The 72,089-nt window shown below is 40.8% G+C and overlaps 1 protein-coding gene across 1 annotated transcript; it reads right to left on the bottom strand.

Moving 5' to 3' along the window:
* Positions 1-50,078: 50,078 nt before the first annotated feature.
* On the bottom strand, positions 50,079-53,778 carry LOC130681779 (uncharacterized). The gene is made up of 4 exons (XM_057495351.1): positions 53,684-53,778; positions 51,965-52,130; positions 51,222-51,557; positions 50,079-50,987 (listed from the first exon to the last, which is right to left on the bottom strand). The coding sequence occupies exons 1-4, from the start codon at positions 53,776-53,778 to the stop codon at positions 50,670-50,672; spliced, it is 915 nt and encodes a 304-aa protein (XP_057351334.1). The 3' UTR covers positions 50,079-50,669.
* Between the last annotated feature and the right edge of the window lie 18,311 nt (positions 53,779-72,089).

The following is a 72,089-nucleotide window of genomic DNA, read 5'->3' as shown; positions in this document are numbered from 1 at the left end:
TCGGGATTGTTTTTCTCAGAAAGGATGTTTTTAGTACAGGGATGGCAAGTGATTTCATCTTAAGTGACCACTCCAATCAGTAGGTGACCAGGATGGTGGGCTAAGAGTGCTTCTGGGTTGGGAGGAAAGTGTTATTTTCTTTCCCAGGTATCTGCCCTTGGTGCGGCTTGAGCACGTGTGATTTACAAAGATGGTTTTGCCCACTGAGTGAAATCATGCACACATTACCCATGTGTGTGCCTGCCGCACTGAATTCAAGATTCCCCTCAGACGCACTAGAAGACTTTTAGAGCTATACATCTAATTACACAGCTAGAAAAGAAAGCTTTCTATCCTGAAGCTGGTTTCAACAGCCACACGGTATGTTACTGAGATGTCTTTGTTTGAAGTATTACACTAGGATTTGCTGTCTGGGTGGAATTCTGTAGGTTGCTGACAGTTTGTGGGAATTTTATGTGGAAGGACCTGGGTTAATAAAGTGACCATTTTTCTTTTTTTGGATTAAGCATTATTCTACAGTGCATGTGTAGAAAAATCTTTCTTATTTCCAGAGGCTGCATTCAATATTTTCATAAAGGAAGTCATTGTGACAGTGTATGTCAAGAAATGAGTCACGTGTGATCTGAAATGTTACAGATATTTTCCTCCAGGATCATAACAACAACAATAATAAAACATTCATGTGCACACAGAACTTCTCTGAAAGATGATATACAAGTTGGTGTAAGTGCATAGTCTCTGGCCTGAAAGGCAGACATAAATACCTACAGCACATGCCCATCAATCTCAGACTGGGTCACCAGCAAGACAGAATGGAAACCTCAGAAATACCCAGGTGCAAATCCTGACTACCATTTTCTAACTCTATGACCTTGGGCAATTTCTTCAAGTGTGAAATGGTAATAGATAAAAGCTAGCCTACAGGACTGTTAAAGGTTTCAATGAAATAGAAAATGTATGTAAAGCCCCTAGGAAGTGCCTAGTACATTGAATGATTTCAGTAAATTGAACTTCCTTTCCCGTTTTACCCCAGTACTACTTACAGAATATCTGATTAGCTCTGCAAATTCTCTTTAGTTTTATATTCCACTTTCAACTGCTAGCAAAGGAAACCATTTCTTTGATTTTTGAACAACTCTTTGTGATTCTGCTCCTGATCCTACAACTTCCTTCTGGGAATGGAACCCTATCTATAGCCTCTGTGACCCTTCACATCCTTCTCTACTTTCTGTCACCAGAGACAGCCTTTGCAGCTTTTCCACCTGCTGATACTTCTACTAATAATTACAATATTCAGAAAGCCATCCTTCTTGGGTATTAGAAGAGGGGAGTCTATACCTAGTAGTAGAAAATTCAAATTTATGTATACCTTAAGGTCAGGGACTGTATGCCATGCTTCTTTGTTCCCTACTCATGTAAGTCAGTAAATATTAGTAAACATGTAGTCAATATAATTAAATATTGATCTAATTATTTATTGATAGATAATATGAGAAGAAAGAAATGACCATAACATGGGCAAGGGGTCAGAGGAATAAAGGGTTTGAGAAGGAAGAAATGTGAGAAAAACTGGAAAAGTAAGTGCTAGCAGTGGGGTAGATGTGCATCAGCAGGCCATTGATTTTCAGCAAGACAAAAATAAATCAAGTAAGGAAAAATAAATGGTGCCCCAGTTATCCAAATTAGTAATGGACAGTTTGTGGTCCATGAAATGTCTCACTGTGTACTGCTCCATTTTGCAGGGTTGCGCATGGCTTCTCTTATAGCCAGCTAAGCGCAGTGTACTTAAGGCTTTTTAAGTCCCTCATGAAAACCCTACCCTAGCCAGAAGTAATTTCCAGACTTTATTATGGTTCTGTTGGGGAATTCTATGTACTTTTCACCCTATAAAAGACTTCACATTATCACTGAAACCTCAGCTTCAATGACCCTAATAAACTTTAGAAGGAACTGTGATTTTTCAGAAAACTCTTGAAATGTTCAGCAGCTGGCGCAGAATGCCACTTCATAAATAGCCACCTGATCATTGAACAGTAACAATGTGTACCCAACTGATAAAAATGCTGCTGCTCTTAACCTCATAGTATAGTGGATTTTCCTCCGCAAAAGGAGGACTTTTCTTCCCCTATCTGTCTTGCCATAGACGCACTTCCTCCTCCACCACACACACACACACATAAAATTACTTGAATTTTCAATGGGTTGAGTGATACATGTAAGCATTTCCAAAAGCAATTTCAGAGTACCTTAGCGCGCGCGCGCGCACACACACACACACAGTCTTGTGTGTTTCTAAAAATTTATATGAGTAAATAAAAAGAGAATGGAATGGCTTGGTGGGGAGAACGATCTGATGATTTTTTTCTATTGCTGATTTTCTCTACATATTGTTTTTGAGAGTTAGCTTTTAAAAAACAATGAAAAAGTAACGCTTGCTGTCCTCCAACTGAAGAGGGCTGTTGGGGCAGATTAACGTGAATGCCAGTGCAGTATGTGTCTCAAAGTTAAGTGTGGATCCTTTTTAATGGTTAAAAAAAGTTCCCTTGGATCCATAACATCATATTTTTGGATTTCCAAGGGTCCTTTGTCCCTAGTTTTAAAGACAGTTACTTCATAAACTGAGGTCTCATTTTATGAAACTATCTTTAAATTGAGGATTATCACCAGGAAAGGGTTTGGTCTATACCCAGTACCAAAAAAATGAAGATAATTATTACAATAAAGACAGAATAAAAAATTCTTCTTTATACTAATCATGTTCTTTTATTTTCTGTATTTTATGATGTTTTGATATCTGGAGGCCTCGCTAATCCTGGAGAGACTGCCCCCTCCCAGGGCTCACTAATTCCTGGAGATAGTCAACAACCTGCCTGCAAGCACACTTTTCATATGCAAACCAACCATTCTATGGCCCCTTCCCCCAACCACCTCCCTAATCAAACTCTCACACACGTCTAGCCAATACTCCCCCTGCCCTAAATCACTCCAGGGCTAGGTACCAGTCAGTTGGGGACCACCTCAAATTATTCAAACTAGCCAATTCGAGCCTTGTCCTTCCTGTGAAAACCATGCTAAAGGCATTTTCCCATGGTCTCCCCTCACTCCTTCTGCCTCCTGATGGGCCCTGGTCCTTCCCTGTGTGGCCCTGCATGGTGTAACATGCCCTCTCCCCTTGGGAACTGTGAGCAGTAAATTCTTCTATCAAAGGCAGTTGTCTCTGTGTCTGTCACCCTATCATACCCAAGTAGAACAAATCCTGGGTACATTTCGAGCCATTCTTAAAATTCTCAGACAGTCAGGAACCCCACTTTGAAAGCCATTGCTCTAGATCAGCAGTTCTCAAAATGTGCCCCATGGACCAGCAGTATCACTTGGCAGCTTGTTAGAAATGCAAAATCTCACTCATAAAATAAGTTAGTCAGAAGGATGAAAGTACAGCATAGAGAATATAGTCAATAGTTCTCTAACATCTTTCCATGTTGACAGATAATAACTATACCAGTTAGTATGAGGATTTAATAACATATACAATTGTTGAATCACTATGATGTATACTTGAAACCAATATAATATTGTGTATCAACTATACTTCAATAGCAAAATAAATAATTAAAAAAGAAATGAAAATTCTTGGATCCCATCCAGACTTACTGCATCAGAAAGTCTGGAAGTGGAGCCCAGCAACAAGCTGTCCAGGGAATTCTGATACAGGGTCCAGTTCGAGAAATCTCGCTCTCCAGACTCTCAAGGCCATGCTCCGGGAGATTGTGGTTGTTGCCGGATGATGCCCTTTTCTTACTTGAAAGAAAGAGCAGGCTCTTTTTACTGTCCTGTCCCTGTATTCCTGTCCCTTTCGTGGGCACCAACACCTTCCTTTGATGCTGGGGTTCTTGTTCACGAAGGCGAAGAATGAGCTTCACAAATACTCAAGGTAGGAGAGCAAGGTACAGACTTTTATTTAGAGATAAGTGAGAGGACAGAGCTCCCAGCTCACACCAGGAGGGGACAAGAGAGTCCATGGTTGGCTCATTGTCTAGGGGTTTTATGCATGGTTGAGGATTTTCAGGAATGAGGGTAAAGGATTAGTAGTGCAGACTTGTAAGACCACCTGCCCTGTCCCCAAGGTGGACTGGGTTGTTGTCTGTTTGCTTGGGTTGTTTATAGTTGAGATTGCTTACCAAAGTAGTCTTGCCTAGGTTGCAGATTACAATTAGAGAAGGGAAAATAGCACACAGTTACAAGTAAAATAAACTGGGCCTTTTAGCAGGATAAGGTAAATTTTACATTGTAATTGATACAATAAAGTGATGGTTTGTGCTGAGATACCTTTCTTTATCTGCAGAACACTCAAACATTCCAGGCCAAGTTGCTCCTGGCCTTTGAGCTTTAAGGGATTTCACTGAAGAATGTCTATATTCCTAGTTATATATACAAATCTTTACCCTAGAGAATTAGTGGGACTCTGACTTTGCATAATGCTTAACACAGAGTTTTGATAGGGACTTCTTTGCACGTTGCTACATTGTTCTGACTGTAATTATCTTGCTCTGCTTTTTCTCCAGAGGCCCTCACCCTACTCTGACTAAGCCCATGGTCCCTGTCTCACCTTCACGAAGCTATTTATGTAGTACTGGCATCATTTCCTGGCCTCCCAAGCCACCCTCCTAAGCTATCAATTTCACTCTTTGAAAGCAGAACTCGGCATCTCTCTCTCTCTCAGGATTGCACAAGTGCAGGCTCAGCCTTGAGAGTGACCCTCTTTATATTTTGTGTCCTGGGCCCTCCCTTGCTGTACCCAAGTCTTTGCCTGGGTCTTACAGGAGCTACAGGTCTTATTGGAACCAGGATGCACAGTGCCAAGGAGAAATCAAGTTTCAAGACTCTAGGTCAGGGCCTAAATTTCCAATACCTTTATTCCTTTAACTGCTTATCTCCATCTCACAAATAAAGAGTAATTAGACTTTTCTTCAAATCAAGCCCTTCCTAAAACTTAGAAGCTGTAAGACATCTTCATGATACCACTTCATATTACCTGTCAAAAACAACAAAGCACAATATGTATTAACTTATTAAATATATAGCTACATATTTAAATAGATAATTGAGCCTATTATAATTTATTGCAATTACATATATTTGAATGTACTGGACAAGCCCATGTCCATAGCCATTTTCAATGTAGTGAGTGGAAGGTATCTCTTCCCCAAGTACTGAAAAATGATCCAGGGTGACATGCTCCAGTTTAATGAGCTTTATTCAAGTTAATGTAATCCTACTTGTTTTTCATGAATAGGAGAAGTTTCCTTTCCCTTGTTTTGCATAGATGAATGTTTAAACTTTTCATCCACCTGTAATGACCTCACAGGCTCTGGTTTCTTTGCCGAGTAAACAAATCAGCATGTGAAGGCCTCATGCACAGAAGACATAAATATTTCCTCATCATTATCACCATCTTGCCTTATTTACCTGGCTCCCAGTTCAAAAACATCATTTTAAAAGCCATCAAAATTTTTGCTCAGATTCCAGCAACAGTGTGAAGATGGGGAAGAAAGGAATGGAGTTGTGCCAGGACTGCAAGAAAGACCTGGCATCCATCCAGCTTTGCCAGAGTCCACTGTGGCACCTTGTAAAAGTCACTTAACCTCACAGGCCCTTATTTCTTCCTTTTCCCATTTTAGACAATATTTGAAGTCCAGTGAACTCCCATGGTTCAAAACTTCTCTGATACAGAGAGTTGGATTTCTTCCCCTTGCCTCATTCCAAAGCCTGGTCAACTGTGAGAACAACACAGTTTTGGCATGGGGATGGGAGGTAATGGTGGAGTTGCACAGCTGCTCTAGAACCACAGTGGACTGGGGTTGCCTCCTGTCCTGGAAGGACCTGGTCATTCATCATCCTACATCCATCATCATCCTTGAGGCTCCCTCTCAAGTAGCCCACTGGTGATTTGGGAAGACTGCCCTACAGCGGGGCTTTCCTGCTAACATTCCTTTGGCAGGATGAAAGTGGCTTTAATTTCACGATGTGAGAAAGTTAAATTCTCCCCCTAAAATGGTTGTTAGCAACATGGGATGCACATTTTCATCACCTGGGGAACTTTTAAAAATAGGAATATCGAGGCCCCACTCCCAGCGACTGTGATACTGGCCTAAGGTAAGGCGAAGGCATTGGGAATTTCAAAAGCTCCCAGATGGTTCTAAATGTAGCCGGATTCCAGAACCACTGCTGGGGCAATGTAATACAGTCATTCAAAAGGCTGGCCTCAGGGCTCACTCAAAAGACAAGAAAACAAAAGAGGAAGGAAGAAAGGAAATCTCCTGGGAAGAGGACCAAAGGAGAAATGAAGAGCTGAGGGAGGAACAATTAGGCTGGTTCTGAAGACAATCTCCACCATCCTAAAGCAGGCGCTGAACAAATGCATCCTGCTTGGTGGGGCAGCGATTCTGTGCAGGCAGCTGACTCCCCAGCTTGGCTCCTGGCTTCGTGAGAGCCCCGGGACCTGAAAGCTAACCCTGCGCAGAGATGTGTCTGTTTTCCATCTGGCTTTCTGCTGCCCCTCCCTCAACACTGCCTGGTGTGGGGATCGCTAAGGGGGCACACTTTGGGTGCCCCTCTGGGCTCAGAACTTGTGCTCAAGTATGCGGTTGGGCTGCTTAAGAGAGGAACCGCCCTCCGTGCCAACCCGCCCCCCTCCGCAGACCCCCTGATTTGGTAGCCAGTAGATCCGCTTCACAAACAAATTAGTGCATTTCCCAAGCCTGAGCTTTAATTGCCTTTCCTTGCAAAACAGGCTCCTAGGCGATTTAAGAGAATTGATCTGGTGAAGGCATTTCTTTGGTTGAGGTATTACACTGAAAGCGGTCGCCTGAGAACAAAAGTGATAGGATTAGACACTGACAGGTGCATGAACTCCAGGGCAACCAGACAGATACCTTATTATATGTGGCACCTTGGAGTTTACCAAACACTCCGACATACTCTATCATTTAGGTTTGATTCAGAGAATCTCCACGAGGAAGGTAAAGCCTTAACCATCTCCTTTTTTACAGAAGCACAGGAGAGCTCAGAGTGGCATAGTAACTGATCCAAGATGTCACAGCCATAGTGCTGGATCTGGACCTATTTGTTCTCCATCTCTTCTTGCCCTTCCTCCATTCTGGTTTGTGTGTCAGGGTGATCAGCCCCTGCAAGCCAAAATTCTGAGGGGGCGCTTGTGTCACTTGGGTGCAGCAACGGAAGCAATGGGTGGTAGACTTGGGTAGAGGGAGGAAGAAGTGAGGCGGCCCCCTCCCTGCCTCCAGTGGCTTCTCCCACAGGGGTTGTGTCTTTACCTTTGCTGGACAGACCTGTCCTGGTACCAGCTTTGCCTGGTTGACTCCAGGACCTTAGTGTCTGTGCAGGGCCTGCTCCCTTTCTCCCAGGTTTTGTGTCTTCCTGCTGTTGCTAATCTCTGAGTTGCCAAGTGGCTTGTTTGTCTTCTCAGCAATTCCTTTACCTGAGTAACCAGCTCCCTGCATTAAAGTGCTCTGTGTTAAACACTCAAGAGAGTTCTGTTTACTGGCTAGTAGACTGTATCAGGCAGGTCCTGACAGGAAACAGATGGTGCACTCAACAGGGAAACCAAAGAGAGTTGAATGGAGAGGCTGTTTACAGCCATGTGGGCAGGTGGAGGGGAACTGATAGGGCACAGTGGGTAATCATTAGGGACTCACCTTCCCTAGGCTAGCAAGGGCAAGGGGAGGAGGCTGTGTTGCGAGGACCCGGAGAAAGCTACAGACCTGGAAGAGAGGTCTCCTGACAGGAGCTGTGGTTGTTGGTCAGGAACGCAGTAACTGCTAAAATCACTTCCCAGGACGGAAGGGAATAAATACACCTTTCTCTCATCCCACCCTCCTGTCTTCTGCTGGTGTCTCCCACTAACCAAACGCAAGGGAAAGCCAGGGGACAGGGGCGATGCAGGCCACAGAGGTCAGTGCACAGGGGCACAGCCAGAGCGAAGGAGAAAAGGAAGGTGTGTGTGTGTGTGTGTGTGTGTGTGTGTGTGTGTGTGTGTGTGTGTGTGTGTGTGTGTTGGGGGAGGAGGAAGCAAGTGGAGAGCAATCAGTTTGACTCTAATATAGCCAATAAAATGTTTAGTCAGGACTATCACCCTCATGTTCTAATTTCAGGTCCCAAGTTTGTTATACTTCACTGGGTTGATTGGACACAAGATAAATACGACACATAAATCTTTACCTGTTTCTAATTATTTTTATTGCATAGAATGTGTTGCATGTTTAGGCAATTCAAGCTTTTACCTGTTACTTTGGGATGCTAAAGCCCTCGGTGGGCATGGTGCCTTCAGAAGGAAGATTTATCTGATAAATCTTCTAAGAATAATCTCATTCTGATCGAGGAGATTTTAGGTAATTCTAACTTCTCATTTGTGTGTGTGTGTGTGTTGTTTCATTGTTTTCAATGTGTAAATGGTTTTATAATTTTAAAAATTGCCCTATTTTATTTTCAGGCTTTACAAAAAGATGATTTTCAGAGCAACTATGTCTTTAACTGCACCCTCTCCCAGCTGCATTTCTTGATTGTAAATAATATTCCTGAGTTTTTACAAAAAGATGACTTCCTTGTTTTATAGACAAGGAAAACTGAGCCCCTAAGGGAAGTGGCTTGTCCCAAGTGTCCACACCAGTTGGGGATGAATTTGGGACCAGACCCAGGTCTCCTGTGTCCGTCCAGCACCACTGTCCTGCTCACAGTGAAGAAAGGTTTTGCCTCTACGAAAACAACATTCACTGCCTTCTCTTCTGAAAGCTTTTGTTAGACTAAAAGCCCTTCAGGTAGAAGAAGCAGAAAGAAGACAAAGGAGGGGTGGGCGGTGACTGAAGCTGGCTGGGAGATGAGGCACACACAGTGGGTGACAACATGGGGAGGGGGGTGGGCGAGCTGTGAGAAGAGCTGGCTGGAGGGGGATGAGGGCTCAGCGACCAACATATATAAAAATAAACACAGAATACAATGACTCTCCATTGCTTTTCCCTGGGCAAATGCATTTGAATTTGTTTTCCCTACAACTAACGTCTGTGGAACCACGATGGGCTGGGGTTTTGCCATCCTCAAAGCAAGGTCACCCTGCCCCCATGCAGCAGCACAAGCTTTTTATACACACATGCTTTGAATCCCGAGGAAAGGTTGCTTAATGTTCTAGACTAGAGTGAATCTGGTAATGTCTGAGAAAATGCCAGACAATGTTCCTTACAACTTCCCTCAGTCCATTTGAATACTTAGCATTTGCATCTGTCTGCGACGTCAGTCCACCTTTGAGTGGCATAGCTATGTGACTGGGCCAGGTAGTCTTATGAAGTGATAGAAAGCTTGGGTACAGAGCTCAGAGTAACCTTGGAGCAAGGGGAGAAAATGAAATGTGAGAGAAATGTAGGACACCATGAGGAAAAATAAGGCCCATTGCCTGGTAAATCTCTGCTCACAGCCCATTAGCACTAGTCACTCAATATTTAAAACCATGACACACCACAGAATATCCCAGCAGCTATGAGCTGAAGCAGAGAAAAATTGCCAAGTGGGCAAGCATATTTGATATATTCATCTTTCCTTTTCTTTCTGTCTTCTCCCTCCCAGCTGTGGTTGTCCCCATCCACTCCTGCTGCCCTGACCCCCAAAGCCTCTGGTCACAGGCAACGTTGCCCTTGGACCCCACCTTCAGGCTTGAAATGACTTTCTGTATTAACAGAAATGGCCTTTAAAATCCCACCTTGAGATTTGTTTTCTGTTCCTAAGCTTCTCATCACTCAGAATGTTCAACATGATTCTCTAATTTATACTAAGGTGTGAATGGCTAATGAAAGTTAGATTAGCCCTCCTAAAGATATTTGCACTTTTAAAAGAGTACACTAAGAATGAAGCCAAGAGATGGCATTGGGTGATAGAAAAAGAACTGGCCTTGGAATTATGAAGTCATGGTCTCAGGTCTGCTGTCCTTGTCTGGGACTTTAAGCAAGTGACTTAAACTCTCTCCCTTGCCAAATCTCAGTTTTCTCATCTGCAAAAATGAAGATAGTTGTCTTAACTATAAGATTGTTGTGAGGATTAAATGAAATGATGTGTGTAAAAATGCTGGGCAAAACATGCACTCTGTAAATATAAGATATTATATAACTCAAACATTTAATCAATCATGGTAGAATTCCAGGCACAATGATAGGTTGTGGCCTTTCTTTGCTACTCTATATCATAACATGTCCTAGGCAGAAATCAATCTTACTAAGGTAATAACATTCAATGGGCAGAGGGCACTGTTTATAGATTTTTCCAAGCATAAGCACCAACATCATGACTAAAATGCTAGAATGAAACTGGTCCAGTCCAGGTAAGTGTAACATTTCCCAGACGGTTTCTTTAGCTCTGAGCTTTATGAAGTCAACAAAAGAGTTAGTTTAGAAAGAAGTAAAAATCCATTAGAGAGAGGCTGGAAAATATGGTGTCTGCAGACAAGGATCAGGAAAACCCTGGCAAAACAAAATCAACTCAATAACAAATTGTCCAGTTGATATTTGATTCCTATTTATTTATCTTAATCACATCTATGTCCCTTGTAATAATCAAGAGCTAGACAAGTATTGGAATAAAGTAGAGTGATACCTCCTCCACTTCTGCCTTCTTCTCCCAACAGAAAAGTTCTTTGTTCACTGGCTCAGAGGGACCCGGCCAAATATACATCCTGCAACTTCCTCGGGGACACCTTTTGTCATGCCCCAGACTGTCACCCATCCAACACATATGGCGCTTGTTACACATTACTATTATTTGTGACCTACTTGCCTGGTCCAGTGCTTTGAGGGGCATGAGAAGGTCTTTTTCAAGTTTGTATTTCTAAGGCCCACCACATTTCCTATCATTGTAAGTGTACAAAAAATATTTGTTTAATGAACGAATGAAATCCAGTATGCCTCATACGTAATGTCCCCTCTTTAGGTGAGTGAGAATTTACTCCAAAGTGAAGGCAAGGTTGACAGGACAATGATGCTGGCTGCATTTTGGGTCACAATTCTCCAAAGGTCTTGTGTTTTTGCACCTCTTATAAGCAGAGATACCAACTGCCTTTTTTCCAGACTAATGTTCCAAAGGCATTTATTTAACACACAGCATTAGAAGTAGATATAGTGTCTCCCTTTCGAGCAAAGGGCAGGTTTGTTTACTGACCCATAACTTAGATACTATCTCTCTCTAGAGCAAAGGTCAATCTTGCTTACTGACCATTATAAAAGATTCATGTTTCTTAAGCTCAGGGTGCCTCTCCTATAATGTAGCCCACACATGTGTAGGTGTCAGCTGGTCCTCTTGGTGTTGCCCTGCAAGAACTGAGACTCAGAGAACCAGTGCCAATGCTGGTCTTGTGGCTACCGCTATTGCTATGAGAAAAACACTGTGCTTGGTCTCTGACCCAGGAGGCTCATGTCTTCAGTCAGCATTCATGAACCTGTGCCAAGTTAACTTGTTAACTTATAGATAGAGTAAAATCTCAAACCTTCCCCTGTTCTTGCAAGTGCAAACTTAGGAGAACACAATCTATAGCCACATTTATAACTGCTGATATCAAGTTTCCTAGCAAAGGTAGGGTCAGCATTATGTGTCACAGGAGTGGTGATGATCTTACAATGGAGATATGGGTGTGTCTGATTATATGAGAAAAACATGTTGCTCAATCAGCCTCACAGACCACCTTTCAAAGAAGTTAAGTGTGTAACATAACTGAGTGATGTGGGCTGACTTGGAGCCATCTACACAGCTCCTGCCAACAATAGCCTCAACAGAATAAGGATCACCGTTTAGCAGATTTTCCAGGTGAATGAAGCCTTCACTATGGATTTTTATATGAAATATTCTGGTTAATAACTGTTGAGAGCTAATTTACCTTTTTAATAATATGTTTAACATTAAGTTAAATCAAAGACGACTGTTATGCACCACTTCTGCATTAGAACAAATGGAAAGTAGCCCAGGTCTTGTGAGCTGTTTGCCCACAGGTGCCAAATGGAAATTGAGGCTCATATACAGCCACTAATTAAGCCAAGGTAGATTAGGACCCCCACCTCAACTCCCTATATCTATCTTTTTCTTCCTCTTCCGCATATTTTTTGCTCATTTATTCATCTTTCTCTAATTATAGTCTGCATTTGTGTTTGTATGAAACCCAAGTTCACCCAATTGGTTAATTGTGCTTTCAAAGAACTATCGTAAGGCAGAATCATAAATAATAACAGTATCTAACATTTGTTGAGCTCTTCACTGTGTATCAAGCATTATAGCCATCAATTTGCATGCATTATCTCATTTAATTCTCATAACAATGCATTTGGAATATAGTCCCTATTTTACAGCTGAGAAAAAAAATAGTTGTAAGGGTGGTTGCGAAGGGCTGGAGGAAGGGGGAAACGGAGAATAGTTTAATGGATAGAGTTTCAGTTTTGAAAGATAAGAGTTCTGGGGATGTACCGTACAACAACGTGACTGTACTTAGCACTACCAAACTGTACACTTAGAAATGGTTAAGAAGGTAAATTGTATGTTATATGCATTTTGGTACAATTTTTTAAATAAATAAATATGACAAATAAAAAGATGGGACGAATACAAGTTGAAATGGAAGCACTGGTTATATTTGAGAAGTACCATTGGAACAGTCATTATATTTAGAGGGTGCATTTTATCTGTTACACCTTTCTCCATTTACAAATTTCTAACAATAAACTTTTGAAAAATAGCTGGGAGCAAGGTTAAAGGGTGACTACTGTATGTATGCCTCACGGGACACACCATTGTGTGCATTTCTGGAGCCATCTGTCCCTTGTTTCCTAGTTTCTGCTGTGCTCTCTGCATCACTTCGTTCACTACCAGCCATCCAGGTGGGTTCAGTGGCTTCCAAATGATCACCCTATCCTAGAAGAAATAAAGTTGTTCTGATTATTTAAAGCAATGAAACCCATCTGACACCACAGCTTATGTAGTCTCACCATGGCCAGGACCTAAGGGCCACTGTGTGGGGTTCTCTCTCCCTTCTTTCCCTGGAGCCTCACAACCCCATCAAAGCCCTACAACTTTGACCAATCAACTTTGTCAAATAAAATCATTCTCTTTAGTCAATCCGTGAATATTTATTGAGCACACACAAAGGGAAACTGGAGCATTTCCTGAGGCAACCTCGCATCGGGGCAGCTTTGTCCCTGCTCTCTTGGTGTCTCAATCAAGCCAAAGGGGAAGAGCCTGAGCCACAGCCAGGAGAAGACCACAAATTGCTCTGTGGGCTATGCTGCAAGTGTTGAATTGGAGAGAAAAAGAAATTACAGTTACTTTGTGGACCAGACTCAGGTCATATTAGTGAGAGGTTCCTGTATTTGGAAGGCATTGGCCAATTCAACTTAGAATTTGGAATTTCAGCTTCCAATGTGTATGTGCACATATGAATCATTAGGTAATAAATATACATAAAATACATTTGTTTCAGACTTGAAACTTTATTAAAGTGGATTGTTGAACGGGGGTAGAAACTATTGCAATAGGGAGAATGCTCTTGACCGTAATATCTGTGTCTCCCATAAAATATATTTTAATACTCAGTTGATTAGCATCACGTGTCATTTAGAGTTATCTAAAAAGTATTGTTTTAGTCCTTGTGACTTACCTAACAGTATGTTTAATCACACAGTTGGAGGGTTTGAGATATATGACGATAATGATTTGTGTTCAAGTCTCCCTTTTATTCAGTAGTGGGTCAAGGAATGGAATTCAAACTTCCTTACTAAAATTTAGACCACACTGAATAGCAAAATAGGGGTGCTGGGGATAGCCAGATTTGGTGGCATTAAAAACTGAGATGATGCAGCAGGCCTACAATCCTTTGTTCTGGATATCTGATAATCTGCTACCATTTTTCGTAACTTTATTTTTATAGGACAGCCTCAAATTTTAAAATTCTGTCCCACTGTTAGAAATGAATACTTGTCTTCATATACTCTTCAGCTTGCCAATACTGTCATAATTCTAATGGGTTTGTCCAAACATCTGGACGTATTCCATTGCAACAAATTATAGAGTCTTTGTTTTGTAAACCATCAAAGCACTCTTAACCAATGGGAAAAACTGCAAGTGATCTGTGGCCCTTGAAAATTGTCAAAAACATTACAATTTTTCTTACTGTTGCTATGAATACGTAGGAAAATGAACAATAGCAAAATTAATGTGTATTTCATACATTGCAATTTAAAACATCAGACTCATTGAGAATTAAAGTGCTTTTCTTGGTAAAAAACTTATCAAGAAGAGTTTGAGTAGTGCTTGCCTCCATCTCATTATATAATGTTAGATGTGAATCAAGCGTCTTTTCTGTGCCTTGACAAATTAATTGTCATCTCCTTTCTAAGTATGAACTGGCTTCCAACATTTTGTCCTTTGCACTTTCAATGCTATAAAATATCTCTGAGAGTTCCCTTAATGTGCAGTTTTGTCCAGTGTCACTTCCTCTGGGACATCTTCATCCTTTTCATCTCAACTACTTTGCGCATTTCTAAGTCTGATCAGTTCCCCTTGACTAAGTTCTTCCAACTGCATATCTACAGTCTCTGGAGGATGGAGGCCTGGCCAACATTCTCAAACTAAGATATTTCCTCTATAATTCCATTTATGTTTAATTCACACTGAACATCCCGTGTTACCATTTTTCGTTTCTTTGCTGCACTTTCATCTTTGTTGACCAATCGCCTCTTTCAATTATCTATTTTTGAAAAATGTCATATGGATTTATCACTGGGTAACAAATAGGCAACACTGCTGAATGCATTGCTGTCCTTGTGTGAGCTGAGTAACAGGTTTGCAGTCACTAATCACTGACAGGCTTTGAAAGAAGCGATGTGATTGCTCACTGATGTGATGCACATCTGTTCATTATGTAGTGATTTGTGGACCAAGGGGCTATCAGTGAAGTTTGTCCCTTATGCAATTACTCAACGTTAATATATACCAATGTAACGGAAATTTAAATCATGCTGTTGGGGGACTGCTGTTATTAACTAAACTGTAGTATCTAAAATTTTTGTACAATTGACTTTTAAACAACATGGGTTTGGACTGTGCAGGTCCACTTGTATGTGGATTTTTTTCAATAACTATATTGGAAAACGTTTTTGAAGATTTGTAACAATTCGAAAAAAACATTTTTTTCTCTAGCTTACTTTATTGTAAGGATACAGAATATAATATATACAACTTACAAAACATGTTTATTGGCAATTCATGTTATTGGTAAGGCTTCTGGTCAACAGTAGACTATTTGTAGTTAAGGTTTGGGGGAGTGAAAAGTTATATATGTATTTTTTACTACTGGAGGGAGGTGTTGGTGCCCCTAATCCTCATGTTCTTCAGGGGTCAACTGTATATCAAAACCATGCAAAGCAAGGACTGCCTGTATAGCAAAACCATGAGATTCCACAACCTCTGTCTTACAAATCTAAGTAAAAAGTGCTTCCCCGGGATATCAGAGACTAATTTACACAAGTAACTTGACAATGATGGGATGATCCAAGGTGTCCCTAGAACTCTTACATAAGTGCTCCTCTGCCCCACGGGTGAGGGAAGATGGCTTGGGGTTGTGACCAAGGCCCTTAGATACCTGAGACTAAACACGTGTAAGGAAAGGGAAAATGCCAGGCTTAAAGCCTGCTCCTAAAAGGACTACAGTGGAAGTACAAGGACTCACATGAGGCAAATGTCTGGTGGTAACTAGGAACAACAGAAGACCCCTGAGAAGATAGGTAGGACTCAGCCACCATTTCAAATTTGAATCTTCTCTTGAAAGAGCTTCATGGCATTACAATCACTAACTAAGGGATGTCCTGAGCAGCTGCCCACTAAGGATGTTGCAGTAAAGGGAACTGTGCTCTGCCCCACAACTGCAACAGAAGGCTCTGGGGCTATTCCAGGTACAGAGAGAGTCACAGAGACACACTGGAACAGCTGAGGGGAACAGTGGAAAATTCATCCAGCAGGTGCTGTGTTAGAGTTTCTTTGGCTACTATTTACTAACCTAAATGGTATTTTATAAGCCTCACACAGAAAATGTACTCTTATTCAACAAATAATTACTGAGTATCACCTCTGGCCTGCACTCTGCATGGCCCTGGGATAAGGTGGTGAAGGTGAAAGACCTCTCAGGAAGGTGGACATCAAGTGGCTAATGACACAGCTGATCATTTAATTACAATCAAGATATTGAGATAAGCGCCACCAGAGAGATTCCCATGGTGGCATGACAATGTATAAGGCAGAAAGGGAATTTTGGGAAGGCTTTTTGCAGGAGTGACATTTGAGCTGAATTTTGAATGAAATCCAAGTTGGGCTTCCCAAAGGCCTGGTGTGTCCCCCCATATTTAGATGATTTATGACATTTACAAAGAAAATGATCATTTTCCTCATTCCTTTTCCAGGCTAAAAGAGAACTCTGTTTTACAGGTTTATATTATTTTTACAAAGCACAATTTTTAAGCCAGCTTGGCCTGCCTTGGACCTTATCTTGGGGGTTACCTAGCACTTGGTGCAAGGACCTTCTCTGATCTACCTGCCTTGGCCCACTGTCTCTCACCCAGTCTTCCTCATTTTTTCTACTCTGGCTTCACCTTGACCCACAGATTTGACATATACTGTTCACAACCTGGTTACAGACTAGACTCTTCTGAGTGGCTCTGAATCTCTATGCCAGGGTCTAGCCTTGCAACCCTGATCCTGTATTCACTGGTGTGACTGTGCCTTGAATGACCACAGCCTCACTCATGGAACCCAGACAATTTTGTAAAATGCATACATTAAGAACTCCAAGATGCTCTACTCTAGTCCCACAGAAATGCAAGGTATACAAAGGCAGAGCCAATGTCTCCCTCATTCCAAGCAGCACTCTTGGCACAATTGTCAGGAATTCACCTATAAAAGCTCAGCTCCCTACCTCCTTGGCACAGGGCACATGGGCATAACTTTGAGCTATGTGCTTGACAATCTCCCAGAGGTTCCCAGTGTGACTGGGTCACAATTGTCTGCAGAGATAACTTACTTGATTCTGCACCCTTTATTGGCTGCCTCCCCTTCCATGTCTCACTTCCAAACTCTTTTGTCAGTATTTCCTGGGATTGTCTCCCAGATAAACTATTTGCACTCAAATCCTTGTCCCAGGGTCTGCTTCAGGGAGAACACAAACTCAGTCAGCTGCCTATAAGGGAGTACCATCTTCCTGGCAATATAGTAAGTATCTGACACACCTCATCTCAATTAATCTTCAAGACAACCTCAGGAGGTATTTATTATAATTTCCCATGTCTTAAGGATAAGGAATTGAAACCTGAGAAGGTGTAGATAACTGGCCCTAGATCGTACAGTAAGTTCATAGTGAAGCCAGGATTCCAAACTAGACAGTCTGACTCTGAAAATGCATCATTAACCAAGCTAAAATATGGTTTTAGAAACAGTTTTTTAGCCATCAGATGTCTACATTAACTTAAAATGTACTTACCAACTGCCACCAGTAAAGGTCACCCGCGTGCCCTAATGCTCTCGGAATGATTTGCACTCCGCTTACTTCTAAGGACAGCCTTACTTTAGAGCAATCTGCTTTCAACAGTCCTGAAAGATACAGATTACAGCCTTGATTGTTTGTGTATAAAATATTATTAGGGTAATATTTATTACCTGAATGGGGAAGGGCATACCTAAGCAAAGTGTAAAATCAAGATTTTACCCTAATTTTCACAAAAGTCCAAATAGAGCCCAAATGAGTGAAGCTTGACTGTATTTTGTATAAAAGTTGACACATCTAAAAGCTAAAATATGAGTGTAAGTCTTACTGCATATTTGAAGATGGGGTCAATGAAAGGTGGTTGAAAGAATAAGGAAAATTTTCTATCTGAAAGGCTGAAAATTGAGAACAAGCTGTGGGAGCTAAAAATCTAAGACAGCTGAAAAAGTTCTGAATTGTAACTCCCAGGGTTTTAAGTGTTGAGATGAGTTTTCTTCGTGTGAAACCAAAGGCAAATCAGTTAATGAGACTGAAGGTGAAATGTTATGCATCTGCAGAGAAAGCAAGCTGACTGCTTGATTGGCATATTGGAGAGGAGGACAATGAATGGAAAATTTATCAGAAAAAAATTGAAGATACCTTTTTAACCTCAGAAATGAACATGGGGAAAAAAAATGCTTTCATCCTTAAAAGAAATGGCTAAGAATTATGGGTCCTGATTGTTTGGAAACAGGGAGGATTTGTCCAACTGATATAAAATCTCACAGATATATCCAAGATGAGGATGAGCAAGAGGGAACTTTCTCTGTGTGACTACCTAACCTGGGACATCAGTCTTCTCTTGCCCTTCACGTGGAACTTACATCACTGGCTCTCCTGGTTCTCAAGCCTTTGGACTTGGGTGGGAACTATACCACCATGTCTCCTGGGTCTCTAGCTTGCCAACTGCAGATCTTGGGTCTTTTCAGCCTCCCTAACCATGTGAGATAGAGTATGCATAAAGCTGGGCATAGAATACCCATAAAATAGAATTGAGAATGAATGTCTTCTGCCCCTAGCTACCAGCAAGTCCCACATACTTTGAGGACCAACCTGTTCGGTGTCCATATGTCTCATGCCTTATTTTATACCTCTTTTGCACAAACACAAGGCTAACCAATAGCCACAAACATGATGAGTTTTGGTCATTGGAATTCTTGAATTCCTTTGGGTTCCATTTGGAGCCAGATTACACTGCAGTTTAATAATCATTCCTGGTTGTTATTTTGGTTCTGTTTGTTTTGTTGTGTTTTATCTCATTGCCAAGCAGTGAGAAGTTCTGTAGAGATAGGATGATCGTACATCACATTTTGCCAGGAACAGTCTCAGTTTATGACTATTGTCTTGATTTAATATGTTAATGACCCTTTTTTTCACTCCCCAAAGCATCCCAGTATAGATGGTAAATCCTATGTTCACCCTATAAATAGGGGCTGTTTGGAAGAACAGATTAATATTTAGTTTCATGGGTAGATGTTCAACAGTTTCACTGTGTTCTGTGCTTTTCTGAGGCCAGATTCAAACTCCAGGATAGATGTTTCTGGGTGCCAATGTAAACATCTAAAGAGGAGGTCCTTTTTGGAGTTCTCTTCACTATGCTACTTCGAGGACTTCTGGGAATTTCTCTATATTTGATGTTAAATCATCTAATTGCTTGCTCGTTCAAATTCTGCTCCAAAAGTCTATTCCTGGAACCCAAAGACTTTTAGCATTATTTTAATGTAAATTCAGAACATCTATCTTTTCCTTCAAACTTCATTTTTAAAATAAAAGTTTTTTTTGAAACCAGAAGGCATTGATCCATGTGAAGAACTTGATTTTACCTATGTTGTTTCACTCCAGACAGCAGATTTCTTTTTTCACTAGGACTGTGACAGTAGGGATTGTCCAGTGTCCATTAGAGCCCTAGTTGCCACACAAGACTGTTCACTTAGCTTAGCCTATTTGAATGCATCCAAATACAAGGCAGAACAGTCTTCATCCTTCTGACACACTCTTGGAACCATCGCTCAAGTGACTAGTATGGCCCCTTTGCCTGAAAAAAAAACACAACAACCACGGGTGAAAGAATAATGGCTGTGTGCCACAGCTGGACAGAAGCTGGACCTGCTGGCAGGCACCTGGTGGAGGGGAGGGGACATTTTCTGGTCCCCTGAGTCCCAGAGAAGGCTGTGGGATGAACCTTCTTGTCTTTTTCTTTCTCCCCCTCTTCCCTTCCCATTCTCTGGCTGGCCTTTGTTCTCCTTTGCTCCCAATTTCATGTCCTCTCTTCTCCTCCTTTGTTTGCTTATCCTTTCTTCTACCTTTCTTTCCTCATTTTTCTCTTGTCCCTCCTACCCTTTTGCCCTTGCAGTTTATCCTCATTCATCACTCTGCCTTTGGCCCTATCATTGGCTCCATCAATGGATCTGAAAACTTTTCATTCATATTTCTAATCTCTTAGGCTGTGACAATAGCTAGAAGTCCTTTCCCTGGGAGAGAGCACAGATGTGCAAATTGAACATAGGAGCTGATGGTGCCTGAGGCTTCACCTTCCTGGTAAAGAACTTCTGAGATAAGTGTACTTGTGGTCCACTTGTCATAAATCAGGTGATAAAATGGTTTTTGGAACCACCTGAAGAAAACAAAAACAATTTCAATGAAATTCGCCAAGTAGTTAACGAGCATGAATATTAAAAGATGACACTAGATCATACTGCAGGCAGAGAGCTCTGGGAAGTACATAAGACCTAGAACACTTTCAGACATCCACACACTCATAAAGTCAGTTGTTAGCTGGCTTTATGCTGAAAATAGAGACAGAGCATCACCTACCTGATGGCATTTTTGGACATATCTACAACTATCACTGGTAATAGCTATAGGTGGCATCTTCTGTATAATAAAACCCTAAAGCAGTATATGCTTGTAGGGAGTGGCATTAAAGTGACTTTAGCTGGTCAATAAATGTAATTGCCTTGAGTGGTTCTTTTCATAAGTGAATATTCTGAACATTGAAAAACAATTTTATGAGATTTAAGAATTATGTTTATTTTAAACACACACATGCACACATACACAGGTACTGTCCTGTCTGTAGGAAAAATATCAGCTTTGCATATTTGTCATCTTTCCCCAAATCTTCTGTTTGGATTTTCTTTCTCATTTCCTACCTACTATCCAGTAGAACCAGATGACAACTTTACATTCAAAGGAATGTGCATGATATAAATATGCTATTAAGTAAGCATAACAGAAATGTATTGCATTATTGTAAATTACTAATATAATCTCGTTTCCATCTGGGAATTCTTTAAAGCATGGTTAAATTTTTAATAATGGTAAGCTAATGATGCATTAAAAATGAAACAGGAACCATTTATCTGAAGTATCAACAATATTATTATTATATATTTAAAAGGTCATCATTTATCTGAAGCATAATTATAGAATGACTCTAAACCACACAGAGACTTACTTTTGAAAGTATACATCGTATTTTCCCACTGATATTTAGCTGTATTTAAACAGCAGTGGTTGGATTTTTAAAAAGAGGAAGTGCTATATCATTACTGTGTGTTTGTCCTCTGAACGAATTTGGCCAATTGGGCATTGACCTTCTAAAATCAAAACCAACAGTGCCACATCAATGAATCGATAGGTCTGCTCTCTGCTTTTGCCCTAGATTCTGGTTCGAGGGGTTATGTGAACTTAAGATAAAAAGGAATATGATGAAAATAACTTGGGAAATGGGGAACAGTCAGGTGTACCAGTCAAATGACCCTTTTTCCTTTTTGGGAAGAATCTCTCCAAGTTATCACATAACTGAGCACAGTGTGCGTTGGCAGTTAACTCCTGATGGTCTAAGAAAATGAAGTGCATAAATGGTCCAAAATAGGTTAGTATTTAAAAATTGTATTTTAATTAGCATTAACCACCCTGCTGTGTTTTTCTTAAACAACTATTCAAATCATTTTACTTTACCCAAGGGGCACACACCTCAGTCTGGTGGTGAGGGGTACAGGCTCCTTGGCATGTGCTGTGATGATGAAGACCCATGTCAAGTGAAATATTTGCCACAGAACTAATTACCCATAGAAAGTAAAAGTGATAATAGTAATTTGTGTTTCTATAACACTATCCAATTTATGAATTTCACATATATGTTCTCAACTTTGGGAGGTAGGAAGGATGTATATAATTATTATCCATAGTTTACAGAAGGATGGATGGAAAGAAAAAGAGAGAGAGAGAGAGAGAGAGAGAGAGAATAACAGGATTTTATTTTTAATTGTCCATGTAGACACTTAAATTTCAGTTAAAAGCAAACCTCAGTTGTATTCCTCCTAATTGCCACAGAGGGAGAGGGAAAGGCGGAAATAGCTAGTTTACTCTAAAAATAGACACTTAGATAGACATTCAACTTTTCTCTATTTTCCTGATACAGTATTACATGTTATTCTCTTGTATCCTATGTATGAAGCTACCAGGTTTTACCTCTACCAGGTGTGACATCCAAGTCATGGACTTTGCACATGCCCACATCTCCCAGTAATTGCCAGTCTTACAGAATTCACACCATTTCCAGGTTAATGTCTATTTTGGGTGAGCAATTCAATCATGGGAACACTTTGAAGGGAAGCTGCTAGCCATTCAAATTGAACTTACTTGCATTAATTCATCCATTCTTCCACTTTGCAAATACATATTGAGCAGAATCCTGGTGTAAAACACACTGTCTGGGCCATAGGAGGTTAAGAGTGAATTAGAACTGGTCTTGGTCTACAAGAAGCTAAACCTACATCTTTCAAACCATAAAAGCAGCTGGAAAGTACTTGAGGGAAGTTTGGATGCTAAGAATTAAGCGCTTCCCAAGATAAGTGTTTTGTTGTTGCTCTTGGTGGTGGTGGTTTGTTTGCTTGTAGATGTGAAAGGCACTAATTCAGTGATTTCACACTTCAGTGCGCTAAAACTTCATGAGGGGAACTTGTTTAAAATGAGATCCCAGATATTCCAATTTAATTTCTTGAGTAGGGCCAGTGCCAGTGAATTTACATTTTTTACTACACCCCCTGCCACCTCCCAACTCCAGGCACTCTGATGGACGAACTGAAGGGACTCCGCCCTCAAAATGTTTTCCAATAAAGAATCCTTTATTTGTGGGCCTTACACATATAGTCATACCCTTTCTTTGGAACCTGATGCACAAAAGAAATGGAGCATTAGTCCAAATGGTTTGAGTTCTTATAAGGTGGGTGGTCTTTGTGAACACTTCTCTCTTCACAATGAACTCTCTGTGTTTTCCTGAAGCGTGTGCTATGTGCCTTGCTTATAGAGATGAACACATTCTGCTATGCATTCTGGTCTGGGTCTGTCTGTTCATCTCTCTCACTTGATATGCACTAGCAAAGGCAAAGGTCTGCAATTAACAATCCGTGCCCTGCCCTGCCTTGCACATGACAGGTTTGCAACAAATACTCATTTTATTGAACTAAATGGGCAGGGTTTTAAAAATCAGAAATGTGTATGCTTTCCTGTTCTAAGAACTGCTCAGAATTGACTTGAGATGATTCCCCTTTACTGGGCAGCAGTGAGCAGAAAGCCTTGGAAAGGGTTCTTGCCACCCTTCAGAGAAGCACGTGGAAAATACTGTTTTACAGGGCTGCTGCCCATGTTCTATGTGTCCCCTGGGCCCACCCTAACCACAGACTCTTGCTTTTGTGAATGTCTTTGTGCTAAATTCATGAACAACAGATCATTTACTTGTCCATATTTTCATAAACTATTTTCTCACCTAACACTTGGATCCAAATAGAAAATTTTCACTGAAATGATGAACCCACTATAAAGATTTTTAGTGAGGTTTTTGTGCAGGTCTTGTTTGATTAGTTATGAGCATCACACACATGCACACACACACACAAGCACACACACACAGCAACAGCATCTGCAAAACTGTCCATGTGCATCATTCCATTGCATTACCTAAAAACATAGAAGAAAATTAGTTAAATAAAATCACACAACAGTGACTGTGCTTGCTGGGAGTACTTCCTTGTGTTTTACATTATCACAGCTAAACATTAAGTCAGACCCTTAACTTGATTTTAATGCACTTAAGCAATAACCATCAAGGTACAAGGTACTTTCTGGGAATTAATGAGCAGCAAGAAGAGGTGATGGCCCAAAGTCAAACCAAGGACCATTAACCCCAGCTGGCTATTAATTCCCCAGGAAATGCCTGGCACTGAGGTTGGTATTACTATTTATAAGCCCTTTATAGATGAAGAAAAGAAATACATATATGCATCCTGCCATGCCTTCATTTCGCAGAGAGCTGGGAAAAAGCAGAGAGCTGAACACACTGCTGTTGCTGTATCAGGCCCTTTCTGCTAAATTAAAGTAATTATCAAAATGAAGGCTTTGGTCTACATCCAAAGACATATGTAAGAGCCCCCACACTATCCTCTTCTTCCTTATCCCCACCACTGGTAAATTACAGGGAAGCAGTAATGGCAGCACCTTCCCAGGACATTTTTTAATGAGGTCTAGCACACATGCAGTAAAGTACATGAATCTTTGGCCTACAGCATAATACGATTTTTAGATATGTTCTCACCACATTACGACCCAGATTAAGGTTTAGAACGTTTCCAGAACACCTGAAGTCCTCCTCATTCTCTTTCCCAGGCAAAGGTAATCTCTCTACTTGACAAAGATCATCCCAATTCTACCCTCAACCCTGTAGTCTTGCCTTTTTCTAAACGTCATGCAAATGAAATCATACCATGTATACTCTTTGTGAGTGTGTGTGTTTCTCACTCAACACTATGTCTGTGGGTGTCATACATGTTGCTGCATGTGGTTGCTTTTCATTGCTCATTTGGAGTAACTTTTAAATGCACTCAAGTTTGAAAAAAATAAAAACAAAAGCAGAAAACTTGGTTTCTTGTTCTAACATACAAGAAGCTTTTAGTTGTTAAAGCCTCAATGTCTAGATTCTGTTTGCCCTGAGAAGGTAACACATACTTGCGGAGACTGGCACACGAAAGGCCAATGGCACTCTGCATTTAGGACATAATAAATCCCATCTGTTGTAAGACAATTGCTTGATAAGGCTGTTTAGGGGACAGGCTAATCAGAATTGTGCATAAACAAACATTCATAAAAATGTAGTTGAGGCATCTTCCCTAACCTCCCTCCCCCTGCTTCTTGATGAAAGGTGTTATTATCAAGTGCCTCTTATGTACTAGGTTCTTTATCACTTTCATCCCCAGAACACTCCATAAACTGTTTTCTCCAGTGTGCAGATGGGGAAGCTGATGAACAGAGCTAATTTGCTCAAAGTCATAATAGTAAGTAGCAGAGTTAGGACTCCTTGTCTATCTGACTCTGAAATTCAAGGCCTTTTATCATACCAGCCAGGTAAGTAGCCTGGGCCCAGAGGAACCTAGTGACTGCAGAGGAGGACCAAAGCAGAATGTTCCCTTAAATTCTAGCATGTAGTCCTCTGCTCATGGGGCACACCTGAGCCTTTAGTCCCTGGATTATTTAAGTGAGTTTTTAGTGAGACTTTGCTTTAGTCTGCATGTGCCTGTGTGGCATATGTCTTAAGCAGCCCCTCAATACTCTTATAACATTGGCACTTAACACTTATTGAGAACTTACTAAGCACCAGGCCCCATTCTAATGCTTTATATGCATTATCTCGTTTAATCCTCATAAACATCCCATAGAAGGTACTCTTGATACTCCCATTTTACAGATGTGAAAATTGAGGCACAAAGGAATTAAGTTGCTTGCCTGAGGTCACACATCTGGAAGGGAGGGGTCTAAATCTGAATTTGAATATGAGGATTCAAATCCCAAATGGTTGATATTCATGACCTGTTCTTGTACATAACTATGCCATACCACCTAGAGCTAGGCTAGTGTGCCCTTCCCCTAAGCACATTTGCCCTTGTCCTGTATTTTCACCCACCATTGGATACAGATGCAAATTCCTAAAGGTAAGAATTGGTCTTGTATTCCATATTATCTTCTTCAAACTTCTCTGGGTTCTTCAGTAAGTGGGTGCTGGGTAAATATTAGCTGACTCACATATCAATACATTCAATAAATCCTCCAATAGGTTTTCATTTGGGGGGATGGAGCACATGTCAATAATAGATAACAGTGATTCTACTTCCTAAATGAAAAGTTAGGAGATATTCTCTGAGAAAATATTCAGTTTCAAAATTTCTGAATATAAAAAGTATATGGTACAAGGATTGAATCATATTGGTTGGTTATTATTTTGGTTACCTATTGCTGAATAACAAATCACCTGAACTTAATAGCAGAAAGCAAAACCCATTTTATTACACTTTTGGATTCTGTGGGTCAAGAATTCAAACAGGAGGCAGCAAGTGTGGCTTATCTCTTTCACAATGTCTGAGGCCTCAGCTGTGAAGATTCAGATGGCTAGGAGTAGCCTGAATGGCTAAGGCCTGGAATCATCTAGAAGTTTCTCACCCACATGTTTGACATTTGGTCTGGGATGACTTGAAGACTGGACTGATGACTAGAGCACCTATACATGGTCCCTCCATGTGACTTGGGCTTCCTCAAGGCTTGATGTCTGTCTCAAAATAGTCTGACATCTCATGTGGTAGCTCAGGGCTCCAAGAAAGAATGTTCTACAATATAAGGTAGAGTCTTATATCACATTTTCTTTATCTAGCCTCAGAAGTCACATAGCATTACTTCTACTGCACTCTTGGTTAAAGCACTCACAAGCCTGCCAAGACTCAAAGGAAGGGGACACAGATCCCCACCTGTCAATGGAAGTATCAAAGAATTTGCAGCTATGTTTTAAAACCACCACAGTATGCATTCAGTAATGACCTTTATTGAATTCCATAAAATCTTCACCTGTCCTAGAAAGCCAAGACCATGTTGGCTTCAATAGAGCAGTGATGGAACTTGAAACTGTTGACTTGGGTCTGTTAACTGTAACTGGTCTGGTTCCTAACTAATTTTGTTTTGTATTCATGGGAAGTCATGGATCTCCAAGGAATTCCCCAAATTAAGCACTCCCATTAAGGCAGGAGAGTTTTCTTTGTTTTTTCCCCCATTAGAGTGAGGGGACCATTCAGCTGCCAGCTTCCCCTACCTTGCTTCCTCACTCTCTCCTGGGCAGTGCTATAACGTCAGACTTCTACCCACTTTTTCCCTGTCAGAGTTGAATGGGAATGTCTCCTGTTTCCTCTGTGAGAAATGAGTAAGCTTTACCTTATATACATTTCTTACTGGCTGGGAAGCTGTGATTCAGTTGAGGAGATAAATGTGGAGCAGAATAATCAATATCTAAGGTCACAACCTGGGTTGATAACCTTGCGGTGAATGTGGCTCTAGTTATCTAGTGAACAGTTGAGCAGAGTATTTGCATGTTATCGAGCAGATTCTTCATTTTGTAACCACCAGTCTTTCTGTATGCTTAGTTGTTCTAACCTAGAATTAAGTGGTCCAGAATATCTGATGACACTTGGAGATACTAGGTTGGCTCAATCCATGCATTTTATAAATGAGGAGTCTGAGGCCAGGGAGGTCACCAGGACGTCCTCTCCAAGGTCAAAAGCCTAGAAAGGAATGAAGTGCAGAACAGAATTCAGGTCTCCTTACTACCAGTCCAAGTTCTTTTCACCTCACTCCTTGCATCCTCACCAACTATTCCTATACCCATGCAGTGCCCTTCACACTTACTTAAAAGAGCCATACCGACAGAGGCACCTGGGAGCAGAAGAGCTGAGGGACTTCTCTCATCAGTTTTTCCATTATCCCTTCCTCCACCAGATTGAAGGTAGGACTTTGGTAGAAGATTAAATGGATTGGAAAAACTAGAAGGGCTTTTGGCCTTGGGTGGTATTTTCCCACAGAGTGTGTGGGAAGTTTTTGCATGGGCACATTTAGGACTGGGGGTTACCTTCTGCTTAGGAGATGTCTGTAGTTCCAAAGGGCTGAGGGTACCAGGACAAGGTTCAGAGGATATGGAAGGTTTGTGTGAGACTCAAAGGTAAAAGGTAAAGATATAGCAACCTCACACACTCCAGATTTTTACAAGATAGTCTTGATTTTTATTTTTGGATAATTATTCATCCTTACATTAGCTGGAAGCTGTTATTTTTTAAAGCAAACTGGGAATAGAAAGAATCTTCTGCAACCTGGTAAAGAATATCTATGACATATCTACAGCTAAGATCATGCTTAATGGTGAAATACTGAACATTTTCCTCCTAAGATCATGAACAAAGGAAAGATATCTATTCATCACTTTGGTTCAACATTAAGGATCCCTAGCCAGTGAAATAAGGCAAGAAAAAAAATAAAAGGTATAAAAATTGGAAAGGAAAAATAAAGCTGTTACTATTTACAGATAAGGTGACGGTTTACATAGAAAACACTAAGGAATCTACCAAAAAAAAAAAATTAGTAGAATGAGTTTAGCAAGATTGTGCAGTACAAGGTCAATATAGAAAAATAAATTGTACTTCTGTATACTTAAAGCAGACAATTGGAAAATGAAATTTTAAAAAATATCGCTATAATAGCCTCAGATATCATTATATGCCTAGAAATAAATCTAAGTCTACGGATGCTTATGGTACCTCCCAGTTTAGTATGCTATGAATTTCAACAATTTTACTAAGAAAATACCTGCTCCAACCCAGTGATTTCCTATCTACTCCATGCTTCCAATTGCACTTTTGCTGTCTATCAAATGCCTTCAGTTAACCACACAATTTGCATCTTTCTTGTACAAAGTAGAATGAAATCTTTTCAGTAATAACATATTTTATTGAACATTTTAAAACTACATTTTGTCATTTAAAATAATTATTTTTAAATTGTGGCATCTGGGGAGCTAGAGTTTATTAATTCTCAAATAGACAAAACATGCACACTATAAACAGTTACTTCTACTAATTTTTATGGATGAGTTGCTCAAGTGAAACTAAGGAGTAGATAAATGATATTAAAATGAATTTTATGTCTGGATTTATATGTCCATATTTATAAAAGCAAAGGAAAAATAATGTATTAGAACATTGAGTTGAAAGTAGGGACACTAAAAGAAATTAGAAATGAGACAATGTTTTGTTGTATGGTGAAAGTAAGATTTTCTTCTCAAAAGCTTGGACAAGCGTGATGTAGCATTAAGTGTATACTTTTCCAAAATCCAGAAAAAAATAAATCTTATAGAGTTCTGCTCAAAGGAAAAATTGCATCACTAAATAGAAGTGACAGTCTCCTAATTTTCATGTAGATATCACAAAGATCTAAGTCCAGTTTAGGACTATTTGTGATCATACTTTCAGAAAAATCTAGAAAGACTAGTAAATCTAATCAGACCTGAATGTGGGGAAGCATGCACAGAATAGCTTAATGAATTAGTTTTTGGCTTCCTTTCAGTCTTGAATTCAGAAGCTCTCTCCCTTCCCCTTTCTCCCGACCCAGGATTTACAGGGACAAATGGAAGTTAGGACAAAATCTGTACACCCGTAATAGGGGAGGGAAGGCTTTCCCACCTTTAGGAGCTATAAGCATAAACACCACATAACACCTACAAAGTTTGACCTGATTGTAGCAATGTGTTCTACCCAACATGTTCTTTGAAAGACACTCCAAATTTTAAGAGGAAATGGATATTAAAAGTCTGCCTAAATCACTCACAGTTGTATTGCAGTTATGTATGTAGAAGAGAATCTCCTTCTTTTTGGAAATGCACTCTGAAAAATTTAGGAGTTAAGGGACATGATATCATCAACATACTCTAAAATGGTTCAGAAATACACACACACACATGCACACAAAGATGATAAAGCAAATGAGGCAAAATGTAAACTATTTGTTAATCTGGGTAAAGGGCAAAAGGGGGGTCCTTAAATTAGAAATTGTACCCAAATAAAAAATTTCCCAAAAATGCCTATCATGTACTTTTTATAATCACAGATGAAAGCTACCTGTAAAAATCATATTTTTGTGGTTTCTTACCTGAGCTAGAACTCCACATATGAGGTTTCAAGTGATTTTTCTAAAGTAGAGCCAGCACCTTTTATGTCTTCACAAAGAGCTCATTATATATTTGCTGAGTGCCAAGCAAAGTTCATCTCTTTAATGAAGCAAAGTTGAACAAACATTTTATCAGAAATCATTTTGCAGTTCATATGGCCAACTGCCCTCAGGAAAAATTATTGCTTGCCTAAGCTAAAGAGGAACGAGAAGAATGGATGGAGAACATTCTTGTTTAAATAAGTGCTGTTAGAGGATGAATCTTTAATTTTATAAATAGTTTAAAGGTGATAAAGTAGAAGAGGGAGGTCTAAGAAGGGTTGCAGTAAAGACTGGAAGATGAGAACATATGGATATAATAATAATAAAGAAAAAATCATCACTGATCTTCACTGCTGGAGCCAGCTCAGAGTCTTCATTTCCAGATTGAAGAGTAGAAATTATTTTCCCCCTTTGCTATAGCAAAGGAAGTGGCACTCAAAATAACACTTGTTACATAAAAATGGCAAATCACAGGGTGAAAGCAGGAATATTTCCAAACCTGGTGAGAAAACAAGCCCAAAGACTGGTGCGATGTCTTTAAAAAAGTGAGGGGAAATTGCCTATAATTTGTTTGAATTGGAATCTTAAACTCAGTACAGCTTAATTTCTTTCTTTGATGAAATGTGTTTATGCTTGCTGGTATTTTCTTTAGAAGATGTGATCATTTATCAAATCGCAGAGTGAAAAAGAACATAACAAAAGTCATGTTTCTCACTGGAAATTGCATGGCTTTCTGTGACCGGGCCTCAAAGGTCTTATGTGAGCATTTCCACCCTGTATTGGTCAAAGCAGTCCCACAGGGAGCCCACATTCAAGGGTCAGGAGCATCGGCCCTACTTCTGGAAGAGAGGTCTGTCAGAGAATTAGTGAAGTAACTGCCTTCCTGCGTGACTGACACTTGTACCTCAGTGCGGTCTTCAGGCCTGCCACCCACTTGTTCAGATTTCTATAAAGGCGAGTTCATTATCATTTCCCTTGGACATCTCAGACGGCCGTTGTATTAGTTTTGAAAGTAGTGGCTTAAAACAACACAAAATTTATTCTCTTACAACTGTGTAGGTCAGGAGTGTAAAATGGGTCTCACAGAGCTAAAAGCAAGGCATCCATCAGGAGAGCTGCTTTCCTTCTGGAGTCTCCAGGGAGAATACATTTCCTTGTGTTTGGCAATTTCTAGTGGTTGCCCATATTCCTCGTTTTGTAACCCCTTCCTCTGTCTTCAAAGTCAGCAGCGTTTTATCTTCAAATCTCTCGTTCTCTCTGACCTCGCTTCTGTCATGCTTCTCTCTAAATCTGGCCCTTTGTGGTCAGGCTGGGCACACCTGGATAATCCAGGATACTCTCCTCAAGATCCTTAATTTATTTGCATCTATAAAGTCCCTTTTGCCATGTAAAGTAATTCATTCACAGATTCTGGAGATTACAATGTGGCCATCTTTGGGGGGTCGTTATTCCACCTACCACAGCCAGGTTGCAGGAAGCCTTGAATCGCTTGCCTTTGGAACCCTGTGGTTACCAAGTACTGCTTTGTAATGTGGATCTGATGCTTTGTTGGCCAAAGAAAAATTTAAAGAAACCAGATGCACTATCTGTTTCTCTCAGCTTCTGAAATTGTTATTAAAAGTTGGATGTTATCATTCATCCCATGACTATCAGTTTAATCTTGCCTTTAGAGTAGCTTGGCACAGCTTCTAGTTCTCAAGCTGTTGTGAAAGATTCCTGATCTGATTTTCTAATTCTTTACAGCAAATGCTATGACAATTATCCTTTCCAGACTTAAGCCCAGTGCCTGCCACAGAGTAAATTTTCAAGTAATATGTGTTGAATGAATTAAATCTCTGTATTGCTGATGAAAATAGTGGGTATGAATTCTCTCTTTCTCAGGTGGTGCCTTTAAGCTGCAAATAATAATCCATAAAATGTTTTATTGAGAGAGTGTTTCCTTTCTGAGCACAATCATTTGGTTAGTGAAGTTGTTGGATGGTGTTTATTATGCTGGCAAGTATTAAAGGAGACTTCGAGACAACTGGCAGTTATCTGACACCTCCTTCTCAAGTAAGACTTTCTACACTTATGTATCACAAATGATAAAATTCACCACATATAAAAGAACTTTTCTTGATAGTGTGTTTATTAAGGGAAAAGAGATAGGAATATCTCAGCTAATTATAGTAGTGTTCTGCTGTTTACCTTTCATTTCTCCTCACTAAAACCCTTGGCCAGATCTGGGTAAAGTAAATGCCCCTATTCTGATTTTATATGTATCTTCATCTTCTTTTCACCAATTGATGATGGTAGCCAATTCCTGTCTCAACCCATGCTGAGCCATGCTGCACTATTCACTTTTTCGTATTAGGGCTAATAGGTGACTTGGAAGGAATTTTTGTTTTCTATTTGCCAGTACTCAAAGTTAAAAATTCATACCACAATGTCAACATCGCTGATGGTTCTATAACTATTTATGCTTGCCAATGGAGAGCTGCAAGCAAAAATGAAAACTTAAGGAGGATGGCTCCACATTAATTTTCCCTTTGGAAAAATTATGTCCATTCCCTGCCTACACAGAAGAGTTTCCTACATCAACCTCATGTTTAGCAGAAACAAACAATTTTCAGGCTGAGTTCTTTCTGATAAATGACCCTCTCAAAAATGGGAATCCTCATAATTTATGCACATGACCCATGTCAAAGTTGCCATCTTGTGTTGATCTATCAGTGGCTATAAAAGCTACTTATCCTTGAACACTGGATTTCCAACTGGTCAGACAACTGGCAATGTCCAGTGGGGTTCCACAGGGCTGAAGCAACAGTGGGAAGTTTCTCTTTGGAAATGTCAGGAGATACAATAATGGGAGTCTGTAACAGAAACTCAAGAACCTGCTAGAAAGCTAACATCTAAGAAACCAGAAAAATCCAAAGGGTGTCCTGAATGTCAGAGCTAAAAGCTAGTATAAGTACATAGAGCCAGGAACCTAAGAAACAGAGAGATAGGAAGAAATGGAATTGGGTAGAAAATAGTAAATGGAGAGTATTCTGGAGCAAAGACTTAGAACAGGAGCTACTGTCCATAATTTGCTTTCACATGCTGTTAAGTGCCATGCCATGAGTTTGGGTAGTGGTTCAGTGTTAAGGTTACTCCTCATTTGCTTTTCCATATCCATTCTCCAGCTTTCTGCACCCTAATTTGAGCCCCTTTAGACTGCATCATCCAAGTTCCCTTACTGTCTGGCTTCTAGTTGGATTTGGCCTATGTAAGACACCAGGAAGAGATCTGGGAGCAGGAGGAGAGAGATTGGAATATTGGTTTGTCCTGTCTCCTGCTCTGGCAAGTTGCAGATTGGCAGTGGCTGAGCTTTATTGGAGTCCTTGCCTCCTGCCTACTGGCTCTTTCCAACAGCTACAGGGGTCACGGGGTTCTTTTAATTTTTCCCTCCCACTTGCGCCGTTAGGCTTTAGGATAATGGTAGCTCCCCTCTTTTACTAGCTAAAAGGTACTTCACCATCCATTGCTGGTTCTCATTTCTCTGCCTTCACCTTTGTAAATATTCCCTTTATCCAATTTTCTTCAGAATTTCATTTGGGTGCACCTTCTGTTTCCTGTTGCTGAAACCCCAACTGATAGTCAGTGAAAAGGATATTCACTAGAGTTGGCAAAAATTCTACACATTTCTGAATGGCATTGCTTTCCGTCATGTAAGCATGTATTTATTCTGTGCTGTAAGTCACTCTTTTGTATGACTTGTGATTCAGGAAAAAATGCTTTGTTACTGCCTTTTAGTGGCTTATGGTCTGCCAAGAAGACAAGACTGAGCACACAAAATATTGTAACACCATGAAGGAATTGCTCTATTGCTGGTAAATATAATAAGAGAGTGGAATAAATACCCAAATGCACTTGGGGTTTCAGGGAAATTCTCTCTTGCCAACATAAAGAAGGCATCACTGCTTGACTTTCTAAAGACAGAGATCTCCCTTTCTCTTAGGCAGACATCTAAGCAAAGCCCCACCTTGCTCATTAGTGTTTGTTATATCTTTATCATATAAGCCCTACCTGAATCAAACCTATTTTGTGTCAGGTTCCCCAAAGACTGAGATGAGGATTCAGGTAGAAGCTATTTATGAAGGAAGTTCTCCCAAGAGAAACCAGAAAGGGAATGGAAAAGCAAGACAATGAAGGGGAAGAAGCCAAGGGGGTGAGTTCAGGTGATGTCCCAGCCTCAGCCTAATCCCACGGGAAGCTCAGAAGTATAAATTGCACCTCAGAGTTTATTTCTCTTGTGACAAGGAAAGGGGGAACTTTCGTATTTCTGTACCAGTTAGTTCTTCCTTATAGATTGCCCAGGGGAGGGTGGGATGAGGAGGAACCTAAGCCTCCCAGGCTCCCAACAGGTCCAGCAAAGTGGGTCCAGTAACCCAAGGGTGGGTCTCTGATGACAATTGCAGGTGTGAGCAGTCAGGAGCAAAACATGCAAAAGCTAGGTAATGGAGACATGGAACCCATAAAGGTGAGTTCAGGGACTCTGACCAGAGCACTAGTAGCATCTGTTGCAAAGCCCTTCCAGAGGCACATCTGCAGCTGGTTAACACACAGCAAAGCAAAATCCCAGGGAAAGACAAACAAACACAACTCTCTTTCAATGCTCATTTTTAGATTTAGGAGGCTTTGGAAGAGATTACAAGTGATCTAAGGAGGCCTTGTATCTAAGATGACCAATGGTATCCCAGGATGGTGGATTTCCTGTGTTAAAGCCTATTTGGTCCTGTGTAACTTGGGACAGTTGGTCACCCTGCCTGTATCTGAAATGCCACTCAATGAAGAACTCTCAGGCTGTCTCTTGGAACATATAACCCAAGCAGAGCCGGTTGTGAGTGTAGGAAGGCTATAAATCTATCCTGATATAGCACTCAGTGGCTTCCAGAGCAGTATCTGTGGAGCAGGAGTCTGGAAATCTAGAAAGAAATTGAGTCTCAACAAGAGGTGTGGGGACTGTGGAAGAGAGGAGTGGGGGGAGATTTAACCTGGAATTGTCTTTCAGGTACAGCAATGACCTTTATAACCTAGGGCAGCCAGGAGCACCCTCCTCAAGATGCACTTCTGTGGAAGACCTTGGTTGCCCAGGACAGGAAAGGGTGCAAAGATTCTCCAGAGAGGCTCACAGTGGTAACACTACCTTGGAATCAGGGACTCTCCATGAACCTGGAGAGGTTTCTTCCAGATAAAAATCCCAGAACAGTACTTTTGTGCTCCTTATTCTCTAGGGATGAGGGCAGAGAAAAGATGTTTGACATGAGTTAGAATTTTTAAGTGACACTGTAAATTCTATTGATGTGATAATAAATTTCCATTTAGCAATATTCTTGTTTAGCTTTCTTTCAAGTCTAATGGGAATGATGATGAGTAATAGCTCTTCAAATTATTTTAATTTTCTATATGAGAAAATATGCCATTTTCATGCCATTTTTGTTTTTAAAAAGGAAATCAAAGGTGATTCATGACTGCAGCTTTTAACTTACATATGGGTTGAAAAATTTTCTAAAGAATATTGTCATGATGATTTCACCCTGCATAAGCTGAAAATGTTTCCCAGTGAGGGTTTTGACTTATTGAATTAGAAATTAGTTTGTACGCACGTGTCAATTGTAATTATAAGTAACTTTTGAATTTAATGATTCCAGAGCTACAGTGAGGATTCTTAATCATAACTGCATATGAAAAATATTTAGAGAGCTTTAAAATAATTCCAACGTTTGGACCCGACTCATGACCAATGAAATCTGAATTTCTGGCAGTGGAGTCTGGATAGGTGGGCTTCACAGGCCCATAATATGTGCAGCTCCACTGGGCCCTGTACATACAAGGGTCCCTGCCTTGGGTTTAATGATCTGCCATCTTGAAACTCCTAGTCATTTTTGAACAAGGGGCCCTGAAAATTATGTAGCAGGTCCTGGGTCTGGGCATTAGTATTTTTTTAACACTTCCCAGGTGATTTCAGTGTAAGAAGCACTGAATAAAATGCCCTAATAAAGAAGCTGGCCAGTAAACAGTGGACTCTCTCTGCTGATAAAAGAAACTAGCACCAAAGCCTCTCATAAAGACTGGTGTTTGCCCTTTCCTGAGCATCCTGACTGCACCCACTTGCCCAATCTCAATGGATAGTTGCAAGGCACCAAGCTGTGGGAGCGTTGAAGGAAGCACCTACCGTCATATCTCCTACATTCGGCCCTAGGACCCACAGTTAGACAAACAGGGATAGGCATTGCCTTTTGCCTGGTCCACCGCTTTTCCTATAACCAGACCAAGAGTGGGTTTACTTTGTGCCCTGTGCTTTCATGAGGTAGGGAGGGTGAGATCTTGAAACTGTGGGAGACACTTCGTGAATCATTTACTAGCAGAAGTCTCTGAGACCTAGACACCAGAAGGGTGACCTGACACTTTCAGGACAGAAACTAGAAAGTAGGCAGAAAACCCAAAGTGCCTATTCTTATTGTCCTCACTCTTTGGAGAGGGCCTTGCTGAATCTTGTGTTCTTTGTGTCAGACCCCCTTTGTCATCTCTGTTGTTGGAACACTTGGGCTGCCACACAGAAAGACCAAATTTTGCAAAAGGAAGGTCATGGGTGGACAAGTCCTTTGATTCAAAAATTATCAGGTACATCTCTGCTAATATATCCAGAAATAAAAACTGAGCTGGTGAAGAGAAAGAGAACACAAAGTACTCATCATGAATGTTCTTGTTGACATTATACACTGTGTTTCATTATCATCAAGTCTTTTGTTCAATAAAATAAAATTAGTTGATTATAGATGGTGGCGTGAGAGGAGAGACAGAGGCTTCCTCCTAAAACTGGATACAATTAGAAAACATAGTTGGTGCAACTAATCCTGAGACAGCAACAGGAAAGAAAATGGCTCCAGACTGCATACACCTGGAGAAAAGAGTAGACCTCACCGAACGGGGTAACATACCAGAGCTGTGGCTCTGTGGGATCCGAGCCCTTCCCCCATCCCCGCTCACCGGCGGGAGGAAGAGAAACAGAGCAGGGAGGGAGTGCAAGGCTTGGGACTGCTGAACACCTAGCTCCGGAGATCTGTGCTGGTAGCACAAACCTACATTTCATGGTGCTTTGATCATACTCTTCCGAATACGGGGTTGGAAAGCTGGGACAGGTGGAGCTCCTGGGGAGACTGGGATTCCGGCCACTTGTAGGATCAGAATCCAGCTGTTCTGGGACAAAAGCTTATATCTGTGTGCTCGGCCCACTGGTTCAGGCAGTGGAGACAGGCACAGCAGCCGGCAAGTGGGTAACAGCTCTTTCCTTCCCCCAGGCACCAATACCACTGCCCTGTGACCCTCAACATTGCTTCAGGGGCCATCTTGCCCAAAGCAAAATACAGACTTGATGAAATCCCCATCAAATTACCAACAGCATTCTTCAATGAACTGGAACAAATAGTTCAAAAATTAATATGGAACCACCAAAGACCCCGAATAGGCAAAGCAATCTTGAGAAGGAAGAATAAAGTGGGGGGATCTTGCTCTCCAACTTCAAGCTCTACTACAAAGCCACAGTAACCAAGACGGTTTGGTACTGGCACAAGAACAGAGCCACAGACCAGTGAAACAGAATAGAGACTCCAGACATTAACCCAAACATATATGGTCAATTAATATATGATAAAGGAGCCATGGACATACAATGGGGAAATGACAGTGTCCTCAACAGATGGTGCTGGCAAAACTGGACAGCTACATGTAAGAGAATGAAACTGGATCACTGTCTAACCCCATACACAAAATTAAATTCAAAATGGATCTAAGATGTGAAGCTAAGTCATGAAACCACAAAACTCTTCAAAAAAAACATAGGCAAAAATCTCATGGACATAAACATGAGTGACCTCTTCTTGAACATATCTCCCTGGGCAAGGGAAACAAAAGCAAAAATGAACAATTGGGACTATATCAAGCTGAAAAGCTTCTGTACAGTAAAGGACACCATCAATAGAACAAAAGGGTACCCTACAGTATGGGAGAATATATTCATAAATGACAGATCCAATAAAGGGTTGACATCCAAAATATATAAAGAGCTCACGCACCTCAACAAGCAAAAAGCAAATAATCCAATTAAAAAATGGGCAGAGGAATTGAACAGACAGTTCTCCAAAGAAGAAATTCAGATGGACAACAGAAACATGAAAAGATGCTCCACATTGCTTGTCAGCAGAGAAATGCAAATTAAACCACGATGAGCTATCACCTCACACCAGTAAGGATGGCCACCATCCAAAAGACAAACAACAACAAATGTTGGCAAGGTTGTGGAGAAAGGGGAACCCTCCTAAACCGCTGGTGTTAATGTAAATTAGTTCAACCATTGTGGAAAGCAGAATGGGGGTTCCTCAAAAAGCTCAAAACAAGAATACCATTTGACCCAGCAATTCCACTCCTAGGAATTTACCCTAAGAATGCAGCAGCCCAGAGGATCACGGGAAGATGGCGGTGTGAGTAGTTCAGAGGAAATCTCCTCCCCAAAACATACATATTTATGAAAATACAATAAATACAACTATTCCTAAAAGAGACACCAGTGGATGCAGTACAACAGCCAGGATACATCTACATCTGCAAGAACTCAGCATCACATGAAGGGGGTAAGATACAAGCCATGGCCAGGCGGGACCCAAACGCTCCCCCACCCCAAAACCTGGTGGGAAGAAAGGAGTCAGAATGCGGAGGGAGTGAAAGCCCAGGACTGCTAAACAACCAGCTCTAGAAATCCGCACCCGAAACACAGACACAAGGTGCATGGGGTGCTGGGTATTAGAGAAACCTGGGGGCAGGTCGCTGCAATCGGTGCCCCTGAGACAAAAGAAAAGCGAGTGCTTTCTGCAAGTCTTAAAGAGACAGGGACCCCATAGCTGGATGAAGTTGTCCTGGCAGCTGGGAATACTGGGGAAACTTAGGTGCCCTAAATGGAGGCAGGGCAGCTCTGAAGCCCCTCACAGCACTAAGCAGCCTGCCAGTCATTCCTCCAACTGGCGCAGACCCCGACACACGGGCCCAGTAGCAGAAGAGTGGCAGCGCGTGCCGGGGACAGCAGCACACGAAGGAACTGCTGGCAGATCTGTGTGCTGCAGGAGAGGCTTGTGCTAGCCTGCAGCGGCGAGACCGAACTGCCCGGGTGTGGCTCGCTCACACCGGAGGCAGTGAAGCCAGAGTCCCATAGAAGCCTGCGCAGAAGAGCCCCATGCGCACCTGCAGTGGAGCCAGAGGGAGCAGGTGAGCTCCCAGCAGCCGACTGGAATCCTAGTCCAGCGCACAGCCACCCAGGCCAGACCCAAAGGTCGCTGCTGCCACACAGCTGCCCAGTAGGGTCACCGCTAGCACGGAGGAGCACACCTGGCGTGCCTGCCACTCCCTGCAGGGCTCCACGCTGCTCTGACGTCCACCCCGCCCAAAACAGCTTAGGGGATTAACCCGATGGCTGCTCCAGGAGTACAGGTAACCGTTACAGGCAGAGGAGAAGGGCAAGGCATCCAGCAAGCAGGAAAGGACTTTCTTCTCCCAGCTGCAACATCCGCAACATGCCTACAGCTACTGCTATCACCATGAAAAGGCAAAAACAACTGGTCCAGTCCAAGATAGTTGCACCTGAAAAAGGATCTACAGAGGCAGACCTAACCCGCCTCCCTGAAAAGGAATTCAAACTAAAAATCATAAACATGCTGACAGAGCTGCAGAGAAATACGCAAGAGCTAAGGGATGAAGTTCAGAGGGAGATTACAGACGTCTGGAGGGAGATCACAGATGTCTGGAGGGAGATTACAGAAGGGAAACAAACTCTGGAAGGATTTATAAGCAGAATGGATAAGATGCAAGAGGCCATTGATGGAATAGAAACTAGAGAACAGGAACGCATAGAAGCTGATGCAGAGAGAGATAAAAGGATCTCCAGGAATGAAACAATATTAAGAGAACTGTGTGACCAATCCAAAAGGAACAATATCCACATTATAAGGGTACCAGAGGAGGAAGAGAGAGAAAAAGGGATAGAAAGTGTCTTTGAAGAAATAATTGCTGAGAATTTCCCCAAACTCGGGGAGGAAATAGTTGCTCAGTCTACAGAGGCACACAGAAACCCCGAGAGACAGGATCCAAAGAGGACAACACCAATAAACATAATAATTAAAATGGCAAAGATCAAGGACAGGGACAGAGTATTAAAGGCAGCCAGAGAGAGTAAAAAGGTCACCTACAAAGGAAAACCCATCAGGCTATCATCAGACCTCTCAACAGAAACCTTACAGGCCAGAAGAGAATGGCAAGATATAATTACTGCAATGAAACAGAAGGGCCTTGAACCAAGGATACTGTATCCAGCATGATTATCATTTAAATATGAAGGAGGGATTAAACAATTCCCAGACAAACAAAAGTTGAGGGAATTTGCCTCCCACAAACCACCTCTACAGGGTATCTTAGAGGGACTGCTCTAAATGGGAGCACCCCTAAAAAGAGCACAGAACAAAACACACAACATATGAAGAATGGAGGAGGAGGAAAAAGAAGGGAAAGAAATAATCATCAGACTCTGTTTATAACAGTTCAATAAGTGAGTGAGGTCAGACAGTAAGGTAGTAAACAAGCTAACCTTTAACCTTTGGTAACCACAAATCTAAAGCCTGCAATGGCAATAAGTACATGTCTTCCAATAATCACCCTAAATGTAAATGGACTGAATGCACCAATCAAAAGACACAGAGTAATAGAATGGATAAAAAAGCAAGACCCATCTATATGCTGCTTACAAGAGACTCACCTCAAACCCAAAGACATGCACAGATTAAAAGTCAAGGAATCAAGGGATGGAGAAAGATATTTCATGCAAACAACAGAGAGAAAAAAGCAGCTGTTGCAGTACTAGTATCAGACAAAATAGACTTCAAAATAAGAAAGTAACAAGAGATTAAGAAGGACATTACATAATGATAAAGGGCTCATTCCAGCAAGAGGATATAACCATTACAAACATACATGCACCCAACAGAGGAGCACCAATATCTGGGAAACAAATACTAACAGAATTAAAGGAGGAAATAGAATGCAATGCATTCATTTTGGGAGACTTCAACACACCACTCACTCCAAAGGACAGATCCACCAGACAGAAAATAAGTAAGGACACAGAGGCACTGAACAACACGCTAGAACAGAAGGACCTAATAGACATCTATAGAACTCTACATCCAAAAGCAACAGGATACACATTCTTCTCAAGTGCATATGAAACATTCTCCAGAATAGACCACATACTAGGCCACAAAAAGAACCTCAGTAAATTCCAAAAGATTGAAATCCTACCAGCCAACTTTTCAGACCACAAAGGCATAAAACTACAAATAAATTGTACAGAGAAAGCAAAAAGGCTCACAAACACATGGAGGTTTAACAACATGCTCCTAAATAATCAATGGATCAATGACCAAAATTAAAATGGAGATCCAGCAATATACGGAAACAAATGACAACAACAACACGAAGCCACAACTCCTGTGGAACGCAGCAAAATCAGTCTTAAGAGGAAAGTATATAGCAATCCAGGCATATTTAAAGAAGGAAGAACAAACCCAAATGAATAGTCTAATGTCACAATTATCGAAATAGGATAAAGAAGAACAAATGAGGCCTAAGGTCAGCAGACGGAGGAACATAATAAAGATGACAGAAGAAACAAATAAAATTGAGAAGAATAAAGCAATAGAAAAAAATCAATGAAACCAAGAGTTGTTTCTTTGAGAAAATAAACAAAATAGATAAGCCTCTAGCCAGAATTATTAAGAGAAAAAGAGAGTCAACACACATCAACAGAATCAGAAATGAGAAAGGAAAAATCACAACAGACCCCACAGAAATACAAAGAATTATTAGAGAATACTATGAAAACCTACATGCTAACAAGCTGGAAAACCTAGGAGAAATGGACAACTTTCTAGAAAAATACAACCTTCCAAGACTGACCAGAAAGAAACAGAAAATCTAAACAGACCAATTATGACCAACGAAATTGAATCGGTAATCAAAAAACTACCCAAGAACAAAACTCCCGGGCCAGATGGATTTACCTCGGAATTTTATGAGACATACAGAGAAGACATCACACCCATTTTCCTTAACGTTTTCCAGAAAATAGAAGAGGAGGGAATACTCCCAAACTCATTCTATGAAGCCAACATCACCCTAATACCAAAACCAGGCAAAGACCCCACCAAAAAAGAAAACTACAAACCTATATCCCTGATGAACGTAGATGCAAAAATACTCAACAAAATATTAGCAAACCGAATTCAAAAATACATCAAGAGAATCATACACCTTGACCAAGGGGGATTCAACCTAGGGGTGCAAGGATGTTACAACATTCGAAAATCCATCAACATCGTCCACCACATCAACAAAAAGAAGGACAAAAACCACATGATCATCTCCATAGATGCTGAAAAAGAATTCGACAAAATTCAACATCTATTCATGATAAAAACTCTCAACAAAATGGGCATAGAGAGCAAGTACCTCAACGCAATAAAGGCCATATATGATAAACCCACAGCTAGCATCATACTGAACAGCTAGAGGCTGAAACCTATTCCTCTGAGATTGGGAACAAGACAGGGATGCCCATTCTCCCCACTGTTATTCAACCTGGTACTGGAGGTCCTAGCACAGCAATCAGACAAAACAAACAAATACAAGGAATCCAGATTGGTAAAGAAGAAGTCAAATTGTCAGTATTTACAGATGACATGATATTGTACGTAAAAAACCCTAAAGACTCCACTGCAAAACTACTAGAACTACGATTGGAATTCAGCAAAGTTGCAGGATACAAAATTAACACACAGAAATCTGTAGCTTTCCTATACACTAACAATCAACTAATAGAAAGAGAAATCAGGAAAGCAATACTATTCACAATAGCATCAAAAAGAATAGAATATCTAGGAATAAACCTAACCAAGGAAGTGAAAGACCTATACCCTGAAAACTACAAGACACTCTTAAGAGAAATTAATGAGGTCACTAACAAATGGAAACTCATCCCATGATTCTGGCTAGGAAGAATTAATATCGTCCTGATGGCCATCCTGCCCAAAGCAATATACAGATTCAATGCAATCCCTATCAAATTACCAACAGCATTCTTCAATGAACTGGAACAAATAGTTCAAAAATTCATATGGAACTGTCAAAGAGCCCGAATAGCTAACGCAATCCTGAGAAGGAAGTATAAAGTGGGGGGGATCTCACTCCCCAATTTCAAGCTCTACTACAAAGCCACAGTAATCAAGACAATTTGGTACTGGCACAAGAACAGAGCCCCAGACCAGTGGAACAGAATAGGGACTCCAGACATTAACCCAAACATATATGGTTAATTAATATTCGATAAAAGAGCCATGGACATACAATGGGGAAATGACAGTCTCTTCAACAGATGGTGCTGGCAAAACTGGACAGCTACATGTAAGAGAATGAAACTGGATCATTGTATAAACCCATACACAAAAGTCAATTCAAAATGGATCAAAGACCTGAATGTAAGTCATGAAACCATAAAACTCTTAGGAACAAACATAGGGAAAAATCTCATGGACATAAACATGAGTGACTTCTTCATGAACATATCTCCCCGGGCAAGGGAAACAAAGGCAAAAATGAACAAGCGGGACTATATCAAGCTGAAAAGCTTCTGTACAGCAAAAGACACCATCAATAGAACAAAAAGGTATCCTACCGTATGGGAGAACATATTCATAAATGACAGATCTGATAAAGGATTGACATCTTAAACATATAAAGAGCTCACATGCCTCAACAAACAAAGAGCAAATATTCCAATTAAAAAATGGGCAGAGGATCTGAATAGACAGTTCTCTAAATAAGAAATCCAGGTAGCCAACAGCCACATGAAAAGATGCTCCACATCGCTAATCATCAGAGAAATGCAAATTAAAACCACAATGAGATATCACCTCATACCAGTAAGGATCGCCATCATGGAAAAGACAAACAACAACAAATGTTGGCGAGATTGTGGAGAAAGGGGAACCCTCCTACACTGGTGGGAGTGTAAATTAGTTCAACCATTGTGGAAAGCAGTATGGAGGTTCCTCAAAATGCTCAAAATAGACTTACAATTTGACCCAGGAATTCCACTCCTAGGAATTTACCCTAAGAATGCAGCACTCCAGTTTGAAAAAGACAGATGCACCCCTATGTTTATCGCAGCACTATTTACAATAGCCCAGAATTGGAAGTAACCTAAGTGTCCATCAGTAGATGAATGGATAAAGAAGATGTGGTACATATACACAATGGAACATTATTCAGCCATAAGAAGAAAACAAATCCTACCATTTGCAACAACGTGGATGGAGCTAGAGGGTATTATGCTCAGTGAAACAAGCCAAGTGGAGAAGGACAAGTACCAAATGATTTCACTCATATGTGGATTATAAGAACAAAGGAAAACTGAAGGAACAAAATAGCAGCAGAATCACAGAACCCAAGAATGGACTAATAGTTACCAAGGGGAATGGGTCTGGGGACAATGTGTGGGAAGGGAGGGATAAGGGCGGGGAAAAAGAAAGAGGGCATTATGATTAGCATGTATAGTGTGTGTGGGTCACGGGGAGGGCTGTGCAACACAGAAGACAAGCAGTTATTTTTCAGCATTTTACTATGCAGATGGACAGTGACTGTGAAGGGGTATGTGGGGGGGACTTGGTGAAGGAGGGAACCTAGTAAACATAATGTGCTTTTTGTAATTGTAGATTAATGGTACCAAAATATAAAAAAAAGAATGCAGCAGCCCAGTTTAAAAATACAGATGCACCCCTATGTTTATTGCTGCACTATTTACAATAGCCAAATAATGGAAGCAACCTAAGTGTCCATCAGTAGATGAATGGATAAAGAAGTGGTACATATAAACAATGGAATATTATTTAGCGATAAGAAGAAAACAAATCCTACCATTTGCAACAACATGGATGGAGCTAGAGGGTATTATGCTCAGTGAAGTAAGCCAGGCAGAGAAAGAGAAGTACCAAATGATTTCACTCGTATGTGGAGTATAAGAACAAAGAAAAACTGAAGGAACCAATCAGCAGCAGTATCCCAGAACCCAAGAATGGACTAACAGTTACCAAAGTGAAAGGGACTGGTGAGGATGGGTGGGAAAGGAGAGGAAAAAGAAAGGGGGTCTTACGATTAGCATGTATAATGGGGGGGCATAGGCAGGGATGTGCAACACAGAGAAGACAAGTACTGATTCTACAGCATGTTACTACGCTGATTGACAGTGACTGTAATGGGGTTTGTGTGGGGGACTTGGTGAAGGAGGGAGTCTAGTAAAAGTAACGTTCTTCATGTAATTGTAGATTAATGATAACAAAATGAATAAAAAGAATTACAATACAAAAAAAATAATAAAATTAGTCAACAAATGAGCTGGCTTTTCTATTAATAAATAGGTGAATACTTTTAACGTTGTTCAGTTCTACTCAGAGCAATATGCGACGTCATAACGTTTACATCAATCACTCTTTCAACAAACATTTATCGAGCACTTACAATGTGCCAGACAGTGGTGTAGGTCCTGGGGCCACAGCAGTAAACACCATAGATGAAAATCCTCACAATAGACAAAAATTCCTTAGAGAATGTATATTCTAGTGGGGAGAAGTGGACAATAAAAGCAAGTAAGATATAAAGGGTGTTTGATGGGGGCAGATGCTATAAAGCAGGAAATGGAGCTGCTGGAGTTTGGAGGTCAGTGGAGGTTGGGGTTTCAAGGAATATTTGAATGATCACTCTGGCCTTTGGCACTGGGGAAGTTTTGTCCTCACTCCTGGCTGGGATTGCCTACCACTCCCCCTAGGGGGCCAGAGAAGCTCTAATGTCCTGGGACTCAACCCCTGGTTGGCATTTCCAGAGATGGAAGGGGCCACCCTTTTATGCCACCAAGTTAAGGCTTAGTGGTTGATGGAAGTCATCATGTGCATTGTAAAGAAGAGCTTTTTGCTTAGGATGTCATAACAAAAATACCACGAGGAGGCTACTAACCTTTTGGATTGTTGACTTTTCTTCATGGGCCTGATTTTTTAAAAATCCTATTTAAAATTTGTTTCATTCTATCGTGGTGCTTTGATTCAATTTGTGGGCTACAGTTGAACTACTCCTGCACATTTTCATGAGGAAATAAATCCAGTGAGGCCTCAGCAGCTCCTGACTATTTCAAAGATTTTCAAAGATTTTCGAGTCTGGGAATTGAGATCCAACAATAGATGCACAGAGAATGATTCCACCTTTCCTTTCTTCAGAGAATTGACACTTTCCTTTTTATTTCTCCTGGCACTTCTGACTAAAAAACCACTCTATTCATCTTCAAGTGGTGAAGATTTCTGTCAAAAGTATTTTGTTCTCTTTTCTGGATACTACACAGAGGGGGAGAATTTCTGATATTGGTTGTGGGTTTATATTGGGGTCTGTCCCGGGCATACATTTCAAAATGAGTTCCTTCCTAGCAGTGGTATTTCCAGCATTTCCATTAAGGAAATACACAGGGGCTATATTTAGGAAATACATGGGAACTGGGAGGTGGTGGCAGCTATAGGGAGTCTCACTGGGGCTTCCTTGAAGTTGCACTTACATGGCAAATACATTATTTTTATTCAGCTTAGATATTTTAGGGGGATAGCTGCAGAGGGTGAGAGTTGGTAGAGGTTTTTAGAGAGGTTGAAAGCCCTCTGCTCCACCTCCTCACCACCCTTTAGTGCTACAAATGCTACTGGACTGGGAGGGGAAGAGAATAAAGCTCCCGGCTGACCTTTCACTCCTATGTTACAGTCCCATGTCACCACCAAGGGCAGGATGAACTTTGCCTTGGGCTTTCCTTTTCTTCTCTTCTCCACCTCTCCTCTACTTACACTACCCATCCTTCATCTAGTTCCTGCTAATTGCTACTTCTTGGTGCAACTTGTTCAATATTTATGGAGGATACTCTGAGCTCAGCTCCTATTTGGCAATGGGGGCTGTAACAGTAAACTGATAAGCTTATAAGTTGAGAACTGACATGAGTTGAGGCTGGGAAGTCTTCCAGACTCCTTTTCATTTTAATTTGGGATACTGAAGACCAAAAATTTTAAGACAAAGGGAAGAAGCTATTGTAATCCAACATCTGGAGGTGGAATTGAATCAGGGAGGCGTGTTGGCTGCTAGAGGGGGAAATGTGTGCAGAGGACCCCATGCTGCACCTTTTAAAGTCACACCACCTAGGTATTAAGTCATCTCAAAAGATGAAAAGATATCCAAGATTCTTTGAACATGTTAAGAGTCTGTGACTACGCTTCTCAGCTGTAGCCAAGTCCCATCTTGGAGGAGCCATTAGATAAAGTAAATTCTCAAGATTCCTTCCAATTCAGTGATGATTCTACTCTGCTGTTGTCCTTCATGTACAGAGATGACTCTGCCTATCATTCTTAAACATTCAACACCTGAACATTTAGTCTGCCTTAGCTATGGAAGATTATGGGCTGGCAACACTGATAATTGATGATTCCCTGGTGTACTGGTTTCCTAGCATTGCAGTGGCAAAGTGCCACAAACTGGATTGGCTGAAAACAACAGAAATTTATTGTTTTACAGTTGTGGAGGCTGAAAGTACAAAATCAGGGTGCTCACATTGCTTTTAGGGGAGGATCCTTTCTTGCCTTTTTCAGCTTCTGTCAGTCCCAGGTGTTCCTTGGCTTGAGTAGCCTAACTCCAATTTCTGCCTCCACCTTCACATGGCCCACTTCCTTCTGGGCCTCTGTCTCTTCGCTTCCAGCAAAAACTCCAGTCATATTGGATTAAGGGCCCACCCTACTCCAGTATGACTTCATCTTAACTTACATCTTAATTCTATCTGTAAAGACCCTATTTTCAAATAAGGTCAGATTCACAGGCACCATGGGTTAGGACTTCAACGTCTCTTTTGGAGGACACCCACATCTCATGACCAACAATGTTTGTCTATGTCCAAATAAGGCTTTGATTGGCAGCCATGAAACAGACCAAAACTAAATCATCCACAGGGGAGAAAGCTAGGATCTGACTCACCTGATGTGCTCATCTGTTGTGGTAACCAGTCATACCTATATTCATCCTATCTGTCGCACTGGTCACATTGGCTTTACCCTTTCCTTTCTTCCCTCCTCCTTCCTCCCTTCCTTCCTTTCTTCCTTTTACCACAGAATGATATGGTTAAATATTTGGTGCCGTGAAATTTATGGGAATATCTAGATCAGAAAAAGGTACTTCCCTGTAAGGTAAATATTGAGGTATTCATTAGCTTACCACATACCCCCAAAACATAAGAGATTGATTACCAAGGCTTTTGTAACTGAAGGACCTATTACAAGTGTTCAGATTTATATTTAGCTTTGAATTATACATACATACACCCACAAATGCACATACACACATTTTTTTACATTTCTAAGTAATTTAGTTTAGAGCATCAACATTTCAATCTGAGCATTATATGGGTGGTACTGTCCCCACTGCCATTGTCCAGTGAGATAACTGGGGACATATTTCCATAGCACAGAGTCTCAGTTATCATAGGAAAGAAAGAAGACTATGCATTATATTCAGATTCACTGTGAGTTGTAACACAGCCCAAAGAGTAAACGAACAAAAAAAATATTAAAATACTTATCAGGAGAACATTCCTCAAGAGGGACAAGCTCATGCATTACAAAACTCTGTGCTGGAATGAGGATCAGAATGGGCGATGCCAATATGACTAAGCTGTACACCAAATTCATTTTGTTTTGACCTCATTGCTTTGAATTTGGACCAGTCATGGGAACTCCTTTTCCATGGCTGTACGAGGTACAGTCAGATCTGTCCTAATCAGTGTCACAGATAATTCAAAAAAAATATTTTGGAAACAAATGGAGGGTGACACTGAATTTCTTGGAGACAGCAGGAATGTCCAGTTGCACTTTCTTGTTTAAAGATCAGTGAAAAATTCTCAATAGCACAGAAACTAATAGGAAAATGTGAAATATAATGGTATTTAGTCAGTGGAGCAAGAGATTTGCAGTGGTGAAAGAAAATACAGATAAAGTTATTAGGATTGTGCTTTTTATATATTTCTTAGCATTAGTCAGGCTTAGAAGAGTTTTCAATTGTGATTTTCTTGGCTTAGTTTGGACCTGAACAAAACAGATTTGCTGGTTTTTTTTCTTCTTTTTATTCAAATGGGACACACCCTCCTGGTTTTGAGAAATCTTATTGTTATCTCTTAGTTAGAACCATGCGTGATGAGGTACTCTTTCCAATTTTAGATGTTTAATCATGCTGGATTCTTACCAAAGATCTCAAGGGAGATTTAACTTGAAGGGCAGAGATTATTGTTACGTGAACTATGGTTTAGGGTCTGATGCTTTGGTGGAAGTACAACAAAAATAGTTTAGGCAAAGGTAGGTTCAAAAAGGCAGACAAAAAGAAATAAAATATGCTTCTGAGGCATAAGCAAGGCAAAGTAAACACACAAGAATCATTAAAGATGCCGCCAATGAGCAATTCATAACCAATATCTGATATACAATTTAAGATCCAAAGGTCACTTCATATCAACTCCATTGCAACATACATACACTCAAGAGTCTGGCTGGCAAATGGTCTTGAGCTTGCCTTAGCTATTTTTATTTCATGCAAGTGTTTCTCCAGAGGCACACACACAAAAAATGTAAGAGTAAAATAAGATTTATCGGATGCATTTACTTGGATTAATTAGGTAATAAAAGCATTTTCAAATTGCTAATTTACTAAGCAATGCCACCAGAATGCTGAATTACTTTACTTTTATTATGATGATCAAAAGAGATAAAGGCAGGCCCAGCCACAAAACCAAAGCAGAGAGAAGAGAGGCAGCAGTCATTCTTTCATAATTACCGGTAGTTGTCATCCTTGCCTTGAAAACGGGATCATCAGTTTTTCTAAAGACTGTTTTCTTTGCTTCAGAGCCTCTTCTTCAGAATGCTGTTTATCATCCACGTTGTCCTCATTTATCCAGCAACAAATACACTTTGAATATGCTTTTCATTAGTCAATTCAATGAATTTAATTTTGATTACAAACGTTAATTTAAAAGTGTACATTTCATTCTAATAAGGATGAAACAGAAAAAACTCTTGGTTCTGGACTGTTAGGTTGAATTACTAAAAGCAGAGTTGAAAAAAGGGGGTTAATTTGTGAAATTTAGCATCATGAGCTTGGGGTTGATTTTGATCATCAGTTATAGTTAATTTTCCTGTTCTTTAAAGAAAACAATGGCTCCAAAATCACGGCATCTATAGGCTTTATTTATATTTAGGGACAGAGTTTTGAAGAAAACAAATGTAAGAGAAAACAGAAAGGAAGTTTGCCTCAAAGAGAACGACACTGAAGAAAAAACTGCTAGACCAGATACTCCATCACTAGAAAAACGAATGACAATTTTATTATTTCTGAGCTTAAAAAAAAATCTGTCCTTTGCCAAATCTAAAAATGTTGCCAACATGGAAGAAAAAGGGCCCATTTTTCTACAGACCCACATTTAGTAATTTCCATGAAATTGACATTTTAGAACTATGGCAAAAAGCCAAATTAAAAACTTATGGCTCCTAATCCCTAAATTCTGAGCCCGTTTTCTCAAGTAATACCTAAAATACACTTTTAAACGAACCCAATTAATATAATTACAGAGGATTTAAGTAGCACATGCACACTGGATCTGTTTCTGTAAAACACAGCTGTTCCGTTATTTGTATTTTACTATTTTTTAAAATTAGAAATGTGGCCATACATACATACATACATACATATATATATATAGTAACTTTTTAAAAAGAGTGAATCTGCTGTCTCCTGCATCACTCAATTTTTTAAGAGCCCCTACAACCAATTAGCTTGGAAATCTTACAGTTCTGCCTCCGAGTATTGCTGCGGTTGTTAACAAGGAGAGCAGCACATTCAGGTATTTAGTGTAACAGAAACAAGGCGCAGGCAGTAACTTGTATCCCCTGGCAGTTGACATGCTAATTTCTTCGCCTCCTCTCTCGTGTTCCCTCCACCCTGCTTCACCAGCCCCCTTCCCCTCAAGACACGAGGCATCCTCTAGGCTTTGGAAGGCGGCTTGCGGGAGTGACGGGACGCCGGAAGAGCGAGGGCACAGCGCGCGGTGCCAACACCTCCGTTCGCGGGGTGAGTGCGGACGGCCATCCTGGTCGGGCGAGAGGGTAGCAGGTTTAGGGGCGCGGGGTCAGGCGAAACCCGTCCACCCGCCTCCCCCCAGGACTGGGATCTGTGGCAGGAGGCGCGGGGCCCGCAGCCCCCAGCTGGGCCGGGCAAAGAGGGGCGGGCGGGGGGCGGAGCGCGGCGCAGCGGTGCACTGGGCGGCGGGAAAGGGGCGGGGAGGACGGCTTAGGCTCAGGCTGGTGAGCGGCGGTGGCAGAACCTGCGGGATAGGTGGGAGGAGGCTCCTCCGCTGGAAGGAAGGGAAGCGAGGACAGCCGCTGCCCGGGAGCGAGGAGCCGTTTGGGGTCCGGGAGTCAGGCCGCCCACAGAGTCTCCTGCATCGGAGACGGCGCAGCCGGCGGGTGCCCGGGCCGCCTCGGCGACCCAGCTCGCAGGTGGGCACCCCCGAGAGCGGCGCTCTGCTCCCTCCGGGGCCGCTGCGGGCCGGATGCCCTCCCTTCCAGGCCGCTGAGCTTGGGGACGAGGGCTGGGCAGGTCCGGGGGGCAGGAGGAAGGTGCACGGCCCCTTGGTGTGCACGCGTGTGCGCGCGCTGTGCTAGGTGGGGAAGAGGTGCGGAAAAGCTGCCTCCCTCGGGATTCGCTCCTTCGGGTCGCTGGGTCCTCACCTCCACCCGATTTGGGGAGTTAAGTCCGAACGACTTTGGAGGACTGCGGCCCCCTCCCCTTGCCTGCAGTCTCGCTGTTGTGTGCTGCTCTCCCCTTTCTGCACAATCCACAACCAGCAACCATCAGGACTCCCCCCGCTCTGGGCCCGCGGGACCGTAGAGACCTCGGGAGGCGGGAGAGGACCCGCCTGGCGTGTGCGGGGAAGGCAGGAATTGGTGGAGTATTGTCTGCCGGGGCTGGGGCTGAGTCCGCACGCTCCTTCGCGCTTTCAGAGCCAGAGTGGTGGTGGTGGGGGCGAGTGAGTGGGCTTTGCTGAACTTATCTGCGAAGGCTGACTGTGCACATGCACTTGGCGCCTTGGGCACGTTTGGACGAGGGGTTCATGGAGGCGCGTGGGAGCAGGACTGGTCGCTGGCGGGCCCCCAAGAGCCTCTTGAGATGGCCCTGCACGTGGTCGGGGTTGGGAAGGAAGGGCGACTGTGAGTGTGTGTGAATGTCCGTCCTAGGGAGGAGAAGGAGGAGAGTGGTTCAAGGAGACTTGATTTCCTTGGATTTGCTGCAATTCCTTAAACCAAACCAGGCTTTCGGGGCGTTAAAGTGAATTACCGGTAAGTGGGGACGAATCTGGGGATGGAAAGGCCCCGGGGTTTGCGGGGTAGCGGGCTCGGCAGGCGGGTGCGCTGGCCGGGTTGCCTCTGGCGCTATCTCCCCGTGGGGGTGGGGGGGGTGGGGGGGTGCTTGGGGTTTTGGCTTAAGGTGCTGGAGCCGGGGCACTTGTCCTGGGTAGATAGGAGGAGGTAAAAAGCTGTGCAGCACAGTCTCTTATTATCAATTAACTCTAGAATTCCGATGTCTGTCTCTATGTCTCTCTCAGGACTCTCTCTCCACACACACACACACACACACACACACACACACACACAAAAAACACATCGCACACCCTGGTTTGAACTATCTCACACCAAAACCCACATCACATATACCCACCCCACCCTGGTTCTGTCTATTCTAAATCAACTCCAGAATCTCAGTGTCTGTCCCTCTCTCAGTCTCTCTCTCTCTCTTTCTGTCTGCTTGCCTGCCTGTCTGTCTCTCTCACACACACACACACACACCACACTGGTTCAGTTTTTTCTAAATTACCTCCAGAATCTGTGTCCATCTGTCCTTCTTTCTGTCTCTCACACCCCCTCCTGCCCCCCCCCACACCCTGATTCGGTCCATAAGAAAACTCCAGAATCTCAGTGTCTGTCCCTCTCTCAGTATCTCTCTCTCTCACACACAAACCACCCTGATTTGGTCTATTATTCTAAATTAACTCCAGAATCTCAGTGTCTTTTTGTCACTCGCTCAATCTCTCCTTCTCTCTCTCTCTCTCAATCACACACCCACATCCACCCATCCCACCCTGGTTCAGTCTTCTCCAAATTAACTAGAGTCTCAGTGTCTGTCTGTCCCTCTTCTCTCTCTCTCACATGTACCACACAGCCTGGTGTAGTCTGCCTGTCTGTTTCTCTTACACACGTATACACCCTTGTTCTGTTATTCTACATTAACTCCTAAATCTGTGTCTGTCTGTCCCTCCTTTAAACACACACACACACACACCATCACTTACCACCACCACCACCACTACCACAACCACGCACCCTGGTGTGGTTTGCCTGTCTCTCTGTTCCTCTCACACACCCACAACAGCCAGCCACACACACACACACACACACACCCTACATCCTATGATGACTGCTTTGACTCACTGATAGCAGCTCGTGGATTTTTATTTATCTTTTTTTTTTAAGAAGAAAAAAAAAGACTTACCCGTATTAAAATCTGTGGGGTATCAGAAAGACCTTTCAGCACTCCTCATTCACACTTAAATCAGGAATAGGGCATTCTGATGAAAATACCCCACCTAATTGCTGTTTAGATTGGACAAAGCTTTAGTTCATGTTAGAATAATATTATTTTAAAGACATTTTATAGTCATGTGACAAAGTAACCTTTGTGTGACTCTTTCCCTCTCTCTTTGTGGGAATTTGCAGAATCCTTAATTACCCAATTTGCAAAGTGGTCAAGTTGTCTTCTAAGTTTAGAGGACAGGTCTTGAAATCATTGTAGGTTGGCATGTGGATCAGTTCCATGACTCCCATCTCTTTAATGAACTGATCGGAGTGGTGTTGATCTGAGACTTTATGAATGTTCTCCTTTGAAATAATTTATCAAACTACTGTGGGTGAGGGACTCTTTTTAGAAATTTTGGACACAGAGGAGAAAGAATTTTATCTCTTGGAGCAAATACTTTGCCATTTCCCCCCCCAGTTGTCCTTGTAAGATGCCTAGAAAAGATGCATTTTTGGTGAATAATACATGGTTTGTTCTTTTTTATGTCTACAGGTGGCAGTGTAAAAGCCAAAACAGGAGCTTCCAGAAGTGGTTTCTGAAAAATAAAAACGAATATACACGAGTAAGCAAGCACAGGAATCTGAAAAAACAGGGGTATGTAAAACAATTAATCCACCTCTCCAGCTTTATAATTATTGCGTTCCTGTATCTTGACATTTATATAGACTTTTATAAAGTGAAATATATTTTGAGGTATTCTCAAAGAGAAAACAAGTGTATTCTGTTTCAGATAATGTATTTAAATAAAAATACTGCATTTCATTATGTTGTATTACTTTTTACTGTTCTGAAAGAGAATCATTGTTTTTTCATTGTGACCATGTGGCTTTGCATTTAACCAGTTATTGCTTGATAATTGCTTTTAAAAACACTTTTCCTGAAACTGTAAAACTGCCAATTGTTCTGATTAATTTTATTTGGGATGCTGTTAACAAGTCACCCTGTGGAGCCAATATAACAGTATCTGCTTTTTACAAGAACTGCATCTCATTGCTGACATCTCACTTATCAGAATACTACTGACACATTAGGTAGCTGCTTTTAAACCAGCCTTTCTGTTTTTAACCACCTCATTTTTCTCCTCCTACCTTGCTGCTTTTCCAAGCCCAGCGTCTAAGAGGTATCTTCAGAATTCACCAACTTGACTGAAATAAGGACAGGTTTAATGTGGGATCAAAGACAGTCAAGTCTTAAAATTTTTCATTGTGACACAATTCAAAAGAATTTGCCTTTGATTATCACTGAAATGTAAAATTTTGCATATTATGGCCGATTTTCAACAATTGAGTAGCTGTTATGAATGGTAGATAGGTCAGGGGGAGAAGTTCACCTTTGAGGATTTTTTTGTTTCCTTTTTCCAGAATGGTGGGCCATGGCTTATGGTGCTCTCGCAGGAAAGCTAAAATAAAATTGGCTGTGTAAGGGTCAAGCATCAAAATGGCTGTTAAAAAGAAGGAAAATTTCTCTTTCCTCAGGGGGTGTATGTTCATTACAATGCTGGAATGTGGTACTATCTGGTGTTTTTTGACATTCTGCCTTTACAGCTGAAGAGGGATTTATTTAGTCCCTGCCAGTGAGGGTGTAAGTCAGATGCCATTCTCAAAGCTTAAGATAAAAATGGACACTTACCAGTGGAAAGCAAATTGGGAGTTCTTACTCCAAGTATAGACTAAGCTAAATGCTGAAATGTTCTTCCTATAAAGACCCTATGGATGTGGAGTGGCTTCCAGAAAGTTCTCAGATATTTGGTAAAACATAAGTTTGTACTGCACAGGACTTAAGATTCATGGTCTGACTCAGAAACCTGGGAAGTAGCTAATCATCCCCTGATGTTTTAAGAGGAATAGGGTCTTATCTTTTAAGTTAGAAAGGAAAAGAGCAAAGTTGAGATTTCATTCCTTTTTTAATTACAGCATTCTCATTATACAGACATTAGGTACTTCAGAGATACTTTATTTTTGAGGTATAACATATATACAATAAAGTGTGTAAAAAACACGAAAAGTGTATTACTCAATGAATTTTTATATATGTATACACTCACATGACCAACACCCAAGGTCAAGCTATAGAACATTTCCAGCACCTCAGAAGATTTCCCCCTCTTTCCCTTGCTGGTGAGTTTTCATCCCACTTCTAACCCAAAGATAACATCATTATTTGTTTCCACATTGTGATTTTTTTTAAAACTTTATCCACTAGTTTTATATACTATTAAGCTGCATATAAATAGTATCTTACAGAAGGGGCTCTTGTGTGTCTTCTTTTCCATAACATAATGTCTATGAGATTCATCTATGTTATTGTGCCTATCAGTAGTTCTAGTCTATTGTTTAGCTGTAGTTCCATTGTATGGACATACCACGATTTGTTTACGCATCCTCCTTGGATGTTTGAATTGGTTCTAGTGTGTGGGTAATGTGAATAAAACAATTATGAACATTCTTGCTTATGTTTTTCAGTGCACATACCCACTGATTTCTCTTGAGCACATATGTAGGAATGGAGCACCAGAGTCATAGAATGGGCTTATATTTAGGTTCAGTATTTAGGTATTGCCAGTTTTCCAAAATGGTTGTAATCAGTTAAAATACCCTCAGTAGTATGCAGAGTTCCAGTTCTACATTTTCACTAATGCTTGGTTTTGTTGGTCTTTTAAATTTAAAATATTTTGGTGAGGGCATAGTGGTATCTCCTTATGGGTTTTTCATTTTTAATTGTGGTAAAATAAACATAACATAAAACTTACCATCGTAAACATTTTTTAAGTATATAATTATTGGTGTTAAGTACATTCAGATTGTTACTTTTTTTTTGAGAGGGCATCTCTCATATTTATTGATCAAATGGTTGTTAACAACAATAAAATTCTGTATAGGGGACACAAGGCACAATCATTAATCAACCCCAAGCCTAATTCTCAACAGTCTACAATCTTCTGAAGCATAACGAACAAGTTCTTACATGGTGAACAAATTCTTACATAGTGAATAAGTTCTTACATGGTGAACAGTGCAAGGGCAGTCATCACAGAAACTTTCGGTTTTGATCATGCATCATGAACTATAAACAATCAGGTCAAATATGAATATTCATTTGATTTTTATACTTGATTTATATGTGAATCCCACATTTCTCCCTTATTATTATTATTATTTTTATTTTTAATAAAATGCTGAAGTGGTAGGTAGATGCAAGATAAAGGTAGAAAACATAGTTTAGTGCTGTAAGAGGGCAAATGTAGATGATCAGGTCTGTGCCTATAGACAAAGTATTAATCCAAGCTAGACAAGGGCAACAAAACATCCACAGATGCAGAAGATTTCTTTCAAAACAGGGGGGGTGAGGTTCTAAGCCTCACCTCTGTTGATCCCCAATTTCTCACCTGATGGCCCCCCTGCGACTGTGCCTGTCTTAGGTTGTTCCTCCCTTGAGGAATCTTACCCATCTCTGGCTAACCAGTCATCTTCTGGGGCCATACAGGGAAATGTAAGGTTGGTAAGTGAGAGAGAAGCAATATTCTTTGAAAAGGTTAGTTTTTTACTTCTTTGCAGATTTATGCCCTGTGGCTTCTATGCCCAGCATTTGTCTTGAGGTATCTTTACCACTTGGAAGAATTATGATACTCGATAATTTTCGATATGAGGCACGAATTCTACTAAAGGGTTGTAATTAGGAAGGAAGAAGAAAAGCTATAGAAGTAGCAGGCGGAAGAAAACATGGGAAGATTGATTATTTCTTTGACATATCTTCTTGTACAGTAACATAAGCATGTATAGGTTTTAAACTACTAATTAAATTGCACACATACATGAACATAATAGGAATACAGCTACATAACAAAAGCAGACCTACCTACAATTACCAGCCATATCCAGTGAAACCAAGAAAACCAGTTAGGTACCCTAGGCATTTGTGAAAACTTATGAATGATATGATGGATATTGTCTAACTGAATTTGAATAGTTTGAGAAAAATCAGACAAATTAAAACAACATATTCCTGGGAACTGTTCACATCCCATATGTTCTTTTAACAGTAGATAGTCTATAGTCGCACGATTTTGGAGCACTGCAACTTGCACTTCTCCTAATTCTTGGTTGAGTTCCGACAGTATAGATCCAGTCAAATTGGTTGTTTTACTGTATGCACAGGCCAGCTTAGATATCTCCTTCTTCATTCCAATGGCAAGTCCAGGAACCGGTGGGATGAATGCAGCTACAACTGCAACAGCACCAGGATCTTTGTTGAAGTTTTTTGATCATCTTCTGGAATGACTCTTCCAGAGGATGTTGATGTTGGAAGTTCGTCTTCATATCGTATCTTAATTCGTTTTCTGGGTAGCCAAATTAGGCTTTGATCCTCTGTATAAACACAAACAAACCCTTTGCCCACACTTTGATATGCCCTTTATATCATTGTGAAGAACTTATTGGAGATCACCACACAGGAACTGCTTTTTTTTTTTTTAAGATAAACGAGTATTATGAGAACAATGTACTTCCATAGCTGATCATCTGACACCCTTTAAATGATCAAAATTAAGGCTATGTAAAGCATACATTAATCGTTGATTTACACAGTTTTATCCTATCAGGGAGTAATCCCCCTTTTCTTTCTTTTTTTTGTTATCATTAATCTACAATTACATGAAGAATATTATGTTTACTAGACTCTCCCCTATACCAGGTCCCCCCCACAAACCCCTTTACAGTCACTCCGCCAGCATAGCAAAATATTGTAGAATCACTGCTTGTCTTCTCTGTGTTGTACAGCCCTCCCCTTTCTCCCACCCCCCCATTATGCATGCTAATCATAATACCCCCTTCTTCCCCCCCCTTATCCCTCCCTACCCACCCATCCTCTCCATTCCCTTTCCCTTTGGTACCTGTTAGTCCATTCTTGGGTTCTGTGATTCTGCTGCTGTTTTGTTCCTTCAGTTTTTCCTTTGTTCTTATACTCCACAGATGAGTGAAAGGATTTGGTATTTCTCTTTCTCCGCTTGGCTTATTTCACTGAGCATAATACCCTCTAGCTCTATCCATGTTGTTGCAAATGGTAGGACTTGTTTTCTTCTTATGGCTGAATAATGTTCCATTGTGTATATGTACCTCATATTCTTTATCCATTCATCTACTGATGGACACTTAGGTTGCTTCCAATTCTGGGCTATTGTAAATAGTGCTGCGATAAACATAGGGGTGCATCTGTCTTTTTCAAACTGGGGTGCTGCATTCTTAGGGTAAATTCCTAGGAGTGGAATTCCTGGGTCAAATTGTAAGTCTATTTTGAGCATTTTGAGGAACCTCCATACTGCTTTCCACAATGGTTGAACTAATTTACATTCCCACCAGCAGTGTAGGAGGGTTCCCCTTTCTCCACAACCTTGCTAACATTTGTTGTTGTTTGTCTTTTGGATGGTAGCCATCCTTACTGGTGTGAGGTGATACCTCATTGTGGTTTTAATTTGCATTTTTCTGATGACAAGCGACGTGGAGCATCTCTTCATGTGTCTGTTGGCCGTCTGTATTTCTCTTCTGGAGAACTGTCTGTTCAGTTCCTCTGCCCATTTTTTAATTGGATTATTTGTTTTTTGTTTGTTGAGGTGGGTGAGCTCTTTATATATTTTGGACGTCAAGCCTTTATCGGATCTGTCATTTACAAATATATTCTCCCACACTGTAGGGTACCTTTTTGTTCTATTGATGGTTTCTTTTGCTGTACAGAAGCTTTTCAGCTTAATATAGTCCCACTTGTTCATTTTTGCTGTTGTTTTCCTTGCCCGGGGAGATATGTTCAAGAAGAGGTCACTCATGTTTATGTCTAAGAGGTTTTTGCCTATGTTTTTTTCAAAGAGTTTTATGGTTTCATGACTTACATTCAGGTCTTTGATCCATTTTGAATCTACATTTGTGTATGGGGTTAGACAATGGTCCAGTTTCATTCTCCTACATGTAGCTGTCCAGTTTTGCCAGCACCATCTGTTGAAGAGACTGTCATTTCCCCATTGTATGTCCATGGCTCCTTTATCAAATATTAATTGAACATATATGTTTGGGTTAATGTCTGGAGTCTCTAATCTGTTCCACTGGTCTGTGGCTCTGTTCTTGTGCCAGTACCAAATTGTCTTGATTAGTATGGCTTTGTAGTAGAGCTTTAAGTTGGGGAGTGAGATCTCTCCTACTTTATTCTTCTTTCTCAGGATTGCATTGGCTATTCGGGGTCTTTGGTGGTTCCATATGAATTTTTGAACTATTTCTTCCAGTTCATTGAAGAATGCTGTTGGTAATTTGATAGGGATTGCATTGAATCTGTAGATTGCTTTAGGCAGGATGGCTATTTTGACAATATTAATTCTTCCTATCCATGATCACGGGATGTGTTTCCATTTATTGGTATCTTCTTTAATTTGTCTCATGAGTGTCTTGTAGTTTTCAGAGTATAGGTCTTTCAATTCCTTGGTTAGGTTTATTCCTAGGTATTTTATTCTTTTTGATGCTATTGTGAATGGAATTGTTTTCCTGATTTCTCTTTCTATTAGTTCATTGTTAGTGTATAGGAAAGCTACAGATTTCTGTGTGTTAATTTTGTATCCTGCAACTTTGCTGAATTCCAATCGTAGTTCTAGTAGTTTTGCAGTGGAGTCTTTAGGGTTTTTTATGTACAATATCATGTCATCTGCAAATAGTGACAGTTTAACTTCTTCTTTACCAATCTGGATTCCTTGTACAACTTTGTTTTGTCTGATTGCCGTGGCTAGGACTTCCAGTACTATGATAAATAACAGTGGGGAGAGTTGGCATCCCTGTCTTGTTCCCGATCTCAGAGGAAAAGCTTTCAGCTTCTCGCTGTTCAGTATAATGTTGGCTGTCGGTCTATCATATATGGCCTTTATTATGTTGAGGTACTTGCCCTCTATACCCATTTTGCTGAGAGTTTTTATCATGAATGGATGTTGAATTTTGTCAAATGCTTTTTCAGCTTCTATGGAGATGATTATGTGGTTTTTGTCTTTCTTTTTGTTGATGTGGTGGATGATGTTGATGGATTTTCGAATGTTGTACCATCCTTGCATCCCTGGGATGAATCCCACTTGGTCATGGTGTATGATCCTTTTGATATACTGTTGAATTCGGTTTGCTAATATTTTATTGAGTATTTTTGCATCTACATTCATCAGAGATATTGGTCTGTAATTTTCTTTTTTGGTGGAGTCTTTGCCTGGTTTTGGTATTAGGGTGATGTTGGCTTCATAGAATGAGTTTGGGAGTATTCCCTCTTCTTCTATTTTTTGGAAAACTTGCATGAGAATGGGTATTATGTCTTCTCTGTGTGTCTGATAAAATTCCGAGTTAAATCTGTCCGGCCCGGTGGTTTTGTTCTTGGGTAGTTTTTTGATTACCGTTTCAATTTCTTTGCTCGTAATTGGTTTGTTTAACTTTTGTGTTTCTTCCTTGGTCAGTCTTGGAAGGTTGTATTTTTCTAGGAAGTTGTCCATTTCTTCTAGGTTTTTCAGGTTGTTGGCATATAGGTTTTCATAGTATTCTCTAATAATTTTTTGTATTTCTGTGGAGTCTGTCATGATTTTTCCGTTCTTATTTCTGATTCTGTTGGTATGTGTTGATTCTCTTTTCCTCTTAATAAGTTTGGCTAGAGGCTCATCTATTTTGTTTATTTTCTCAAATTACCAGCTCTTGCTTTCATTGATTTTTGCTATTTTTTTTATTCTTCTCAATTTTGTTTGTTTCTTCTCTGATCTTTATTATGTCCCTCCTTCTGCTGACTTTGGGCCTCATTTGTTCTTCTTTTTCCAGTTTCGATAATTGTGATTTTTAGACTATTCATTTGGGATTGTTCTTCGTTCTTCAAGTGTGCCTGGATCGCTATATTCTTTCCTCTTAAGACTGCTTTTGCTGGGTCGCACAGAAGTCGGGGCTTTGTGTTTTTGTTGTCATTTTTTTCCATATATTCCTTGATCTCTATTTTAATTTGTTCGTTGATCCATTGATTATGTAGGAGCATGTTGTTAAGCCTCCATGTGTTTGTGAGCCTTTTTGTTCTCTTTGTTGTATTTATTTCTAGTTTTATACCTTTGTGGTCTGAAAAGTTGGTTGGTAAGATTTCAGTCTTTTGGAATTAACTGATGCTCTTTTTGTGGGCTAGTATGTGGTCTATTCTGGAGAATGTTCCATGTGCACTTGAGAAGAATGTATATCCTGTTGCTTTTGGATGTAGAGTTCTATAGATGTCTATCAGGTCCATCTGTTCTACTGTGTTGTTCAGTGCCTCCGTGTCCTTACTTATTTTCTGCCCGGTGGACCTATCCTTTGGGGGTGAGTGGTGTGTTGAAGTCTCCTAAAATGAATGCATTGCAATCTATTTCCCCCTTTAGTTCTGTTAGTACTTGTTTCACATATGCTGGTGCTCCTGTGTTGGGGGCATATATATTTAGAATGGTTATATCCTCTTGTTGGACTGAGACCTTTATCATTATGTAGTGTCCTTCTTTATCACTTGTTACTTTCTTTGTTTTGAAGTCTATTTTTTCTGATATTTGTACTGCAACCCCTGCTTTCTTCTCTCTGTTGTTTGCCTGAAATATGTTTTTCCATCCCTTGACTTTTAGTGTGTGCATGTCTTTGGGTTTGAGGTGAGTTTCTTGTAAGCAGCGTTTAGATGGGTCTTGCTTTTTTATCCATTCTATTACTCTGTTTCTTTTGATTGGTGCATTATGTCCATTTACAGTTAGGGTGACTATTGAAAGATATGTACTTATTGCCATTGCAGGCTTTAAGTTCGTCTTTATCAAAGTTTCAAGGTTAGCCTCTTTAGTATCTTACTGCCTAACTTAGCTCGCTTATTGAGCTGTTATATACACTGTCTGGAGATTCTTTTCTTCTCTCCCTTCTTATTCCTCCTCCTCCATTCTTCATATGTTGGGTGTTTTGTTCTGTGCTCTTTTTAGGAGTGCTCCCATCTAGAGCAGTCCCTGTAAGATGCCCTGTAGAGGTGGTTTGTGGGAGGCAAATTCCCTCAACTTTTGCTTGTCTGGGAATTGTTTAATCCCTCCATCATATTTAAATGATAATTGTGCTGGATACAGTATCCTTGGTTCAAGGCCCTTCTGTTTCTTTGCATTAAATATATGCCATTCTCTTCTGGCCTGTAAGTTTTCTGTTGAGAAGTCTGATGATAGCCTGATGGGTTTTCCTTTATGGGTGACCTTTTTCTCTCTAGCTGCCTTTAAAACTCTTTCCTTGTCCTTGGTCTTTGCCATTTTAATTATTATGTGTCTTGGAGTTGTCCTCCTTGGGTCCTTTCTGTTGGGAGTTCTGTGTATTTCCGTGGTCTGTTCGATTATTTCCTCCCCCAGTTTGGGAAAGTTTTCAGCAATTATTTCTTCTAAGATACTTTCCATCTCTTTTCCTCTCTCTTCTTCTTCTGATACCCCTATAATGCGGATATTATTCCTTTTGGATTGGTCACACAGTTCTCTTAATATTGTTTCATTCCTGGAGATCCTCTTATCTCTCTCTATGTCAGCTTCTATGCGTTCCTGTTCTCTGGTTTCTATTCCATCAATGGCCTCTTGCATCTTATCCATTCTGCTTATAAATACTTCCAGAGTTTGTTTCACTTCTGTAATCTCCTTCCTGGCATCTGTGATCTCCCTCCAGACTTCATCCCTTAGCTCTTGCATATTTCTCTGCATCTCCGTCAGCATGTTTATGATTTTTATTGTGAATTCTTTTTCAGGAAGACTGGTTAGGTCTGTCTCCTGGTGTTGTCTCTGTGATCTTGGTTTGCCTGTAATTTTGCCTTTTCTTGGTGATAGAAATAGTTTGCAGAGCTGGGACGAGTGACAGCTCGAAGAACTTCCCTTCTTGTTGGTTTGTGGCCTTCCTCTCCTGGGAGAACAGTGACCTCTAGCGGCTTGTGCTGGGTAGCTGCACGCAGACAGGGCTTCTTCCTGCCCAGCTGCTATGGAGTTTATCTCCGCTGTTGCTGTGGGTGTGGCCTGTCTCAGGCTGCTGCTCCAAAGTGGTGGAGCTGCATTGGAAGGGGAGTGGCCGGGAGGCTATTTATCTCCGTGAGGGGCCTCCGTGCTCCTTGCTGCCCAGTGGGTTAGATGCCCCGAGATCCCCAGATTCCCTGCCTCTGGACTAAGTGTCCCGCCGTGTCCCTTTAAGACTTCCAAAAAGTACTCATCAAAACAAAACAGAACAAAACAAAACAAAAAATTAAATAAATAATTAAAAAAAAAAAGCTGCTAGCTTTTCTTTGTCCTCAGGTGCCAGCCTCAGGGTCCCGCTCACCGGTCTTGCTGCCCTGTTTCCCTCTTATCCAGGACCCAACGCATTCACTGTGTCTGTGCTCTGGTCCGGATGGCTGGGGCTGGTTGTTCAGCAGTCCTGGGGTCCCTTCTCCCTCCCGGCTCCGACTCCTCTCCTCCCTCCGGGAGTTGGGGGGAGGGGTGCTCGGGTCCCGCCGGGCTGGGGCTTGTATCTTACTCCCTTTGCGAGGCGCTGGGTTCTCGCAGGTGTAGTTGTGGTCTGGATGTTGTCCTGTGTCCTCTGGTCTCTATTCTAGGAAGAGTTGTTTTTTTTATATTTTCATAAATATATGTGGTTTTGGGAGGAGATTTCCGCTGCTCTACTCATGCCGCCATCTTGGCTCCTCAGATTGTTATTTAACCATCACCACCATCTGTCTCTAGAACTTTTTTCATCTTGCGAAACTGAAAGAGTACCCATTAATCCGGAAATCCCATTCTCTTTTCCCCCAGCCCCTGGCAACCACCATTCTTTTTTCTGTCTCTATTAATTTGAGTACTTTAAACACCTCGTGTGAGCAGAATCACATTTGTCCTTTTGTAACTGGCTTGTGTCAGTGTAATGTACTTAGGATTTATCCATGTTCTAGTATGTGTGAGAATTTCCTTCCTTTTTAAGGCTGATAATAGTCCACTATGTGCATACAGTGCCATTTGTTTATCCATTTGTCTGTTGGGGGACAGTTGAGTTGCTGCCACCTTTTGCCTGTTGTGAATCATGCTGCTGTGAACATGGGCATGTGAATGTTTCTTCAAGATCCTGCTTTCAGATTTTTTTAGGTCACAAACCCTGAAGTGAAATTACTGGATTATGTAGTAATTATATTTTAGTTTTTTGAGGAATTGCCATGCTGTTTCCATAGCTACTACACCATTTTTACATTCCGAGCAGTGTACAAGGGTTCCAGTTCTTCCATATAGTTGCCAGCACTTGTTATGTTCCCTTTCTTTTTCTTCCTTTCTTTCCTTCTTTTTCTTGCCTTTCCTTTTCTCTTTTCTTTCTTCTTTCTGTTTCTCTTTTTCCTTTTCGTCTTTTCACTTCTTCCTTTCTTTGGGAATTTTTTGTGAAATGCCTGTTAAAATCTTTTGCCCCATTTTGAATTGGATTTTTTTTTTCTTTGTCAGTTCTTTTATGGTCTGCGTATGAGTCCTTTGTCAGATACATGTATTACAATTATTTTCTCCCACTGTGTGTCTTGCCTTTTCACTGGCTTCATGGTATCTTTTGATGATTTTTAATGAAAACCAATTATCAATTTTTTTTCTTCTTTGGCTATTGCTTTTTGTATTCTGTTTATGAAATCTTTATCTGCTTTGAGGTCATTTTTTAAAACTTCCCTTTTTAGTTACTGAAAATGTATAAAGGCAGTCTAGTCTGTTAGATACAGCAAATTAACTGTAAATGTATTTCACATAAGTGCCCTAAGAATGAAAGGTGGGTAATGTTCTTTGCTGCATTAGGTGCCAGAGAAGGGTTTGAAAAAATGTGTTTTTCAATAAGATACATAGACAGAGATGCTGTTATTCGATTTGTAATCCATGGTCGCTAAATGATCCTTTCCCTCCCTTCTTCCATCCCCAAGGAGGATTGCTGCTGTTTGGTGCTGCTTCTCTCCTTTACCTCTGAAATACCTGAGTCCCTCAGGATTTGACCATTCATTAGCTTTTTCTCTTCTCCATCAACATCTTTTCCTAATGGCCTCTGTTCACATTCACTTTCATGTCTTGAGCTACCCTCTCTCCCTGTGCCCTGTGTTTTAAAGACTCCCCAGAGCTTCATCTCCTGCTCATACCACCTGTCCTTTAACATAAGGTCTAGATCTGTATCCATTTTCCACTGGATAGTCCACAGGTGCCTTTATGAAAACATATGTTCTCTCTGGTCTGCTTTTCTGCTTCTCTGCCTTAATTCATGTATTTGCCATTAATCTAGAATCCCAAAGTAGAAATCTTGGCACTGTCCCTGATCCTCCCACACAGTTTATATCACTCTTACAGCCCATATTTGGTTGGTTGTCAAGGCTGCTAGATCTTCTATTGTCTTAAAAACATCTTTCCAAAGCATAGTCTTATCCCAATTTTCATGATTCAGGTCCCCTTTAGGATTGTAACAGTCTCCCAGATGATCTCCCTGATTCTTACTCTTGCCTCTAATCCTCTACTTGTCATCAGCTTTCTTTTCCTAAAACACAGATTGAATTATGCCATTTCCTGCTTAAAAATGATTTGTAGCTCTCTGGCTTACAAGAGGCATTTGGATCCCTTAGCATGATTTGCAGTATGACACCCTTTATTATTTGCCTTCAACCTGCTTTTCCTGCTCTGTCATCTGCCGTTTCCTCCCCACACTCCATCTGTCCTAAACTATTTTCCGTTTTCCATTCCTACAACATTCTTTGAGTTCTTTCCTGCATCTGTGCACATAACTGTTTCTTCTACTTCTGATGCCATTCCTGTACACAGGTGACTTGCTATTTTCTCTTTAAGAACCAGCTCAAATGCAACCTGTTCTTTGAATGAGCCTTCCTATCTTCTGAGTAGACTTTTTTATTCTACTACCATACTTTTTTCATGTAGTTAGAGGAGATGACCCCATAATTGCAGGCAGTACCATATATTAATCTTTGAACCCCTAGTAACTGCTCAGCATGGCACTACTTCAAATAGAAAGGCATTTAATAAGTGTTCACTGAATGAATAATTCATGAGTAATCCGTTATCATATCAGCTACCTTCTGCTGCTTAATAAACCACCACAATGTCATTTGGTTAGTTAATGGTTTAAAACAACCAGCACTCTTGATTTTGTGGGTTGGCAATCTGGGCAGGACTCAGCTGGGTAGTTCTCAGACTCTGGGCAGGTTTTCTGCTCGGTGGGTTGCAGGGTTGATCTTCCAGGATGGCCTCAGCTCCTTTTTACATGGTTTCTAATCTTTATCCAGACTAGCCTGGGCTTGTCCACACTTTAGGTGACCAGGTTCTAAAGGAGTGTGGAGGCATGCAAGGCCTCTTGAGACCTAGGCTTGCAACTGACACAAGGTTGCTTTCTTTCTGAATTCTGTTAGCCAAAACAAATCATAAAGCCAGCCCTGATCCAGGATGTGGGAATATAGATGCCATCTCTTAAAGGGAAGAGTTGCAGTTATGTTGCAAGGAACACAGATAGAGGAGAATAATTGCAGTCATTTTTTTACAATTAATCTACTGCACTTACCTAGGAGTGGGGGTATGAAATTAGACAAGGATTGGTCCAGAGGGTTGATTTCACTTAGGTCACAAGCAGGGAGGACAGTTTTGACCCTGAATAATTGCATCTTATGGCCTCTAAGATGGCCCCTAGCATCCTCTGTTGGCCCCCCCACTCAAGTCCTCTGTCCTTATTCTTTATTCCAAAGCATATTTAAGACAGCCCCAGTGTCCTTTTGGCCTTGATGAAGTACCATTAGTGCTGTAGATGGGGAAGTTGCTCTTCAGTACTGGAAAAAGGAGAAACATCTCTTTCCTCTTCATCCTAGAAGCTGCCGTGATACATTTGGGCATTGGGGACCTTCTCATTGTGGAGCACCGTTGAGTATTTGCCACTGACTTGTCTCTAGCATCTGATTTAAAAGACATTTTTGGGAAAGGAGGATGTCAGGAAATGAAAAGAGATCTGATTGATTGGGATATTCACCTGTGTTGCCTACCAATTACGAAAATTGATGATCTCCCACTGTGAAACAGTACTAGTTTCCCAGTCTTAATGTTTGTGTGCTTTTTCAACTGTTACAAGCTATGCAGAGTGGAAACTTGAATTTCAATGGTTTTTATTTACTAACTAGTAAAGGATCTTTTTTAAGGACTTGAGTACAACAGGAGGAAGTATAGTTACAATATTCCTGTAGGAGTTTAGTTGAAATATACATAAAGTGTGTATCAGTAAATATACTTAGTAAAACGTATCTGAACTGATCTCTATTTTCCAGACATAGTATGGTAACCATGGATAAGTTTGAGGTTTTCCAGAACTTGGGTTTAATATACATCTGGATGTTTTAATAGAGCTGTTAAAAGTAGTTACAGAAAGCAGATACAAATTTACCTTATTCAAGCCCATTTCTAATAATCTAGAGATACAGGTGAACAGTGAAGTGACCAAAAAGCATAAAAGAATAGGAGGCACTTTAAAGGTCTTAAGACCTCATCTGACCTCTTGATGACTTCTCACAGATTTTTCTTCTTGCCTTGTATCACTTCTACATTGGCCACTGACACAGAAGTATGAAAAATTTCCAACCTGAGTGTGTCTGTCAAAATAACAGATGTGCTACTATTTATGGGTGAAAATAGAACTTTCTCTTAGGTTAAAAAATGTCTTATCGAAATTTTTTTATGGCAGGCTTTTCCATTTTTTTTTTCATAGAACAAACGATTTTGTTCATATCCTACTGTACCCTACTTATAGGTCAGTTTCTTATTGAATCTCAATTGCATTTTCTGTTTATTTAAAATGACAACAAATACAAGTGGCTATAGTTCAATATTTTTAGAGGACCACAACAGTTTTGAGTTAGAAAATCAATCCTTTTATCTATTAATCATTTATCAAATCAAGGAATTTTAACAGATTGAAAGAGGATACAATGAGAGGATACATTTATAGATCCTCATGCTGTTTCTCTAAAGAGCTAGTTTTATATCATAGATAGTAGTGTAAAATCTTTTACATACTATATTGTCAACATGTGACATAATGTGAATTCTCTTTCCTAAACTATTTACTGATGTGTAAGTACAGAGTCTATGTGGACTGTACTGTGTGGAGAGAGAGAGAGCACGCACACATCCTCCTGTGCAAGGTTAAAACTTTAGCAACAGCTGTATGGATCATGAATAAGTGTAGAGTTGATGTTTACTGAAATACAGCCGTGTAGGATAGTGACTTGCGTTCTGTTGTGGATTACTAGTTAAGGAGCATTTTACTTCAGGAAGGTTGTGATAGTGAAATAAGTAATGAATTCAGGGTGGTAGTTTTAGAAGGAACCACTGTTGCCACACTGCATGGTGTTAATGGGTGCACTGTCAGCTTTTAAATAGAGATTTGAAAACATACCACATTTGACATGGACTTGATGGTCATCAGTCACTCACCTATCCTTTGAATACTAATCCCCACATTGGAAAAATATTTGAAATAATTTTTCTTGCTTTGTAATTACTAGGAGCTACAGAGGCTGCTTTGCCTGGCCAGTAGTCCAGCTCTGAGCAGGATGGTCTTGGTCTGTGTTTTGACAATGCAAACAAAAACAAAACAGCAGATATTGGACCAGGAAAATATAATGGAGGAAAACAGTGGAGTTGTAATGAATTTCCTAAAGAGGAAGCAATATGGCTGTTTTAGCTGATCACATGCCTCAGATTTCTGCAGGAGAAACAGGAGATGATATTTTCTCTTAAAACAGCCTGTGGGAAGTAAAAAAGCCATGTGCTCTGAAGGAACAGCTCTGAAGGAACATCTTGGGCCTTGAGTGATAGAGTCTATGCAGAGGATCAGCTGTTTATTCTTTACCTCCAGGGATGGTGATGTGGGATGTTTTCCTTTAGTCATCCTTGTATGCTGACACTATGCATGTTTCTCAGCTGTGTTGTGGAGGAAGGCCTCAAAATTCACAGAAATGACTGTCTTGGGCTTAAGTGGTAGTCCCCTGGCACACCTTTCTCTACCACTTTGACACATCAGGTGTAGTCAGAGAAAGAGAGAGAGAGTGTGTGTGTGTGTGGGCTCTTCCCAGTGATGTACCATGATCAGAGTGAATGAGCAGCTGTGTGTTGTATTTTGCATCACTAGTGGTCATTTTCCATTACTATCAGTGAATGTGTATAGTCATAAAAATCAAAACATTTCCCAAGAGCTTTGACCTTGCATTGGATTTGATCTTGGACTGACCTGGTGCTGGAATCAAGGCTGGACTGGAAGTCAGGAGGCTGCTGTTCTGGTTCCTGCTTGGCTTCTAAATTGCTGTGGGTGCTGGGCACCTCATTCTTGTTTCTTTGGGCTTCAGTTTTGTCATCTCTAACATGAGGGTTGGACTGTTTATCTCTACAGTCCCATCTTACTCTGACAACTCCATCAGCCTTAATACCATGGTTGTGTTTTCCCTTGGTTTCAGTAAATTCTACTGTAACTATTATTGGAATTTGAAAATTCTGATTGTATAAAACATGGAGTTACATTATTATAAGGTTAATGAAATGAGGTCAGTGGCCAAGTGAGAGGAAATCACCCACCAAAGTATATTCAAATTTATGTTATTGTGGAGTTTTCCAGTACTTCATCAAGAATCAAGTGACTGCAGCCCCTCTAAGAAATGTAAACTTCATTGTTGAATTAGGGTTGCCCACCTAGCCCTGTCGTCCTTATCACAACCTCTTCAAGAATAGCAAGGGTAAATTATATGGGACTAGGTTTGTGGGCTGCTACATGACCTCCTCAGTGCTTGCCATGTTGTTTTTTTACTAAGCATTTGGCATTCACAAGTCTAGATGTGCTTTTCCTTATATTCATCCTGCTTTAGTCTGTTGACCTTGAATTTAAAGCTTGATGCCTTTTATCAATCAGTATTGGAAAATTCTCAGCTGTCCCTTCTTCAAATATTGCTTTTGTCCTGTTCTGTCTGTTACCTCATTTTGGTTCTCCAGTTATGTGGTCAGGGTGTTTCTTACTTCTTATGGTCTATTCCTTTCTCCACCTCCTTTTTCTATTCGGGTTGAAATATGGGTGTTTTCCATGAACCTTTATCTTCAGGTTTGTTAATCCTGTCTTTTGCTATGTCTAGTCTGCTGTTGAACCCATCAATGAGTTAATTTTAGATACTGTGTTTTTCTTAATTTCAGATATTTTTCTGGGATGCCCATTTGATTTTTTATACAGATTCTAGTTGTCTTTTGAAATTCTCTGTCTTTTCATCCATTTCCTCCTTTTTTATCTTATTTCTTCAACCAGTTAATCAGTTCTTTTAAACATCTTGTCTACTGAATCTAACAATCTGGATCCATCTGTGAGACTGCATATGTTGTCTTTATTTTCTCTTGAATATCGATTACATTTTTTCAGCTTTTCTCCTATCTGATAATTTTTTATTTTATAGCAGACATTGTATGTGAAAGAATCTCAACAAGTTTTAGATGATACCTCCCTTCAGAGAGGATTTTCTCCCTTTTCCTCTCTGGTAGTGAGGAGCTGAGTATCTTTACTCCACTGAGAATTGAGCCAAGCCCATGTTAGGTTGCAGTTTTAGGAAGATTCAATCCAGCTATGGTGGTTGTGCTCTCAGGCATGGATCTTCTGGGATTTTGATGGAAGCTAGAAGATCTTTGTCCTCTTAGCCCTGAAAACTATGGGAGATTAAGTGTTGCTCCTTTGGAGGTTTGAGCTTTGCCTCCTGTCCCCTTAATTTCAAATTCTTGGAACTGTCTTAAGGAGAAACATGATTATGTATTTGAGGCAGTACTCTTACTTTAGTAGAAACTTCATCCCTGAAGCACTGGAACTGGAGACTTCACTGCCATTTGGAAACCTTCAGCCTAATATCTCACCCTCCCTTTCTGTGTTCCACAACTGAACAAATGGGAGTATTTCGCATTTGTCACATTAACCTTTGCATGTTCCTGAGAAAGCTGGTTTCGTTTCCTCAGTGGGCATTGCTTCTTATGGCAAGTCTCTTCATTATGATCCCAAAGTTCCTAACTGTGCAGTGGGAAGAATACCAAAATTACCTGCTCACCTCAGAAGGGCTCCCTTCCTTTGACATTCTTGTCCTTGAGTCCCTCATGGTCTCATGGAAGCCTCATACCTCTTTTTTCCTGCACAAGACATGTAAGATGGGATCTGCAATTTCATAAAACATGTCATTTTCATGTCCTCATCTATTCTCCTCATGGAGTCTTCTGTTTAAACATTAAATATTTTTCAGCTTCATGATAAGGTAATTTTGGTGGCAAGCACTTGCAGACTCATTACAATATTTCCAAAGGAGGAAAATGGGAATATTTATACAATGTGGTCCTCTTAAAATATTTTCTTTGCATTTTTTCATTTGTTCAATTTTGCCTAGAAAACACTTTGTAGGTAGATGGTAGTGGAGGCAATTTCACTTGGTTTAAAACTCTCTTGGATAGATTCCTTACTGGACACATTTACTCTCTTTTGTACTAAAGGGAGGCATGACTGTCATCACAAACCCTCCC

This window comes from Manis pentadactyla, chromosome X (genome assembly GCF_030020395.1).
Source record: "Manis pentadactyla isolate mManPen7 chromosome X, mManPen7.hap1, whole genome shotgun sequence".
Lineage (NCBI taxonomy): Eukaryota > Metazoa > Chordata > Mammalia > Pholidota > Manidae > Manis > Manis pentadactyla.
Note: the sequence above shows the minus strand (reverse complement) of the source record. Positions and strands in the feature narration are given on the sequence as shown.

Excerpts from the sequence above, each read along its gene's own strand:
- LOC130681779 (XM_057495351.1), bottom strand. The coding sequence starts at position 53,778 with ATGGGAGTCATGGAACTGATCCACATGCCAACCTACAATGATTTCAAG. Across the intron at positions 51,558-51,964 it reads GCGCCAAGTGCATGTGCACA|CACAGCGCGCGCACACGCGT; the intron begins GTCAGCCTTCGC and ends TTCCCCACCTAG. Across the intron at positions 50,988-51,221 it reads TCCTCCCACCTATCCCGCAG|GATGGCCGTCCGCACTCACC; the intron begins GTTCTGCCACCG and ends TCGCCCGACCAG.